The following is a 58,030-nucleotide window of genomic DNA, read 5'->3' as shown; positions in this document are numbered from 1 at the left end:
AAAGGCTAAAATATTTAGCTTTTTTGGAGTGTGCTGTTAGTCCCTGAAGACAAGACTTAATGAGGTTACTGTTGAAACTGTTTGGGAGATCATTGCTAGGAAGCCCTGAAGGACAGGTTTCTGATCCCAGCTGTCTGTTTCTCTGTTGAGACACTTCAGTAACACAGGGTGTTAATTGTACCCATCCTTGCCAAAGAAGTCTCCAGTATACATAATTTGGGCTCAAAATCCCAGTAGCCATTCTCTCAGAATGTGTTCCAAACTGAGAAGAGGCTCTCTATGAAGAAGCAAGCTTTAGCAAGAGAGTACTGGGTTGACATAGGGAGAACAAACTGATTACTTGACTGGTTAAACTGGAGTAGGCTGTGTACCTTGATAACCACACCTAGTATATCTCATCAGATATCCCCAGCCTGGACAAAAGGTTCTTTGAGTCTCTTCCTTCCTCCTTTGCAAATGTAGTATAGAAGAAGTCTACAGAAAGTGGTTTTCTTTTCATTTCTATGTTTTGTCCCTGATTTTCTTTGTTTCATACTTTCACTGAATTCACTCAACGCTAAGAGCTTCCCACCCTTTTCCATTCTATATTTTCTTCTAAAGTGAGATGTGATATAAACTTAACATATTCTAAGGCTTAAATTTTTAACATATCTAAGCCTTAAATTTTTAGCTTGATCTGACAGTTTGGCAAATCTTTCTAATTTCCATTTGCTATCTTTCAGTGTGAGTATGTGTGTGTGTGTGTGTTTATTCTACCAGCACCTGCACAGATCTTGATTTCTTAATCACTGAGTGTTGTTGCTTACCATTGTTGTCTTTTCAAAGCTCTTCATGCATTAGGATTAATCCAGAGGACTTAAGTTTGGCACTGGGGGAGTTAAAACACTTGAGGAGTAGTGTAAGTTCTTAATTAATACAAAAAGAAGAATCACTTATAATTTATTTAAAAATATCCAGTGCTGATCCAAATAATATTTTGGAGTAAATGGGTGTGTAGTGAACAGTCTTCCATGGTTCCTCATTCACTGATTCTTCCTGCTGGTGTGAGGGCTGTTCAAAATAGCACTTCACTTTTTGGTTTATTTATTAAGATCCTGCACTCAACTATAAGAAATTAGCCTCCTAGAGGTGAATCACTTCCTACACTGCAGAGAAATCTTTCCTATAGCAAAGAAGAAAATCTTGCATACATTCCTGAACCGACAATAAAAAAAAGATCAAATAGGTTTATTGCAGAGCCCATTTCACGTATGAATAGGGCAGCTGGGTGTTTAAGTACCGTGCAGTGAGTATCTAAAGGGTGAGCTCGTTACTTCCCATTAGACAAGGGGTATGTCTGAGATGGGAGCATGATGGGTTTTTCGTGAACTTTTAAACTCAAAGCTCTTTGGTAATTGAAAAATGGAATACCTCGGAGAAAAGTGTTTTCCCCATGTGAGATATTCGGAGCAATAATAGCATAACTGCACTGAAAGAGACAATGAGAGAGCTCTAGCCAAGCCCTGCGTCAGATATGCTAAAATCTCCCTGCTGCAAGTCAAAGTCATTGCTTTCATTATCTGGAAAATGCTTAACAGGAGGAATGTTTCCTTTCCTGTGTGTTTTCATTTGCTGTACTGGAAGCTGGTTTGTTGAATGTGAACTTTCAAAGACTTCCTTCTTTCATTTTCAGGTAGCTAATGCCAGTTAGACAAAAACTCCATTCCTCATAACGGCTATCTGGGGGACAAAGATATATTAACTTATAGTTAAACTGCCTGCCTGACTGTTGCTGTGCGCAAGCCTGGGAGAGACCAGAGAGGGGCTAAGGGAATTACTAAGTTTGGGTCATGCCTCTCTCTCATTCCCTCTGTTCCACCTCTTTTTTTTTTTTTTTGCTACCTTGTAATAAGTAGAGATGTGTATGGACACACACACACACACACACACACACACACACACACACACAATCCATTTATACTTAGAAGAAAACCTCACACATGGCACACATGATGTCCCATGGAAAGGGTATATATATGTATATATATATGTATATATAACCTTAACTGTAGTGCCACTTCATTCAATGAGGCAGTGTTCTTGCTGATAAAAAATTTGCTAAATAATATCAGTGTAGTGGATTGACAACTGGTGGTCAATTTATAATCCCCAGCTGAACTGAGTAAGCATGGTGCTGGGTGTGGGAGGCCCACCTGGGGATTGTTGCCAACAGCATAAGAGGCAGAACTGGAGAAGGAGAAGGAGGTTGTTGGGAGCTGAAAGAGGTTGTTGGGAGCAGAGAAAGGCTATTGGGAGCTGGTAGAAGCTGTCAGGAGCTGTTGGTTCTGTTGGAGAAACTTGTCATGCTGGCTTTCCTGATGAACTTGGCTGTTTTCATCCTCTGAGGAGCTCGGGACCTCGTTGGCACTGAGAATGGCTTTGGTTCACTTTCGGGGAGCTCTGGTCCTCACTTGTGCATTGTTTCCTGGCTCCAGAGGGGAAGATGGTGCACTGCCAGTCTCCTGGAGAAGCTTGCTGCATTGGTTTTCTTGATGGGAACTTGGCCATCCTGATCATCTGAGGAGCTCCGGACCTCACTGTTGCTGAGGATGGCTGTGGTACCTTTCAAGGGAGCTCTGATTCTTACTTTGAGCATCACTTCCTAGTTCCAGTATAGATCCCGCCACCTGCTAGCACAGATCCTTTATCCCGCTGGCACAGACTTCCTAGATTCCACCACTGACCTTTGGGCCTTCACAGAACAGATCACACAGAAATTGTGTGAAATTTCTTTGGGAGATTAGAAACCTACGGTTTCCTGCAGCAAGAAGTGTTACCCTGCCAGGCAGCCAGAGCTACTAGTGACCTGGCTTTCAGAGGATTTGGAGACTGATGGAATTTAGCCAGCTAATGTCAAATACCACAGTGCATGAGAAGGGTTGTATTAAATAAGTTAACATGTAGACTTTTTTTCTGTATCATTTCATCTTTACTATTAGTACGTTAGGAAGAAGTCCATCTTCTGGTTTCTGTAGTTTAATAGAAACTATTTTGAGGTTGAACTTGAGATATGCTGAAAAATTCAAAGGCAACCATCTCAGTATCTCTTCACTTGAGAAGTCAGTTGCTTCTTTGCTCTTCTCAAATTCCTCATAATTTTATTTTGCCAATTAATTCTCCCTTTTGTCTAGCTGGTCACTTTTTCTTCTTTATTCTGTTTGTGTGTAAGGCACCTCAGCCTTTTTGTTGCTGACCTGCCGCCTAACTTAGCCCTATTACAAATGAATTTACCATTTACTGTAGATGCAAGAATTTGGACTTCAGAGGGCAAAGTCAGGCTAACCAACCCTGTCTTTTATAGATGGTGAACTCCTCACCATTTTGAGACTCAAATCCCTTATCTGCAAATAGGGATAACAATACAATAACCTCTTTGCTTATTGCAAGGATTAAATGAGGTAATGTATGAGAAGTCCTTCATAATTTGTTTGTTGTGAATACTCAAAATTATTAGTTCTAACTGGCTTTTTGTTCTTTAGAAATTTTCTCATGCTTACCCATTAGTAAAAAGTCACTTAATTGAGTAAAATTGCAGAGATTTGCTGTACAGATAGTTATTTTACAAACTACATTTAAAGGGACATTAATAGAGTATTTAAAAATGTATCCACCATGTTTATTGAAAGGATTCACTTTCTGAAATTTTTGCTTTGAGTCTCAGAGGTTGAGGATAAAATATTTGTAGTAATAATTTCTTAAACATGTACAAAGTCATAGTAATCTATTTTCTAGATTGTAGGCAGAAGCCAGTGATTTTTCTAATTGCAGGTCTGATGGGGCCACCCCCCTTGTCCTTGCACTAAGCCCTTAGCCAGATTTACAAAGCCCTTTGGACCTAGTTCCTTCTTCTCTCCCAAGTGTCTGTCTCACACTCTTCTCTCTGCGATACCGTAAACAATGACAATATGCTGGATGAGTAACAAGATGGTGAGATTTTCTGTAGCTTTCATTGAACTAAAGAATTCAAACAGATGGACTTCTTGCTGCTGCAGAAAAAGGTTATTAATATTAAATCAAATATATATATATATATATATATATATATATATATATATATGTACTCGGCTGTTAAAGAAAGTGAAAAATTCAATGAACATGTTTGGATTTTTAAAAAATGTAGTTTTATCTCCCTGATTGAAATTCTGTATTTTGTCAGCTATGTGTATAGTATACTTTTTGAAAGACACACATCTCCAGTTTATAACATATACTGAGCTTTGAATCAAAATCAGTTACATTAACTTATATGCATAGGCACTTGATATGTAAAAACAGGAAAAGTAGAGAGGTAGAAGTACCTCCATTTCCTCAAGTATTTCCTAAAAAAATCCAACTCTTCAAAACAGTGGCAAGAAATATGCTGAAAAAGCAAAGTTCTTTAACCACAAATTACGACCTACATTTATGCTAGAACTGCTCCCAGGGAGACGATTTTCCAGAGGAAGGAGACAAGCAATAAACCCGGTGAGTGTGTAGTTAGAAGCTGAATATTAGGAGGGAAAAGTAAATAAAACAGGTGAGATGAAACTGGAACCTGGGAGTGAGGAGGGAAGGCAGGATGTACCTGGGTCTGGGTAGAATCCATTGTAGATTTGCCACATTTAGAAAAAGCAAAGCCCAAATAGAGGACACCTAGTTAAATGTGAATCTCAGATGACAACAAACACTGAAATGCTACTGAAATTCGCATACGATTGGTGCCTAGTATTTTATCTGCTAAGTACTTCATTGAAAGTATGGTTGGAGCCAAGATATGAATGAGATATAGACCATGAACCAAGAGTAGGAGGTGGGAGGATGCCTGGGGGTGGGGCTAGTGTGGCTGGGACTTGGGAGTGGAGGGAGTCTGTCAGGGAAGGCAGGAGATGTGGGCACAGGCAGATCAAGTAGGACTTGTGGGCCTTTTATGGACTTTTTAATTAATTAATTAATTAATTTATTGAGTAAACTGAGAATCCATTGTAGGATTTTCAGCAGAGAAGTGACATGAACTGATTTCCTATTGTAAAGGATCATTCTGACCGCTGTGTTGAAAATAGAGTGAAATGGCAAGGACAGAAGAAGGGAACCCTCAGGGTTTTTTGCAGTTATCAAGAGGATTCGTATGACATGGCTCAAACTAGAGTGAAAGCAATGAGAACTGGTTAGATTTCAAATATATTTTGAAAGTAGAGACAACAGCCTTTTCTGACAAAATTGAATGTGGAATCTGAAAGAGGGCAGTTAAGGATGCTCCCAGGGTTTTTTGACCTAAGAGCTTGCAAAGGAAGGGTACCAGATGTCACTAGGATGGGAACAGGGACCAGAGTGGTCAGAGGAAAAGATTAGGAATTTAGTTTCGGAAGTGTTGAGTTTGATAAGACCCAAGGCATGTAAGGGAAGATTCTGATGGGAGGCTAGATAGAGTTTGGTCTGAGCAGGAGACGGACATTTTGTGTTATCTATAATCTCTACTTAAATCTCTGTTGCCAAGGGGAAATGGCTGGCTATAGGTTTAAGGAAATTTTTCTGCTCGTTTTTAGTTTTGGTTAGAAAATACCTCTTTCTTTGAATCTGTTGCTTTATTTAGACCACCCATCCATCATTTTTGAAAAGTAAGGGTAAAGTTTAATGAATTTAAACATTTCTTTGCTTTTCTTCCTCTGGAAATCTAGGAAAATGGAGTCATCTTTTTCCCCTATACAACACCCCTTTTAGTGATATTTTTCTCCAACTTATCTTTGAGGGTTCAGTTTTAGGCAATCTTGTTCTTTTTGACTCTTTGGCTCTTTCAGGATCTTTTTTCGTATTCTTCAAATGAGATTTAAGGTCACAGAAATGTCCAGGCCAAGGTTTGGTTGCTGAGTCTAGATGGGGAATTAAATTTCCATGACTGGTTTAGACTAATTTAGTTCAATTAAAATTTCAAGCCCCAACGTGCCAAATATTTTCTCCTTATAACTGAAAAATAAATATAAACAAATAAAGTGAAGGACAAGCATTGTGTAAACTCGAGGCTAAACAGACATCAATATGAACAGGAAAGTAAAATCTTTGGTAAATAAATTGATCAACTAACAGATTTTCATCTGAACATGCTAACAAGTTCTAATAAGAGAAGGTTACAGGAAAAAATATAGGAAAAGCAATAGAAAAAGGAGCATTTTAAACTCAAATAGGTTAAAATTTAAAAGTTCCTAAATTTCAGGAACCTAAAAGGTAGGGCTAGTTTGGAGAAGGTAAAACCTAAAATAACATATCATATTCAAATTTCAAGGGTGAGCTCCTAGTTTTAGTTTGAAAAAAATCAGCCTTTATTATGTCAAAAAAATTTTAAATGTCGTGAAACTTTGTTAATGGATTAGGAATAAAGTAATTGGATTACTTAAAGATTGGATTAGGAATAAAGCAATCTTTTAAAAATTCTGATTCATTAAATACTTGGAGGTATGAAGCCTTAAGCAAATATTTTAATTTTGGACATATTTCTTTTCTCACATGTAGAAAATAAGGACTCCAGACAGCTTTCAACCACTTCCCAGAGTAAGAGTGAAATGTAGGGTAGCAACTGTGTGGAAAAGCACTTTGAAAATGTAAGGTGCTGTACAAGTTCAAGGGATTATTTTTCTCTCATCAATAGTTTCATTTAATCCAAGAATTCCTTCTACTCTAATCATGGACATAAAATATAAAATTAGATTCATTAGCAAGATATAAAACAGAGTAAAGGGCCCATTTCTTGAGGGAAAAGATTACTATTTCAGTAATGGTGTTTCTGTGATGAATAAGGTTTAGCTATTGATACTTAACTTCTGTTATATTTACCATTTGAAATTTCGGCTTTGGAATTATTTTGGTAAGAGCAAGAACTTATCAGAAAGATTTGTGGTTTATGAAGAAATAGGCACCTCTTCATGTTAATCTTATTTCTCTATTACAGAGAACTAGTACATTCAGGTGGGAATATGCAATACAAAATCAGATGATCAAATTGTTTAACAGAATTTTTTTTTTTTTTTTGGGTACCAGGAATCAAACTCTGGACCTTGCACTTGCCAGGCAGGTGCTTGTGCTGCTGAGCTATATCCCCCGCCCTAACAGAAATTTTATTTTATTTTATTTTTTTTTTCCAGTCCCGGGAATCAAACTCACAACCTTGCACTTGCCAGGCAGGCGCTGTGCTGCTGAGCTAAACCCCTAGCCCCTCCTAACAGAAATTTTAATTGCCCATTCATATCAACGTCTGTGTACCCTTGAGCTTTATGCAGTGCTTGTCCTTTACTTGCTTTATTTGTTTTCATTGATTTTTTTTCAGTTATACATAGGGAATAGTCAGCATGCGAGACCTTGAAATTTTAACTGAGCAAAATTAATCTAAACCAATCATGGAAATTTAATTCCTTTTGCTAGTGATTGGTTTAAAAAAGAACATGTGATACAGGTCTGGCCAGTGATATCAAGGGAGATGTCTGATAAAGAAAGAGACACATGAAATTATACTGTTTCTTCTGTTGGCTACATTCCTTTATATGGATGTGACACATGGAAGTATGACAGCCATATTGCCATCATAAAGTAGCCCAATATTGACAGACTAGAAATATAGGAAAAAAGTTGTTCCTCAGTGATTATGTTACTGAGCTAGTGAATTAATCAACTTGGAATTCCCTTTATGTGTATTAATAAACTACACTGTGTAAGCCAATTGAGTAGTCTTCTGTACTTTGCATACAAAAGCTGAATACCAGATATAAAACCCTAATAATAATAATGTTTAGCTTTGGGGGTTAATTTTATTTATGCATTCTCTTGAACATGAAAACTACACTCCTTAAGTATTTCCAGATTCTTTTAAAAGAAGCAACTGGAGCTGTTCTCAGTACCAAGGAAACACAACCTAGTGAAGTCTAAAAAGGGTGGAAGTTTTGTGTTTTATGCATCGGTGTACAGTAGTTTCACTTTCTGTGCTTTCAGTTACTCAGTTACTCACAGCCCAAATACATTAAATGGAAAATTCTACAAATAATCCCAAGCTTTACGTTACACTCCATTCTGAATAGGGTGATGAAATATCAGACTGCCTGCTCCTGAACTTGAAACATTCCTTCATCCAGTGATTCTACATTGTGTGTGTCACCTGCCTCTTGTTTTTCAAATTGTTGTGTTCCAGTCATGCTTACATAGCTTAGCTTTACGCCACAATGCCTGCCACTTTCCCTCATCATGTACATCAACACAAAAGTGAATACAGTACAGCAAGATATTTTGAGCCCACATTCATGCTTGTTATAGTATATCATGGTAATTGTTCTATTTTATTAATCTCCTACTATGCCTAATTTATGAATTAAATTTTATTATAGGTATGTACGTATAGGAAAGACAGTACACTACATACAGGGTTTGGTACTACCTAAGGTTTTAGGCACCCACTACGAGTCTTCGAACTATACCCTGTAGATAACGGACATAACTATATTCCTAGCCCCAGCAGTGGTTGTTGTATTATTCAATATATATTGAATGAATAAATGAAATTTCCATCATCTCCTTTTAAAAATCATAATAGTACATTAGGTTTATGGCCTCAGGCAAGAGACTAAGGTTAACAAAATGCTGTTTTCATTTCTTTCCCTCAGATTTTGACTTATAAAGGTGCGAAATCATAATCTTTCAAGTATCAGCCATATTTTTTTCTTCACATTTTGTTAATTGACATGAGAGTTCATCTACTGCTTAAATGTCTATTGAGACGGAGAAATGAGATCAGGATTCTGAGTGCAAGGGGGAAAAAGCAGTCAATAACTGCTATTTAATTGTTCATCTCACGAAGGCTGGAGTTCTTTAGCAACATAGTAACTTTCAAAGTATTATTCCCAGGCCTAAATACTTAAATCAATTGAGATGATATAGCAAACAAACAGAACGGAAATAGTTAAAAAAGTGAACATATATTTTATGTTTGGCTACGATATTTTATGAACATATAAATATGTTTGGTGAACATATATTTTATGTTTTAATCTACTACTTAATAGGTCTGGTTTTATCTGATAAATGATTGTTAATCCACATCCTTGTTTTAAAAGTATATTTTAGTAAATCTCTAGGGTACTTGTTTACCAAGGTTAGAAGATAAGTGCTTGGAAAGTTACCCATTCCAGAGTTTACCACATATGAGTACAAGTGGAAACAACTTTGGAATAAACTCTGGTTTATCCATAATTTGAAATATTAAATCTCAATTAAAATAGGTAAAATAATCTACATAAATCAAAATGGCTAAAAAAAATTGGTGAAGGGTCACAAGTTTCAAATATAATTACAATAACATGTTAAAAAGCAATACTGAAAATCCATGAGAATGATGCATCTGAATTTAAGGATTTTGATTAAGTCTGGTATGTGTACAGATTTTATCTTTGAGTACTTGGCCTAGTTCACCACTAAAAATGATCCAAATGTGGCACATGGGCCGTGGGCATGATAGTTTGATATGATTGTCTATACTTTTCTGTACATTTAAAACAGTTCATATTTTAAAGTGGGCTCACAATTTCATCATTCTAGCATGGCAAACATTTACTAACCCTATTTCATAGCACAAAATCACATAAATATTCAAATTTTTAATTTTAAGATAACTTGGAAAAACCTTTTATTTTTTAATGATTTATAATGGTGTACCTAAAGGCCATCCTAGAAAGACCATTTAAAGACAAAAAAACTAGTACTTCTCATAAATTGGATTTTCCAGACAGTGCTGTGTTTACCAAAAGCAGCATGTTTTAAGAATAAGAACATTTGAAGCATTTTTATTCTACAAGGTTGGATTGTTTTTGAAAGTGCTCCTACTTGAAATTTAATGTTAGATATAAGGATTTTTACAAAGATCTCCCTCCAGATTTGAAAAATATATTTTAACTGTCCATGTATCAGATTAGTTACCATTTACATCTAGTTGTAATGAATCTTAAAATTAAGTATAACAAGCTATTTTATGAATAATTTAGACCCAAGTATATAATTTTTAAAGTATTAAAAATTTTAGTAAGAATTTTAAAAAAGTGAACATGTTTTATTTCATATTTTCTTGGTTTTAAAAGAATGTTTACTAAAAATGGGCAATGTTGGTTGAACGTAATTATCCGCTAGCCACTTATATTAATAAACCTGGAATATAGCCATTTTATAAATAGTGATTCCAGATTCCAGATACATTTCTACTAGGTTTTAATTTATATCTTCTGGTTCTTCTTATTTTCATACTGCCCAAACATTATACTTTAGAAAAGTCTCACAAAAATGTTTTCTTGAAGGATGGTAATTATTGCAATATTTTGATTTTTAGATTTATCAGTAGCAATTAAAATGATTAGTCCACTGAGTTTTTTCATTTTTACATCGTTTAATTCCACCCATTCACCTCTGTGTACATGACTGCCCTAAGCATTTCTCAGCTTAGAAGTTATATTAAGTAAATTTGATGGGGGGACCATAAAAGCCGAAAGAATACTCATCATCATTCAGCAAAATGAGATGGTTCAGGTCCTTATCATAAGATATTGCACGGTTAAGCCCTTCCTGTTGAGTGCTTGGATGAAAACACCACATTTCTTTGTTGTCCTTGGAAATATATAGTCACTCACTCATTCCTGAGTATGAGAACATTTACCTAGAATATGCATCTGAAGACTCAAGGTCTGAGTTTCGTTTACAAGACCAACTCCCAGGTTTCGTCATTAGGACCTAGAATACTGCCTTTTGTCTCTGCATTCACCTTCAGAATCCTTTAATAATTGATAGAAATTCCTGTTTTCTTCTAGTACTTCCCATTAAAAGCAAAAACCAAAACATTCTTCACTTTCAACAATATTCCTTGCAAGCTAATGGGGACAAAGACTCAAAAGATGGTGTTTGTCCAAAGCATAGATACTTTTTTGAAAGATGATACAATAATACTTTGGGCTATATGAAAACCAAAGGATGATATACTAGTGATAATTTATGTTATTGTATTATCCTTTAAAGAGATCCAATCATTGTTCCATTTCCTTAGTCTTTCTTTTTCTTTTCTTTTTTTGCATAGCTGGGAATTGCTTAGGAATGATAAATAATTCCTGGGATAATTACAAGTTGTTTCAAAAAGTATAAATCACAAAGATTTCATGATATAAGATTTATAAAAGTCTAAGGAACCCAGTGGAAAGGACAAAGAGTTTTATTCATTTTTAAAAAGTATATTTTCAGGCTGGGGATGTAGTTCAGTAGTAGAGCAACCTGCTTAGTGAGCATTAGGCCTTGGATTCCATCTCCTCAGCTCTGAGAAAAAAAGTTAATTTTTCCTTTGACCTTTGATAGGTATCTATGACCAAAAGTTATAAAATATTAGAACTGCTCAAAAAAAAAAAAAAAACCCAAAATAAAATCATTTCCAATGAATCTGGATACTATCCCTAGGATCATAAAACATTTTTGGTTAAGGTCATTTAAAAAAAGTATTTCTTAAGAAGGACAAATTTTATAAAGGCCAACTATATGTTAATCAGTCTAAATCATTGATTAAATTAAATCAGAGGTCAGGTTCCCAACCCATGTCCTTTGTTGGAAGTGTCCTTTATTCCATGAAGGAGTGGTTGCATATGGCACTTCTGCTCTTGACTTTACCAGTCAAGCCAGAGGTTACTAACTGTTCTAGGGCAGACAGCTGGCCCACACTGAGAATATGAATTCTTTCCTCAGATTTTAAGTCATAAAGGAAACAATGGATACTATAGCCAAAGAGGTAAGACAGAACTAGCATCAAAATGGGGCCCAAAGCCTTGAGTAGACCTAAACTGCACAGAAGCCAGAAAGACATTTCATAGGGAATTCTTTTCTGCTGAGACTGCAAAGGATGAGGTTGGGATGTTATTCATGAGTTTGAAAAACCTCAGGAGCCTAGTGACGGAGTACCAGCAATAGCCAGAATAAGCTCGGGGAGCCCAACCTTTTCCCACAGGATAAAACCTTGATGCCCAACCCCTCGTGAAGAAACACTTTCACAGACTGGAATGTAACCTGTGGAGGGGAGGGGCTCGGGGTTCGTAGAGACAGTGTAGGGAAGAGGTACTTTCCTGTTCCTACAACTAAGCCTCTCTGCAATCACTGTCCTTATTTTCTCTCGAGGACAAGGCCATTAGGAAGAGGCAATGGGGATACGAAGAGCTAACAATAATCCTAAAGGAATAGTCATTAGGAAGCCTGGTGATTAAGAGTAAATTTATCCTACAAAAATGCTTGTCATTATCTTTCAATCAGTCACGCACTTGAGAAAGACAATGATTGAAAGCCCACTAAAGTTCTGGGGTAGCGATCACCAGAGGAAGCTTACTCTTCACCAAGTACCAACTCACATCAACATATATCGAGTCCTGGCCTCTTCTGTAGGCTCCAGACTCAAGTGGACGATACTTAATGGAAAGGACTCCTTCCCATTGTTCCTTAGGAGAGCAGGCCTAAAACAATGAAACCTTCCTAATGGGCAGACCCTAGGACTGTCAGACAAGACAGGAACTTTTGCTACTGCCACGGGAGACAAGAAACTCACTCATGGCATTTAGCGGTCTGGACCAGCGATCTGCATGTTTTCTAGGTTTTTTTCCCTACCTCTAAGTCAACTTCCTTTTCTAATTGATAATTTGCTTTTTTTTTTTTTTTTTTTTGTATCAGGAATCAGCTCAACTCGGGACCTTGAGCTTGCCATGCAGGCACTTGTACTGCTGGGCTATATCCCTGGCCTCTAATCGATAACTTTTAATACCATCTCTCACACTATCTTGGTGGTTATGATGCTAGTAAAATGTATCAGTAAACCTGGAAGAGATCATTCTGGTAGGATGTTGATCAAATGGGCCAGATGGAAACTAGGGAGATGGCATCTGTAGCTGCACCTATAATGTTGGATACGAGGCAATATTTTGAAGGATGAGTTTATTCTACAGAGATGAAATATAGTGGAACCAACCTAGCCTATATATACTTCTTGGGATTGATTCCAAATTCACCATTCACTTACCTGGTGACAATATTTTCACGGTTCCCATAGTCGTACTATAAGGTTTTGTGTACACTGCATGTTCATATGAACAGGTAGGTCCTGCCCCAGCATCCTACACACAACTAGTTGAGATGCCTTATTAGACTCATTTAATCTCTGAACAATTTGAAAGAGCTATAAGGAGGGAAGTAAACAGTGGTTATTGGGGTTGTGAGATTCTACAGCTGGGTTATGGGTCTGTACCAAAGCTAGTCAAAGGCAGAACTGGGGCAAAGGAAACAGGAGTAACATGTCTCCCTATGTGGGAAAGTGGAGAGAAACCAGTTCAAAGAATATAGTACATGCACAGATTACCAATAGCAGAAAGAGAACAAGGAAGAGGGAGAAGCACCCAGAGGGAAAAGGAGAACAAAGAGAGTAAACAGGTCACCGAGACAGAATTAGAGAGAATTAGGGCCAAGGGGCAGTCAGAGACACAGAAAAAGTCACTGCTGGTGATGTTCTAGCTTCTACAATGTTCGGCTATACATTTTTTCAATTAAGTTCTAGATTTCTAATTCTTTTCTTTTTAAAAAATTCTCAGTTTACAAGCAATTTTAGGTACCCTTCTGATTCTCACAAATTATTCTAGACCTAAATAGCTGCTCCTTGAACTACTGGACATAACTTTAGTCGCACCTTTTAAATATTTAATTTCCAACTATGACAATATAATTTCTTTGTAAAACTTTTACTACTATTCAGAGATAGACCAGGTTTCATTCACTAATAATAGCTGAAATTTACTGAGCAATTCCTCTGGGGCAGTTTCAAAACCATAAATGCTTCTTAAAAACCAATGAACAACAACAACAACAACAAAAGGCCAGGCTCAGGGACATAGCTCAGGGGCACAAACATGTGCCTGGCAAACGCAAGGTCATGACTTCGATTCCCGGTACCAAACAAACAAACAAACAAACAAACCAATGAAGTAGGTTCTATTATTATTATTCCCCTTTTACCAATCAGGAAATTAGGACACAAAACGAGAATAAGTAACTTGTTCAAGATCACATTCAATAAAGGAATACAGCTGGATTCATTATTTATTTACAGTAGCACTGACATCTGACAAAGAAAACTATATACATATATACACATTAAAAATTCATTTCAGTCAATAAATTGCGTGTTGAATGCACATTAAATGCAAAGTACTGATTTAAACTAATCTAATAAACTGGTTAATCAACATTATAAAGTCCTTTTAAATATCAGTATCACAATAATCTTCCTTTCTGTGGTCCACCAAAAAAAGTAGTTACAAATTAATTTTTTAAATTCCCAAAATGCCTCCTTTAAAAGAGAAAGGAATAGTTCCAACAATGCAATTTTCAATACATCCATGATTTTAAACTCACTGGAGTACTTGAGGAGTATCTGGTGTCACAGAAAAAGGTTATATTGATAAATATATATCCAATTAATTACAGAGTCAGTTACACATATTTATATAAAAAAGTAAAATGACAAGAATGAGAGGCATTTTTAACGGAAAGTAGTGAATTGCCGTAGATTCTGCTTCTCTTGATTTTCTGAGCAGGGCTTGTTTGAGGGCACTAATTTTCTCATCAAGTTCAGCCAGTGAATAGTTCTGCTATAAACAATAACACAAATTGCTGAATAAGACTCTGAAGTATCTTAATGCAGATAGTCCTAAATGAACTATAAATATTTAAAATATTCAGCAGCATGATGAAATGTTTATTCTGATGAGAATAATTTTTAAAACTACCTATATATAGTGACTATATCATAAATCAAAAAAGGTATAAAATAACAAGGCTTAAATATGTCTTTCTCTTGCCTAGGGAAAAACTCTCCTGAATCTTTTTGTACTTTAAAAGGCTAGAACAACTTTGGGGGTGAAACAATGCTTTTATGATCAATAGTAAAATATTAAACTCTAAGATTAGTTTAAGCTTGCAGTACTGAGAAATTCATTTCTGAGGGATCAACTACTTTGGGAAAAACCTGGCTGTTCTGGGTTTGATCACTAGCACTGCAAGGGAAAAAACAGCCAAAAAAATCTTTTCATGTTTTCCCCCACTTTAAATTCACATTACCACTATTAAGAGTAGAATCTTACTATTTAAGATTCAACAAATTAATATAGTAGTATTTTCAACAGAGGTTGGCTGAAGTCATCCTGACAAACACTTTCTTTTTGGATCCTGCTAATTGCTCTTCACAAGGGGGAATGGGAGAAGACTTTAGGACTTACTATTTTTAAGGATTCTGTAGCTGATAGATTTTCCTATCACTTCTTGGCCTTTGGGCTAAGAGCAAGTGTAGTATAAGCAGGATAAGGATTTTTAAATTTAACCCGTCTTAGTTCACTGCATTGAATGCCCTTGAATACAATTCTAGCTCCAATTCAATTATACTAGTTTGTACTGCACAGCTTTTCTTCAGTCCCAAATCTTACCAAGGCATGACCGAAAGGCAAGCACAGTACAAACTTTTATTAATGAGCTATAAACCTAATTAATTTACTGCACAAGCCAAAATGGCAATGGAGTAACTTACCTGTGGTGGCTGAACTTTTCTTCTTTTTCCAGGAAAGTTCTAGTTTTAAAGGTTAAAAAAAAAAGAAAAAAAAAGTAAATAATAAATGTTTAGAAAATAGAAGCATAATATTTCCTTTACAGCATATTGAATAAAATATAGCCTTTGGGAACTCTGACAGAAACTAGTCTACAAACTCATCAAGCTCTTTGTGTACCTGATACCCACTACCAATTTAACGTATACAGTACGTGGTAACAGTGCAACAGCATGCTTGTCTCAAGCAGTGCATACTTTCCCACTAATTGCCAGCTTCGTATCAGCCTTTGTCATTTTAGAAAGAAGTGCTCTTGGGGTTTTTCTACTTAGTTTCTTTTTTATAACCTGGGTATTCCAGGATATTGGACAAGTGAAGCAACAATAGAGGAAAATAAAATTTGGTCTATTAGGCCAACGGGTGCAAACTCTCCCCCGACTACACACACACACACACACACACACACACACACACACACACACACACACACACACACAGAGTCAGGCTCCACTGACTATAATGAGCACTATGGCTGTCTCTGCAAGCAACTCTTTACCCACTGATTCTCTGTATGAGTCAAGGGAATGTTGATCCATTCACTGTCCTATCAGTGACTAAAATGAGCATGGACCCAATTCTGCCCATGGGTAAGAGGTCTGCTGGGGATTAAGAAGTGACCTTATAGAAAAAGCTTCCTCCTCTCTGTTGAAAGAAAGCACTTACAAGAGCCAATTCCTATGGACACTGCTGTACCTGGATAAGGCACCTGGATGTGCTACTGTTGCCCTGTCATCTGCCTGAGAAAGAAGTCAACATCAAGCAGAGCTGAAGAGAAGGAACTCAGTTCTTTGATATCTATGATTTAGCCACCAAATTAATGAACTCTGAAGACTGTGCTATCATTGGGTGTCCTATTTTATAAGATATTTCCATACTGTTTGAGCCAGTTTGAACTCAAATTTTAGGTACAGATGACAACATTCACACTGATAGACTGGTTTTTGAACTTTCATCTAATGAATTCTTTCTGTTCTTTGCTCTTAGTTTCAAAACATCTCAAATTTCTGAATGCCAAATTAGTGTATCTGATGAAACCGAATGCAGGTTGCAAAATCTTCTCATGAATATTTCTAACCACTGAGATTTAGAAAAGGATAGATAGATAGATAGACAGATATGCCTCATCAATAATAACAATTGGAAATCATTAAGTATTTGAGCTATTAATTATGGAATAACAGAGCTCAGACAAATATGCTCCTTCCTTTACCAAACTAAGCTAGATACCCATGGTGGGGTCCTGAGGCAGGTAAGGGCTTAATGCTTAATTTCTTCATTGCTCAGTCTCCCTACTTTCCCAAGGGGTGGCTTTTTATATACGGGATGAAAATACACTTCCCTTTGTGGTCATAATAGTTTAATCTGTAGAATACTGGTATTTTCTGTATCATTGAGTGTCTTTCTTACTTTTCACACTGCTGAGACAAAATACACCACATTCAATGTCAGAGGGAAAGTTTATTTGGCTCACAGTGTGTAGAACTTTCAGTGTCCAGTTGGCTGGCTCTAAAGCAGAGTGGCACATGGCAGAGATGCACACAAAAGACAGAACAGTGAGGGACCTTAACAGCATCTTTCTGCCTCTTTTATTTTACCCAGACTACTTAGGCCAGGTGGCACGCACATCCTTAATCCTAGTGCCCTTGAGCCTAGCACTGTACCATGAATCAATTCCAGCATCACACATTCCAGATTTGGCCACCTTTGAAAAGGCCCCACCTATGACTACATGAGGCTTTGGGGGGACATTTAAATACAAGCCATAACATTCTGCCCCTGTCCCCCCAAAGACTCATGCATATTGCTTTATGCCAAAAAAAAAAAAAAAACCCCAAAAACGTTTAGTCCATCTCCAAGAGTTGCCAAAGTCGTAACAGTTTCAGCATTGCTGAAAAGTCCAACTCTAAGTCTTCTCTGAGATTTAAGGCATACTCTTAGCTGCAAGCCTCATGCAAAAATGAAAAGAAAGTTAAACACTTCCAATATTCAATGGTACAAGACAGACATTTCTATTCCAAAAGTTACAAATGGGGGTAGGGTAGAAAGGAATGGGAATAAAGCAAGTCCAAAAACCAGCAGGGCAAACATTAAATCCCACATGTCCAGTTCCAGCATACCCAGCAATCTGTGGCAAGTTATGAACTCCAAAGGGCTTGGGTGGTTCCACCCCTTCAGCACTTCCAGTGGTTATAGTTCCCACAGCTTTTCTCTGGGGCCTGCTCTATCTTTCCCTGTAGTTTTCCTCAGATGATCCACACTTCTGGCTTCTCCAAACCCACTGCACCTTCATCTTCACACTCAGCTTCACACACTACTCTCATAGGGACATAACTGCCTGGCCTCCCAAGATCTTCTTCTGAAATCTGAGTGGAAGCCTTTCTGACCCTACAACTCTTGCATTCTGCATGAGCCTAAAATCAGCACATATAGATGACTCCAGAGTTTGCTGCCAGCTGGAGCAGGAGCCAGGCTTCCTTCCCTCTTGGCTGTAAGTGCTTATGAATCCCAAGGAACAATTTCCCTAAGCCACCACTCTGGAACATGGTGCTCTGTTCTGGGTCTTTCTTCTCAAAGCGAAGTCTTTTACTTTTGCAATTTTGAAGTTGCAAAGGCTGGAGTCCTGCTGGTTCTGAGGATGCCATCAGCAATCAAGATCTCATCTGCTCTATCTTTGCAGTCCACAGCTTTACTGGACTTCCTCTCTGGCCAAACTCAAAATGTTTTTTACCATTCTATTGGGCTCTTTGCTCTTGACTCTCAACATAAATCTGGCTAAAAACCCTCAACAGTAACTATGCCACTGGCTCAATATTACACTGCCTTGAAATTTCTTCTGCTAGATTAATTAGTCTACCTCTCTTATTCTCAGTCTTAGGCCAAGTCTCTGGACACCAACAAAATACAAACTTTCTGCTAAGCATAACGTCATCTGGAGTCCAACAACCAATGCAGTCCTTCTTCCTGGAAGAAACCTCCTGAGCCTAGTTTTTACTGGCAGGATTTTTATCAGCCTTCTTGTCTTCTGAGAATCTCCCATTAAGGACAGCCAAAGGTGTTCCTACTCTGCTTTTTCAGCTGGCATCTCTGTACCTTTCCAAACTCTTCCCACAAGCATTCCCAAAGGTTCCTGAACCACATGGTCAGGTACAGTCACAGCAACGACCCCACTTCTCTGGTATCAAATTCTGTCTTAGTTACTTTATTCTTGTTGCTGAGACAAAATACCCAACACTCAAAGTTAAAGGAGGAAAAGTTTGGTTTACAGTCTGCAGAGATTTCAGTTAATAGTTGGCTGGCTCCAAGGCAGAGTGGCACATGTTGGAGGGGTGTTACAGAGGAGTAACAGTTCATTCCACTCAGCAAAAGCAACAAGGGACCTATCAGTACCTTTCTGCTCCTTTTATCTTATCCAGATTACTTAGGGCAGGTAGCACTCACATCCTTAATCGTAGTGCCCTTGAGCCTAGCATTGCACCATGAATCAATTCTAGTATCACACACTCTAGATCTAGACACCTCTGAAAAAGTCCCACCTATGACTGCATGAGGCTTTGGAGGAACATCCAGACACACATTATAACATTAAGCAATCAGATTATTTGTGTATCATGAAATCAAAATGAAAAATATCAGAATGAGGAGAATAAGGGTATCAATGGATCAATGGCTTAAAAACATAATAAAATGACTGGGGCTCATTTTAGGTCTGAGTAGAATATTTCCACATGTAGACTGGATTTAAAATTTTTTTATGAAGATATAAGTACTACATCTCAATGCAAAAGGTAGCAATTTTAACAAGTTTTGAAGAGAAAATATGAGCACAGCATAAAAACAACTGCACAGAGATAATTCAAAATTGTCTCTTCTCTCCCAATATTATACCATGGCAGGTAATCTACAGCCACATCAACGATGCCTATAGCCTAATGAAAACATGTCATATACATATGTCCAGGGAATGAATGCTCTAAAGAAATTCAAGAGTAAAGAGGCCTCTCCTCAACCAGTTACCTTCTCTTCTTTTAACCAGTTGTAAAGGGTAACTGATTCTATACATATAACATTTGGTTTTTCCTTATACTGTCACTGTCTTGATGCAATGCTTCATTTCTCTCTAACCTGGATGACCTGACATGGTTTCTAAACTAGTTTCCTTGATTCCACTTAACTTCATAATGCTACCAGATAGGAATCTAAATCACAGGTTCTTCTTTCTTTCTCAAAACCTTAATTGTACTTTGATAATATTGGAAGTACAAACTAGCTAGTGTGACTGTTAAGGCCTACCAAAATGTGTATACACAATTTAATTTTCTACCTGGATATGACTGTTCACTGTTCAGGCCCGCCATGAACTTTCACACATACACGATCTGTGGCTGTAATGTTGACTTGGCTTTTAGCACACTCCTCTCCCATCAAACTCCTCTTCCACTTTAGAACCAGGAGTTTCTTACCATTAGTGATTAAAAATTATGTCTGAAAACTGCTTTGTGGCAATGTTAATATACCTTCTGGAGTCTAGTAAGTAAGTATCAACCATGTGCTATACATTCATTCACGGTACTCAATGGTACTATGTTTCATGTGTTCAAAGACAAACAAGACACAGTTCTTGGCTTTGAGAGGTTTAATATACAATATGTACAAACACATAACTGTAAGTGATAAGTGCTATAAAATGAACAAAGTGTGTGAAAATGTATTTGTAAAGCATGTTCTACTCGCTGTTTTCAAATGTCATGGTTTAAAGTCCGTCTTTGGGAATACTCATATCAGATCTTTTAATAGTCTATTAAGCCACGCTCTTAAAGTTTGAAAACATTAGCACAGTAAAACTTTTCCATGTTTAATACAAAGGTTAAAGATTTTTGAAAAAATTACATTAAAAGATGCAACAAATATTAATATTTTTCATAATTACTATTTTATATGCATTGTAACTTATTTTGGAATTTCAGGTATTTCACTAAATGAAAAGACCTTCATATAACCTAGTTTTGCTTTATGAGGTGAATATAATTTATAATTTTTACTGTTAATGTTTACCTTTCCATATGCTATGCTCTCATGTTATCCATAACAATCAATTTCCGCGCAATTTTAAGGTTTCTCCATGTTTAGAAGTGACTGACAACCAAATCTAGATAACCACATTTCACTTAAAATCTTTAGAGTTCAGAAGTTCACGTTTTTAATAAAGGTTCAATTCTTAAGAAATGTAATGGTTTCAACTTTCCTTTAACTTCTAACTTTAGAAGCTATAGAACTGTGCTACACATACACTTTTCAGAGGTAAATATGTAAAATTCTGTAAGAAGTACCCATGGAGTCCAGTATGAGGATGGTGTGAGTGAAGAGTAATGTGCTAGTGTACATTAGTCTAATGTGTAGGGCACTCAGTATGCTCAACTCCTGTCAGCACAAGGAGCCGTCTTGAATGGGCTGTATTTCATTCGAGTGCAGCTCCCAGAGAAGACTCTTTCCTTACGGTGTATGCCAATCTCTGCAGGCTTGGAGGACAGAGGCACTTTGAATGTCTAAACCTTTCTACTTGTACATGTCCTTTTACCTGACTGTTATTTAAATACAACATTTCTAACACTAATTAAGAAATGATTCTTCTAATCAAAGATATATTACTTTTAACAGATTTGGAAATACTTTTGAAAAGCGCTAGCTGCATCTTAGCTTACCATCACACCCTTTTTTAATGCTTAAGTCATCTAGTCAGTCCTCGGTCTACATTTCTAAGGCTTCCTGCCCTGAAGTGAGGTAGTCACCAGGCTTTAGACTTCAGGCCTTTGACAGCAGCAGTGAGCCTACCCATCAGTGTTTTAACTAGTACCTCTACACAGACTCTCTGAGCTAAGTGTAAGTCATTTCTCCAAAAGCTTACCTGATATTTCTAACTTTAGATCCCCCTATGACTTCAAATTCATATGCACCTAAAAATACCCCTCTTTTACATTTTTTGTTTCTATCACTTTTCAAGTCAGAAGGTGGAGTGATCCTTGCTCTTATTCCATAATAAATCATCAGTATTTGTCCTGTATTCTTTCCTATTTGCATTAGCCTTTTCTATTGTCATTCATGTTCCCCTTGCAGGAACTGACTACAAATCTAAGCAAGTACAATGTTGTCTCCTTGACCTTAGTTTCTCCCTTTTCACTGATCTTGTATAACAGTATTAAATAAATCTGTATAAATATTTTTTCAAAAGTCATTTCTCTGTTCAAATGTTTACAACAGATACCCATTCTCTGACCCTAGAAAACTGATTTAAAGCAGATCTTAAATAGATTTTAAAATTTCATATTCACCCTTTTGAAATACAATGAATGAGTCTTCTCTAGGAGCCGCACTCGAATGAAATACAGCCCGTTCAAGGCAGCTCCCTGCACTGACCAGAGCTGAGCACTCTGAGTGCTCCACAGAGGACGCAGCACATTACTCTTCACCCGCACCATCCTCATACTGAGACTACATGGCTACTTCTTGCAGAATTTTACATATTTGTCTCTCAAAAGTATATTTAAAGTTTCCTACATCTGATTACGTCTACCTTCTACACAAATACTACTCTATCCTATATGTAACAGATTCAAAATAAAAATTTTTTTAAAATCCAAAAAACCACAAAATGATGTGGAGGGCTTATTCTTTCGTTAGCTAGATCTAAATTATGTTAAGTTTTTATAAATCACAGCCAGGGAGAAGACATAAATTATGATGGAAGGGTCTGACTGGAGACACATGATATCACCACACGGTCTTATAAGATCAGTTCTATCAACAAATGTTATACACAAGATATGAAAATGAACTAGAAAAATAACTTTCAGAGGTATCACTGAATGAAAGAAGCTTGACTTGAAAAACTTATGGTAGACTGTTGCAGGAAAAAAAGTACAAAAATTTTAAGGAAGTTTTCTAGGAGGAAATAGTCAAAAAATAATCCTAAAAGTAGAAAGGCCTTTATGTAATATAACAAAAATTTTTAAAAATTTTAGACATTTGAAAGCCGCGAGAACAGACTGACCCATATTTGTATAACTACTTCACATATAGTTTCTAAAATTTAAATAAATGCTAATATTTACTGAGGTTTTTAATACATGCTAGGCAGTACACTAAATGGCTGGTATCTTCTTAATCTTTGCTTTAGCTTTTAGTAATTTTAGAAATCTCATTTTACATTTGAGAGCAATTAATCTATAAACCTCTTTCTCTGAATTTTGTCATTTGGACCTGCTGCCCTTTTTCTTTTTATTATGTGACCTGCCTTCTTCCTCTGTAAATACTTCTAAAATTCAAATACTCAAAACATTGCTATTATACCTAAAATGAATTTAAAATATATTTTATACGATCCATGCTAAGATGAGCTATTTTACATAAAGTTTTAGTAGAATCTGACTTTAAATCGTTTTAGTTCTAGTACAGTACAGCTTTTAAAAAAATCTCAGAAAAGGTGGATATAATCACTTCTGAAGACTGAGTAAAAACAATGAGCTCAGGATTGTTGGAAAAATGCTGCTGTACCCAAGATGCTTATCAATCAGTATGTTTTCTTAGTGTCGTTGGAAAGGAGAAGAATGAATGAATGAATTAATGCCTGAGCTGAGGAATTACACAAGTGCAGACCAGTCTTTTAAAAAGTCTGACAGTTAAGGTAAAGAAACAGAGTGGCAGCTTGAGGTGTGTGCTTGTTCAGTATGGAGAAGTGGTAACTGTTTATGAGCTGATGAGGGAAATAATCTGGGAGAAAGAAATTAAATAGACAGAGGGATAACTGACAGCAAGTTCAGAGTGACAACACTGACCACCATCAGAGGTGATTTCTTGTACCATGAAAATCGCCTAAAAGGGTTTGGAGAATGCATAATAGAAGCATCTCTTATAGCCAGGCATGGTGGTGCATGCCTGTAATCCAAGCACTCAGGAGGCTGAGGCAGGAGGATTGCTGCAAGTTCAAGGCTAGCCTGGACTACATAGTGAGCTCAAGGGCAGCCTCAACTATGTAGTCAGATCCTATTTCAAAATTAAAAAAGTATCTCTTTAAAAATTCTAAATTTCTGAAATAGTCAAGTCAGAACTTGGGAGAACTAGGTAATTCTCCTGCACAGAACTGTGGTCATTTACTTTTGAATTATTGAAAAGCGTCTTTTACATACAGATCAATGAGTAAACTGTTATATAATGAAAAATCCTAAAATAATACTTACTTTTGAAAGACATTTATACTTACCACAGACTGAAAATATTCAGGAGACATGCCTTCCAATTCAAGGATTTTATCTTCAAGTTTTTTAATTCTCTGATAAATGTCTCTTGGCACTGGACCACCTAAATATGTTTTTAAAAAATGAAGCAGTACTGAATACTTTCTTCTTAAAATTTTTACTCTTAAAATACTATGAAAACATACTTATGCAAAGAAAAGAGAAGTATTTAAACCTATCAAAATAAAGCAAAATCAAATGAAATCCTCAGCTCATATTTTCATTACACATTATGGGACAAACTATATTACACCTCCTCCTTTCCAATCTTTCTTGTGTTTAATCTAATGTTAGTTCTATGTTATGTTCGTTTTATAGGCTACGGAATGGTTTCTGTATTGAACAACCTATATTTCTGATAGGCTTTGCAAGTTTCCTAAGCAGGTAAAAATGAAGCGATAAATGATCATTTAACTCAGTGGTTGAAGTATGTGATGTTATTTTATTGAATCTGTATTTCTCTCTACATGCCACACTTTCTCCTTTGACCTAGAATAATATTAAAAAGGCATATTAGTATAATTATGAACAAATTTTGGGGGCAGGGGAATGATAAATTAAAGTCCTTGGAAGTTCAAGCTCAGGATTGTGTCTATTTCTTATCACTTCCCCGGGACTGTTTTGGTCCAGACTACTACCTTCTTTCCCTAGATTATCATGACTTCCTACCTGGTCTCCCTACTTCTGCCTTGCTTCCCAAGACCACATTCTCAACCCGTGGCCAGTGATCCTTTTAAAATGTAAGTCAGATCGTGTCACTTCTCTGTTCGAACCTTCACATACCTTAACATTTCATTTTGACTAAAACTCAAAGCATTTACAGTGGCATACAAGGCTCACAATGGCCTACACACACCTATATTCCCCCTATACACCCATGGTTCCAGTTTCTTGATTCCTTTTTCTGATATTCAAGTAGGCCAGACACCCTGACAGCTTCAGCAGGTGGTTCCCTCTACCTCCAAAATCCCCTTTAGACAACCTCAGGTTTTAGCTCCAATGTAAACGTCAGTGCTCTGATCCAGTACTACCACATCCTCTTACCTGGCATTCCCTATCCTCCTTTCCTTAATTGTCCCCACAATTACTACTATCCAATAACATTCTGTTTCTTTGTTTTCCATTCTGATGAAAGCTCCAAAAGGACAGAGTTTTATGTGCTTTGCTTATTGGGTATAGTTGTACAGCTGTGCATTCTGCAAATCTACAAAGCATCAACTCATAGACTATAATGCTTGAGACAGAACAGGTACCCAATGTTTACAAATTGAACAAACACATTTAGATAACCATTGTTCAGTTAAAGAATATTGGTAAATTATATTAAAGGTACCAACTTATTAAATATAAAAAGTCTAGAATTTTTTTTGGGGGGGGGATGCTGTGTTATCTTAGGACCTTGGTCATTATCACTCTTTAAGATAAAATGAACAGCTCTTTCTTTTTACTTTGTTCTTTTTTTCTACCTAAAACATCTCTGCCTTATTCCTGTACCTGTCAAGACCCAGTTCAAGGTCACTGGGTCATGAAGACTGCCCAAACCTCTTCACAGGGAGACTCCTTGTGCTCCGTCCGCACACTATACCATTCCCTGCCCCCGTAAGTGCTACTTCACTATGTTTAGTATTTCTTCCACCCAGATTATAAAATCCTTGAAGCTGAGGCCTCTGACTACATCATCTCAGTATTCTTTGTTCTTAAAAATGGTGTTTGGCAAATAGTGAGCATTCAACAAAAATTTGCCAAAAGAATTAATCTTTAGACAAAACCAAGCCTGTGAACAAATGGATTTGGTAGATGTCTAGAGAGTGTTCCACCCCCAAACCATCAGAATACACATTCTTCTCAGGTGCACATGGGACGTTCTCCAAAATAGACTATATATTAGCTGACAAAACATGTTTAAATAAATGTAGAGGAACTGAAATCATCCCATGCATACTATCTGACCATAGTGCAATGAAACTGGAAATCAACACCAAAGGAAACCAGTAAAAGTACATTAACACATGGAAATTAAACAACACCCTTCTGAATAACCAATGGGTCACAGAGGAAATTAAACATGAAATTAAACAGTATAAACAATTAAATAATAATGAGGATAAAATATACTGAAACTTGTAGGACACAAGGAAAGCACTCCTACCTGGGAAACTTACAGCAATGAACTCACACATCAGGAAAACACAATGCACTCAAATAAACAATCAAATCTTGAACCTCAAACTTCTAGAAAAAGAACAAATCAAACCCAAGGCCTGTATGATGGAGAAAATTAAAAACAGCACAAATCAGTGTAATAGAGACTAAGAAAACAAAACAAAGAATCAATGAATTGAAAAGTTAGTTTTGTGAAAGAATAAAATTGATAAACCATTAACCAGTCAAATCCAGGAGATCATCAATACCTACTTTGAGAACTATGTTATAATAACATGGAAAACACAGAAAAAAATGAACAGATTCCTAGATACAATCAAACTGCCAACATTAAACCAAGATCCTATATTAGCCAACTAAACTGAAAATGTAATAAAAAATTTACCAACAAAGAAAACTCAGACCCTGCCATATTCACTGTTGAATTCTACAAGAAATTTAGAGAAGAACTAATGCCACTAATACTGAAACTCTTTAAAGAAATTGAAAAGGGAAGCAGTACTTCCAAAGTCATTCCTGGAAGCAAGTACTACTCTGATTCCAAAACCAAAGAAGAACTCAACCAAGAAACAAAACTAAAGGTAAATCTCCCTAATGAACATAGATGCAAACATCCTTAATAAGATACTAGTAAACAGAATGCAGCGTATCATCAAGATTATACATCATGACCAAGTAGGATTCATACCCAGTGATGCAGGGCTGGTTCAACAGATGCAAATCAATAAATGGAATACAACATATTAATAGAACCAAAGGCAAAAATCACATGATCATCTCAACAGATGGAGAAAAAGATTTTGACAAAGTCCAATATCCATTCATGATAAAAACCTTATAGAAAACTGGAATAGAGGGACTTTACCTCAATCTGATAAAAGCCGCCTATGACAAACCAACAGCTAACATCATATTAAATGGTCAAAATCTGAAAGCTTTCACTGTAAAATCAGGAACAAGACAAGGATGTCCATTATCCTCACTCCTGTTCAATATAGTTAGGGAAACATTAACCAGAGCAATTGGACAATAGAAGAAGATAAAAGGAATAAAGAGAGGAAAGGAAGAATTTAAATCATCATTATCTGCAGATGACATGATACTCTACATAGAAGATGCCAAAAATTCCACGAAAAAACTGTAGTTTAAATATCCAAATTCAGTAGTGTAGTAGGATACAAAATCGACACTCAAAAATCAATAGCATTCCTATGCATAAGCAACAAACTCACACAGAGAGAAATTAGGGAAAGCACACTCTTCACAGTACCATCTAAAAATATGAAATACTTAAGAATCAATCTAACAAAGGATATAAAAGATTGGTACAGTGCAAAGTATAGTACCCTAAAAAAGGAGATTGAAGAAGATATCAGAAAACGGACAGATATCCCTTGCTCTTGGATAGGAAACACCAACATAGTAAAAGTGGCCATACTCCCAAAATGGCTATACAGATTTAATGCAATCACAATCAAAATACCATCAGCAAAAAAAAAAAAAAAAAAAAAGAAAAAAAATACCACTAGCATATCTCACAGATCTAGAGATAACATTCCTAAAATTCATTTGGAACTAGAAGAGATTCAGAATAGAAAAAGAAACTCTGTGCAACAAAGACAAGTCAGAAGCCATCACAATCGCAGACCTGAAATTACACTATAAGGCTACTGTAACAAAATTAGTATGGTATTGACAAAAGAACAGACCTGAGGATCACTGGAATAGAATAGAAGATGCAGACAGAACCCAAACATACTCAGTTAGCTTATGTTTGACAAAGGAGCTAAACATGTTCATTGGAAGAAAGACTGTCTCTTTAAATTAAAGTAAAAATGGATCAAAGATCTAAATATTAAAATATAAACGCTAAATCTGCTGGAAGAGAAAATACATAGAAATCTTGAAGACATAGCTGTAGGTAGACTTCATGAACAAAATCCAGACTGCAAGGGAAGTGGCACAAAAAATCAATAAATGGAATCTCACCTTATTAAAAAGATTTTGCACAACAAAAGAAATCACCAACAGAGTGAAAAGACAATCCACAGAGCAGGAAAAAATTATAGCCAGTTGTCCCTCAGACAAAGGACTTATATCTAGAATATATAAAGAACTGAAAAAAAAAAAAAAACCCAGGCACCCCAAATTCAAAGGCGCAACCCATAAATGGGCATCTGAGATGAATACACACCTCTCAGATGAAGAAATGCCAACAGCAAATAAATATATGAAAAAATGGAGCTGGGTGTGGTGGTGCACATCTGTAATCCTAGCACTTGGGAGGCTGAGGCAGGAGGATGGCGAGTTTGAGGCCAGCCTGGGCTACAAAGTGACTTAAAAACCAGCCTGAACTGCATAGTGAGACCCTGTCTCAAAAAAAAAAAAGAAAAAATGTTCAACATCATTGGTCATTCAAGAAATGCAAATTAAAACAACACTGAGATTCCATCTCACCCGGAAGGAATAGTTATCATCAAAAAATGAACTGATAACAAATACTGGAGGGGCTGTGGGGAAAAAGGAGCCCTTCTCCACTGTTGCTGGGAGTGTAGACTGGTACAACCATTGTGGAAATCAGGGTGGTAATTTCTCAAAAAACTAGGATTTGAGGTCCTATTCGACCCAGCTATTTCCCTTCTGGGTATCTTCCCAGAAGAATTAAAAACATCATACTACAGGAACATATGTACACCATGGTATTAGCAGCACAATTTGTAACAGCTCAATCTTAGAAACAACTCAAATGCCCATCAAACAAGGAATGGATAAAAAAAAATGCGGTTCTTTTTACATAATGGAGTAGTACTCAGCCATAAAGAAAGATAAACAGGAGACTTTTATAGGTAAATGGATACAACTCAAGACCACAGTCATAAGTGAAATAAATCAGACCCATGTGCGTAAACATCATATTGTCTCATTCGTGTGAGAGACTGAATGAGTAAGAAAGATCCAAAATGTACAACAGATATTGTGAATTGGCAAGAAACTGTTCAAAAGAAAAAAGACAAACTGTGATAGGGGAAAGGAAAAAAAGGAAAAAGAAATAAACATACATATACACAAGATAGTTAAGATAGTTATACAGCTAGTTTGTCTTAGTTCATTGCAAGGAAAGGTCTGTGCTAATATTGTTTGGACAAGATATCATGCCTGTATCTTGTATTCTGAATAACTGCTATGAAGACAATACACAATGTATTAATTACTGTAACTCTCGTACTAACCCGTTTTGAAACTATTTTGTTATTTTCTTTCTCGTTAAAAAAATTAACCTCTTGATACTATCAGAGACTTCATCAGTCAATTCTTGTATACAACTACATTTTAAGTGCATCTGTTTCTAGATGAGGGGATTTCCTCTTAATGTTAATGTCTTGTTGCCCTCAAAGACTTAACTCTTTCCCTTACCCTCTTGTACCTCCATCCAGCAAATATCCCAACTATACTGGATTTGGAAATTGTAACTTCCTTTTGTGGTGGACATTATTCCTTCTTTTTGGAATGCTTTGTTCTTGCAGTTTCCTCTTTGGGGATGCTTTGCTCCCTTCAAGAGCTCAAACGTCACTTCATCAGGAATGCCACACGTTGACCTTCCCTGAAAAAGCTTAGCACTTAACTATCTCACAGCAGCCACTGTGTACATTATCTGAAAATGTGAAACAGGCAACTAACTGTTCATTCAGTAAACATTTGAGCACCTGCTTTGTGCTGGGTGTTCAATGGTATAAATGGTAATGAACATGACAAGGTTCCACTCTCACAGATCCTACTACCTAGCTGGACACATGAACATTAAACAAACACAACTGTAATGACTGTTTTAAAGGACGGCAGGAAGTACCAGGTGCTATGAAGCTCTAAAAAAAGGGAATTCACACTGATCTGGGATTAACAAGCAAAGTACAGGTACAAAGGCCATTGGATAGCAAAATGTGCAGGAGCGGGAAAGCCCAGAGATATGGCTGGAATTAATGCATAGACTGTTCTCTTTAAAATTAATTTTCTTTTAGTCCCAATCTCCTTGCCCTTCTCTTGGTCAAGATACTTTTATCATTAGCCCTTTTATTTTAACATTCCATGTTATTTATTATTTATACCACCTACCTCCTCCAAGTACGATTCCTGTTCAGATGTAGTCTCAGTATCTAGAATAGTGGCTTAAACAAGAGCTTAATGCTATTGAACAAATGGTTAACTACTATGTTTGGTGTGCATGTAGGCCTACAGAAAACCATTAAAGAATTTTTAGCTGAGTAGAAGATCATTTTTCCAGCTGTCACTTACTACCTTGGGCACAATGTCTGAGCTCTTTGAAACTAAACAACTTCATCTGTACAACAGCAACAGCATCAACACCTCAAAAGGATACTGTCAAGTACTAAGCTGACATATGTATAATACTTTCAGAGTGACTGGCGGTAATGTTCAATAAATGTTCACTTTCCCATAGCATTAATTTATGATTTATATGCTTACCCTCACTGAGAGATCCCTCAGTATTAGAACCATATTTATCAACACTTTGTACCTAGTACAGTAGGTGACAACTAAGATTGTAAGCTCTGAAATTGGCTTTAGCAAAAGACATTAGTTTTTAGCTATGACTTCAATAAACAGGCTGTCAGGTTCTATTTGGAACCTCTTCCACTCTACTAGACTTTCTCAATTTTAGAGACTAGCAAGAAGTAAAAAGGAAGCAAAGTATATACAACAAAAACTGTAAATTCCTTGAAAGTAGTTAGTGCTTTATCCATTTTTGTAACAGACAGAACTGTACATGACAGGCATTCAGTTAAAGAATTGGAATTTCTTTAACCACTTGCAAAGGTACACCATGGGGCACCACCTGACACTTTGCTTACCTGACTGCAATCGCAAGTGAGCTTCAATATTCTGTAGTCGTTCTTCTACAGCCTGATTGCCACAATCTCGATGCATGCTGTTAGATTTATGACCTGATCCCTGAATTCCTTCAGGTCTAGTTTGTGGTCCATACGTATTTACAACTCTAGAAACTAAGTTAAGAAACTTATAAGCTACAGTGAATTTACTTTTAAAAACAGAAATTCTTTCTCCCTAACAGTACTTTATATTCTTTCCATAAAGATAACTAACCACAATCCAAGGCTGAGAAAGGCAGTATTTTGTTTTGTTTCTTATGGCTTGTTTCTAGATGTCTCCCCAACATCTCATGTAGTCATAGGTGAGGCTTTTTCACAGGAGGCTGAATCTAGAGTGTGTGATACTGGGATTAATGTGATGTGACGCTGGGATTGATTCATGGTGTGATGCTAGGATTACAGAAGGTCTACCTTCAGTGTGAATGCCACCCACTCTAAAAGTGGACAACCTGGAAAAAAATAAGAGACAGAAAGAGGCTTGCTTTTGTCTCTTGTTTGCTGCTTGCTGCTTCTGCCTGCCAAAAACTATTTCTCCTCTGTGATACTCCTTCTGCCACGCCACCCTGCCTTGGAACCAGCTGACTAAGGACTGAAACCTTTACAAACGGTGAACTACAATAAAGTTTTCCACCTTTAACTTTGGGTGTCGGGTATTTTGTCTCAGCAATGAGAAAAAGTAACTAAGTTTTAAAATAAATAAAATTTAGATGGGTATACTATTTCTATTTCTTTTTTTAATAATCTAGAATACACTTCTGTTGGTGACAATGGTATGTGGTTACTTACCTTTTACATGACTTTTAAATCCAGGGTAAGGGGTAAAAATGGCATCAGTTCTTGCACAACTATTTTCTAAGGGTAATTCAGATGAATATAAATTTTAATAGATTCTTAATTTCAAACACTGGAGAGTTTGATAAACTTCTAATAATTCATATTAACACATTACTTATAAGTAAATATAAATTTAAATAACAGTATTAATTAAATTACCATCATATATAGAGTTGAGTGACATTTGTTTTCTAAAATGAATCAGAACACCTAATATTTAACCTAATATTCAGATTTACATTAGGAAAAGCCATAAAATATCATAACAATACAATTTTTAATGGAAAACACAATATTTCTAAAAAGTATTCGGGCCTTTGGAGAAAATAATTTATATATTATAGAGTACCATATTTTAATTCTCCTTCACAGAAATAGGACTCATTTTTCTAACACATTCTTTTATTAAAATCCAGCATTTCTGACATCACTAGCCAAATCAGCAAACATCTAATAAAATGGATTGATTATATATTTAAAACCTTTAATTTCAGAACTGTTCATAGAAGATCTTGAAACCTCAGCTATAACACATACTTTCCCACTCCATCTAGATTTCCAGTACTCACTTAACACCTTCCCGCAGCTTGAACCACAGGTGGTACACGCATGACTGTCCCATCGGGCAGCTTATACCACTGATGGTACAAACGGTTCCAATCACTTTTATTAGTGTCTTACTAATAAAATTAGTAAGAAGCCACCTGATGGGACAGTTATGCACACACCAATGGTACTTCAAGCCGCCTGGCAGTGAGACATATGAATTACGGCCTGGTCACGAACATGTAAAAACTAATCACAAAAAGTCTTCTACTTCTTCCTACTCTTCCATTTTCAAAAACTGCAAGTTTAGGATAGCCATGTTGTGAAAATTTGTTCCAATTTTTTTCCAAGCTGAAAATATAATTTCTTTTAAATTAGACATTAATAAAGAAATTATAAAGAGCAAATTTGGACAATGTTAACATAATATCTAATACTATTAATATTGTTATATATTGACAGTTATGTTACATATCATAACTTATAACATATTATATGTAACATATTACAATATATGATGCTATACAGTAAAAATGTAAATGTCTGAGATAACATTAGTAAAACTATGCATTGACAGTAAATTTTCTGCAAGATTCCCTTAAATATTTTATAAAAAAAGAAATACTGAAAGAAAATTCTCTTTCTTCTCTGTAGAATTTTATTTTTTAAAAAAATCTCAATCATTTATTTAGGTCAAATTGAGAGGTCTTAAAAGGAACACATTAAAATGTATTTTTTGCACTTAAGTTTCATTAACAGTTCTGCTGATAAGTCAAATTTTGTGAATAAAATTCCAAATCCACTCCTCTTTTACATTTAGAGACTAAATAGTCACTTCTTTTTGGGGGGAGACACCTTAAAGTATGCTTAAAGGGTTATTACTTCTCCATTCTCTTTCTACCATTTCATGGAGTTAAGGGTTAAAAAAAGAAGTTATCATCCATTTCAGAGCTACATTCCAAATATACAGATTAACTGACCCATCAGTGAGAAATTCAGCATGGTGTGAAGATAGTGAATGTGTGAGTGCTAGTCACTCTCCACATCAATTCTTGCCAGCACTGTTTTGAGCCAGCAAAGGATTGAATAGGCCAAGGGATCCTGCTGAGCATTTCAATTCTTGTCAATTTCTATCCCTGGTGGTTTATAATAATAGAGTTAGCAAGGAGAACAGAGGAATAACATTAGTGACACATGTGATTGCTCCCTCAACAAACCTTCTTTCATGGGTTGCTTGCAGTTGGACTGTGCTACCTGAGATTTTTCCCCCTGCTGTACCTGTTCTAAAAAGCTAAGAGGAAAACATACCAAATCGAAAGGCAAATGTAAATGTTAATAGTAGAAAAAGTTGAATTTAGGACCCAACCTGAGCCTATACTATTTCATTAAGAGAATCAGTACATCTACATGATACGAGTCACTTTTAGGTTCATCTGACAATTCTTGTTCATAATAATTAGCCAAGAGATACTAGAAGCAACAAGAAAAATGTTCATTCTAATTATGAACTCTTCTCCATAATTTTTCCTAAGAACTACTTGCTCTGATTATTACTACGATGCTTGAATGTGATCTATGGCAGTGTTATGCAATGCTGTGTATTCTGCAGCATACCTGCAGATCTGTAAAAGTACTACAGCATCAAGTGAAGAGGGAAAGAAGAATCTGATGAAAAACAGCCAATGTATGCACTAAGAGAGAAAGGAAAAGAGCATAAGGCACCATGGTCTTCATGATAAATTGGTTGTATAGTGACATAAAACACTGCAACACAGGAGTAATGAGAAAACTACTCCCTCTTGAGGAATATTATTAACTTTACCAAGTTCACTGTCTTACCACAATTTCACAAGTGTATTTACAAGCTTGAAATTCATACTGCCTAGTTCCTTCATAACAGTGAGACTGAACAATCTTGCCACCCTATACACTTCATTTTCATTTGCTAGAGGAACTTTAAAATAACCTTTTAAACTTGTAGTACACATTAGTCTTTTATTAATGCCATTTGATTTTTATATAACCAAAGTGAACATATGTTTTGCAATACAGTCTATTATTAAACAGAAGGAAATTCTACTGTTTTAGTTACTAAAAACTTGTAAAATGAATTGTATTTTTACTGTTTTTTTTTTTTAAAGAAAGAAAAAGTGCAACTACAAAATTGTGCTTAAAATCCTATGAAAATTAACTTCTAGGTAGTTTACCTTGATTACAATCAATAACATTACAAAATTCCCTGACGTTGTTTTCATTGATTTCAGCTTGCTTTCTTTCGATAAATGCAGATATTCTTCTGTCAATCTACAAACAAGTACAGTTCAAAAATGTAAACACAGTAAGACTTTTAAAAGTAATATTGTCTCCCTCTTGCCCCCCAAAACTTCTTACTTCTGCTTTTCCAGCCTTTATTTGAACTACTTCTGGATCAAAATGGATTTGTGTCTTTTTCACATCACCTAAATCACCATCTTTGTGCTTTTCTTCTTCTTGTTGGTCACCAGTGGGAAATTTGGCATTTAGTTCATTCTGGTTCCCTGCTTCTGTTTTTCCTATCTCTTCAATGGTAGCTGAATTCTCCTCTTTAATCACAGGCTGAAGTTTTGCTAAAAAAGGCTGAGAAGAATACAATTCCATCTGCTAGGGTTCAAACTAACCACAATCAGTTACACATTTAATATAGTTCTATAAATTTCTAAACAAATGAAATATTTACTATCAATTACTAAATATAAAAAGTTGACACACAAGCATACATAAGTTTGACCACATAGAAGTGTCTGCTGTTTTCTGCTCCTGTGACCATTAACCATTGTTATAAATTTGTTTTTAAAAAAGAAAAAGAAAGAAAACCTGAAAAATTTTAAAATTTTCTTTGAGGAAATCATTCTGTCACTCATCTTTTATATTTTATGCCAAATCAGAACCATAAGCCTCTGGCACCAATGCCACTTAATTAACATGTCATTCAGATGCCTTTTCTGAACACTGAGGCTTAGCATTTTCCCTGCTTCACAGGACAGCCAGCCTCTCCCTTAGCAAAGCCCCACGGTATCACTACAGCACTGGGATGCTCCACTTGAAACTGCAGTTGGCCAAAATGAATGAGGGGGCATGGACATGACACACAGGGGCGTTATGCTCAGTGAACATTCAGGCTTCTCCTGGCATAGCAAGCTATCTTTTTGGGTCATAACATTAAGTTTTACCAAAAAAAAATGAATAAGAAAAAAACTAGCAAGATCCATAGCTGTAAACAGATGTCTATCACTAAACTAGAGGGGAGAAAGCCTTGTTGCATAATGTAAATTATATTACCCGTGTACTTCTCTAACCCTGTCCCCCTGCCACAATTAGGTTTCATTTGAGTTCTACAGCTTGTTGCTCTGCCCTTTAAAAACAGGGTTAACTACTACTTTTAATACGAAACACAGAGTTAAATTTTCCTACAAAGTCACTGAATAGAGGGCTGAAAATTAATGCCTACTCCATTAGTCAAAACACACCAACACTTAACCAATATTATAATTACTTTTTTCATAGCTACAATTTTGCTTCCATTGTTTGATATACCAAATACTACTCTCCTGAAGCCCTGTTAACACCTTAATCACAGTAAAGTGACCAATCCAAACAGTTCTACTAATCTTTTTGACACTTCATATCTTACATGTTGATTAGAAATAAATTGCAACATACATCAATTATAACTGTAGAGATGTTCAATTAGAAACCAGTCGGGTCATAATACTGTTCAGTTATTGAACTAAAATATATAAAAAAGTATATTATTATAAATAATAATTCAATATTGACTTCTAATACCAAGGTTGAATTATTTCAAACTGTTAAGATAAAATAGTGACTGGCTACTTACTAAGATGAGACATTAATGTCACAGAAATTACTTTCTTTTTAAAAACTATGCTGAAACTGTTTAATTGCAACAGACACTCCAGGATGTGTCATGCTGGGATAATGCCACTTCTTGAACCAGTGAAAGCACTCTATGAGCCTCCAAACTCACCCAAGGCATGGAATCATTATCATAGCATGACACACACCTGCCGTGTCTTATTGCTTAATTATAACCCACCATAGATGGAACTGTATTGAATTTTCGGTGCAAGTCTAGAATTGAATAGAATTGTACGCACTCAATCTCATACCCACATCGGCTTATTGGGCTATATTCCTGTAACTGCCCTGATCACTACTGAAATTAACAGATTTAGAACCAATCTGGATATAAGTAATCTTTTATTGATAACAGTATTAATATAGTGTTAAGACAGAACTGACCAATATGCACACAGCTAATTTAACCACAATTAATTTCTGTCTGTGATATCAAGTTAAATTTCTAGCAAGAAATTTACCTGTAAATGTAAAATGTGTTGTTCAAGTGCTCTAAAGAGCAATGCAGGCTGGAATGCCGAGAGGCTCTGGAGCTTGTCCCAATCGATTGTAATTTTCACCACATCATCTCTGAGGTTAAGCTTCAAAGGGGCAAACCAGCAACATCACAAAAATTACACGATTAAGCTGTATATCTGGGATTGCCACAAAAATAAGACTTCTATGGAGTAACACATGCCTATTAAAGTTATCAAGTTTTTAATGATACATTAAAATGCTCTGCCTAGTTATCATTTTAAAAGGCCGAGAAGATGCAGCATTTCATAAAAAAAAAAATGACATCTCAAATTTAATGGATTCTTAGGTCTGTGTAATGGGACCATCTCAGAGGTGAAACTATCTATGAAAGATTAAAAAAAAAAAATGAAGGTACTTCAGCATCTAAATATCTTTGGATAAAGTCCAAAATATGTTTGCCTTATTCAGAACCCTACCACTTCCAGGTCAGGCATTAAACAGAGAAGGTACAACTGTTTTATCAGAGTTCTAATATGTGCATTTTTCTCTGTTAAATATGTACACAAATACATATCTGAAATAATCATGATACATTATTCTGATGTCTTAATAATGATATTATTGTTTTCAACTTTAACCATTTTAAAAAATAATTTAAATATCCAGGTTATTCATTCATATAAAATCTGGGGATAAGTAGCAAAATGTTCATCTACAAATAAAAATTGAACTATTATTTAGTTATGGAAGTCTGAAACTGAAAAAAAAAAAAAAACACCTCCATTCTAGTGAAACAATTGGGCAGAAAGTGGATGGAATGTCCAGTGTTTATGTTAAGTGGTATTTTCTAGTAAGCTATGAGGTCTCATTACATGTCTATTTCTTATCAGTTGGTGATCTAGCAGAACAAAATCATACCCAGGAAACTAAGAACCTGATTATAAAATTAATATCAAAATCAGTGAAAATTTTAGATGACAGCCTCCATCTGCAGTAACAGTAAAAGTGAACCCTCATAAACATTTCTAGAGATGTGCTTATAGCATAGTAGAAAAATAATATTCCATAATGGAATGAAGTTAATTATGTTATATTTCTCTGAAATAATTTACTAAAAATAAGTCACATATTCTAAAAACTAATGACACGTTATATAAGTTCAAATACAGATCTCAGGAGTTACAATGATAAAACAAAAATATGAATCATTGTACACAGAATCAAAGTGATCTCTGATTACAAGAGGCAGCATATTGAATAAACACTATGTGATAGAAATTTACTGCCCTTTGAACATGAAATCAGAAGCATTTAAAGTCCATGTCAGACAAGTGTAAAGAATATGAAATTTTAGATAGGCTGAATAAGTTTATGTTAATTATGATTTTACATTATGATTAATGCATTTAATGCAACTGATATTACTTTAATGCCTGCAACATACGTTATGTGTAAAAGTAACCCGTTACTATACTTTTCTAGTACTCTAAGAAATCTAAAGTCAATTATGGCAAATTTATGAATACAGTCTGGAAAAAAGCAAGTACATCCTCCAGCAATGAAAAGCATGATATTTTCCTAGAGGAAATAGCCTACAGAAAATAAATCTTAATGTCTGGATCATATTCTCATTTCAATTCAACAGAATTATGTAAGCCTTTAAGTATAATTAAGGATTCTTGGTCTTTTAAGAAAACTACATCAAAGTGTTACAAATTAATTTTAAAATAAACTCAATATGTCAAATTAGTCAACAAGTTGCCTATCAGTAATATGAATTCTATGCATTTTTGGAATAGTAAAATATTCATTCAAAAATCTCCATTAGTATGCTACTAATTAAAGATTCGTTTTCAATAGGAAGTTATTAATACAAAATCCATGCTAACACTAAATTAACTGTGTAAAATGAGCCATCCAGAAGCAAGTAAAAATGGTAAAATTAATAAATTTTGCAATTTGGAGCAGGAAATACTTTTTAACAGTGAATTTTATGTCTCATATTAAGGCAATAATACAATATATCTTCCTATTACCTTCCAGAGGTAATACAATGATACTTAGGATGAACTTAGGCAAATTACTATACAACATGCATTTTAGAAATCCTTTATATATATTGCAAAAGGAAATACTAACTTTGTGGGGGCAATTTTGTAAGTATATATTCTGGCTTTCATTTCAGTGCATCTCAAAATAGAGTATTACCAAAATGGTTAGCATTTACTTTATGAAACAATCTTATTTTTAATACTTCTATAGATGTCACTGTAAAACCAGATATTTACTCTGAATATTTTTATTTATTGTGTCACTGTAAAACCAGATATTTACTCTGAATATTTTTCACAGCTGATATATGTAAAATTCAGTCACTTCTGTATTTGTACCTTTAAAATACCAGAATGTTTAAAAATTTTAGGTGAGTTAAATTCAGTATGTAAAATATTTTAAGAGACATTTAAATCATAATCACTTTTCAATGTTAGTTTTTAAAACTTCTGTAAATAATAGGTGAGCATAAATATTTTTATCCTGATGTTAGAAAATGAGTAAGCTTTAAAGTTCCAACTGTCCTTTCCATAAAACAATTCTTTAATTTTCAAATTATTTAAAAGTCTAGTAGTTTAAGACTGAAACGCTGATAGCGATCAAAAGTTCCCAAGTCTCAAAATTTTTTTTGTAAGTCCTTAGCATACTGAGTTTGAAAGCTGTCTTTTAGGAGATACTGTTAATAACTGCTTCATTGCAAAAGCAATAATAACAAAAAACAAACAAAACCCAAAATAACTGTAAAAAAGACTGATTTCTCCATCCACCTACGGCTTTCAATGATAACTGTCACCAATGACACACACATATGTTCTATCTTCACAGGAACTGAGCATTATCTTTGACATAAATGCCTGCAGTGTCCACTACATGCAACAGTACCGGCTGCAGAGCAAACTAAGAAACAGACCATGTAAGATATAAAAAGAAGTATTTTTAAATGCAGGCAAACATTTTTCTTTCTCATTTAAAAACTGCTTGATTACATCATGAAACGAAATAGTGTTTTCATCTAAAAGAACGTAAAGAGCCCAGTTTTAAAAAAACCCCAATTTCACATTTCTGCAAAAGCGATTTATCAGAAAATTAAACTAGCTAAAAAGCAAAAGTTCTAATACAATCAGAATCGGCCACGGATAACTCATGCGATTTTACACTAGCGATATTTCACGTTAATTCCTTTTACTTTTCTTCTTATTTGAAAGGGTAACATACAACGGCCAGGAGGAACACAGAAATAAACAAAACCAAGTGACTCAGAAGAGCAAATCACTCCAAAATGGAAAAGAGGGCGCTTTTCCAAAACCCTCAGGCCATACTGAGCAACCAATTTCTATAAAGTATAGGTTGCAGGAAGGAAGACCCTGAGCCCAAGGAGCCTCCTAAACCCTCAAGGGAAGCATTTGCGCGTTCATCCTCTACAAGCGTGCCCCTCTCGGAGCCGGCTTTCTGTCTCACGCCTAGGGAGGAGAGCTGCAAGGTAATCTGGTCGGCAACCCGCACTGAACTAAGCCCGGGCAACCACCCTCACTCCGATCGCAGGCCACTAGGCCTGGGCTCCTCCCCCGGCCTCAGCTACGCGGTCGCCTCGTCTCACACCCCGGCAGGCCAGGGCTCCCCTGCACCCCGCCCTCCACTGGAGCGATAAAGGGAGGAGGGGCTGGATGGGTCTCCACACCCCACTTACCTGTCCAGACAAGGTGTGCAGGGAGCGAAAGATTTCGCACAGGACCTCTCGGGAGAGGTTGGGGCTGCAGCTTCGCTCTAGACTCTTGTCACTGCTGTTGGGGTGACTAGGATCCGTGGTAGCAGCCATGACACCTTCGCAAGAGGCCCCTAACACCACCGAGGTACAATCACAACCCTACCCCCACCATGCTTTTGTCGCTTTGGGATGACGTAACAATCCAGCGTCTCCCTTAGCTCAAGGCCTTAAAGTCCCACCCTCTCTGTGTGACGGACAAGCACGAACCCCAACCAGGTGCAGCGATAGCGCGGCACGTAGGAAGCGGGTGTTTCCTGACTAGAGCAAGACCGGATTTTCTGTTCAGAGTGTAGCTTAGAGTATTGGTGTGGTAAGGGTTAGCATGCATCCTGAAGCCTATCTTGACTCTTAGATGTGTTCCTAAGAAAAAAACTTATAGTTAAATGTCAGGGTTTGAACCCCAAATTAAAAGTTGAAATTTTAACATGGTGGCCCTGCTGGTCAAGGTTGGAGAGGTGTCCACACCTTCCTAAATATGGAAAACTTTCACACAGAATTGTCTTAACTGCATAGAGCGTTTTCATCCTTACAAAGTTGTTTGACATACATCACTGCTAATTTTTTGTGCAAGGACGGAAGGATGTAAAAAATATAAAGGTGCTCTATTATGCCTTATTTTGCCATCAAGGAAATGACATGAATGGCTTCCCGCAGCCTGTAAAATAGTTTAGATCGAATTTCAAAAGATTAAAGATGCCAACTCTAAACTTGGTTCAAAGCGAAACAATGTCAGTATGATTCCAACAGGAATTTAAGCCAAGTAATTTCATGTTACCACAATCTGAAATTAAAAGAATAAAACAAAATTGACAATGTATTATTTATCAGATACCTTTACTAGAAACATATTTAAAGTACTTTGTAACCATTTAATCAGATTCTTAAACATTAAAATGGTTAACTGAAAAAAGTTCTAGAACAATTTTTAGTGTTGATCGCTTTTCAAAAATATTTAAATTAATTAAATAATTAATTTTTTGTTTTAGTACTGGGAATCAAACTCAGGACCTTGCAGTTGCCAACCATGCGCTGCATAGCTGAACTATATCCCTGGCCCCCTACTTAAATAAATTTAGAGGTCAAGGACAAGGGATTTAAAACTCTTCGTTCTAATAGTTTAATGATGCATTTACAGTGGAGAAAGCAAAGGTGAAAACTTGCACAAAGTATACTTAGTTTTACAGCAAACTGAGTGAAAGGCCAGGAGTAATGCATTAAAGAATTGTATAAGAGCAGTAAGGATAAAAACTCCTTTATCCTGTCGCTAGGAAGCCTCTTAGTTAGCTTTTCGTTTCCAAAGGCATAGGGATCACCAGGCTTGACCAGATCTTGAACAATCTTGTCTGTTCCCTTGTAGCAGCAAGATTTGAGTACATAGCTGCAAGAACAGCCTAGAGATAAGAATACTTCACAATAGCCAGTCCCAAATTGAGAAACCATCTCATTCAAGTTACTCATCCTCATAGTTAATGTAAATTTACAACTCTTTTCAATTTTAGCATATTTTCTTTGCCTCTGATTCTCTTATAATTGGAGGCTAATTGTAAACTCAGGTAATGCTAAAAGTTTTGTTTCTATACTAAATTAGTCACTAGGTTCAGATCATTTGTTTTTCATCAAGGTATAAGGAGATTTTTTCAAATGTGTGGGACACTAGTATGCAATACATTTGGGAATATGCTTTTTACATTAAAAGTATGCCATATTTACTGTTTGTAATTATAAGTTACTAGTGCTGCTCATTCCTTTCTTTGCCACCACTGATTTTGAAATTACATGCTTTACTTGATCCTTTGAACCTCTAAGACAAAATTAACTGATATAATACGTATATATAATATATATGTATAACTTCTCTGTGTAATCTATGATTTAATATCCAGACCTATTTGTATAGTAGTATTGCTTACTTAGGTAAAACAAAAAATTCTGACTTCCATGTATTATTTCTTCTTTCTAATGATCATCCTTTCTTTCTTTTCAGTGGTACTGGGGATTGAACCCAGGGCTACATCCTGAGTCCTTCTTATTTTTTATTTTGAGATAGGGCCTTGCTAAGCTGCTGAGGCTAGTCTTAAATTTACAGTCCTCTGACCTCAGCCTCGTAAGTAGCTGGGATTACAAACTACATCACCACATCAGTTCATAATAGAAAATTCTATTTTAAATAGAAGAACTTATAGGCTGAAAAGATGTGGATTCCTTTGGCCTAACTCCAAGTAGGAATTTATAAATATTAATATATAACAAAAATGTAATAAAGGCTGAAATTTAGAAAGGAAATAATTTGCCTTTTATAGAAAACTAATTACAGTTTATGAACTGGGTTGCTGAAAAATCTGCTGCCTTGCAGAAATGATTGGTGTTGGTGTTGGCATTAGCAACAGAGTTAGAAAATACTGTCTTGCAAGTTTATGCTGAAGATCAATTCAGAAGATAGAAACTATAAGAGAAGTCTAGTCTATCTTCCTTAGCAACAAAAGTGTACTTTATGTTGAGCTTTAAAGGAACAACATAGATAATCCACTGCTCAGCCAAATGCCTGAGGTATTATGTATAACATAATAATACAAAATTATATGATAATACAAAATTTTGATATGTGTTGGATATATATAATACAAATATTTCTTAATGCAGAAAAGAGGTGGAGAGGATTTTCATCTCTAGCTTGTCATCACCTGTGGCGTAAGTCCCAAGTTAAGACTTTTTATTTGGCCTTTGTCTAAATTTCTAAAGTCACTTTTTTCAATAAAACATCTTCTCCTGAGACTGTTTTTACTTATCCATAGTTGTACTTTTTCTCTCCATGCTTTCATTTATGTCCCTTGCCCTTTACCTGCTTGAGAAAATTTCTTTTTCATCTTCACACTCCAATTAGGAAGTCATCTAGGAAGTCTTTCCTTGTATCTCTTTCCCTGAGAGGTTATTTTCTCCTCTGCTAAACTACTTTTACATGCTTCCATTATTTTTCCAGTCACATTGAAATAGTTATTTCCCCTATGAGGATTTATATGTATCATATTGGTGTACTTGAGGCTTAGTATAACTCCTGCTATAGATTAATTGTTCAGTATAGTCATTCCCCTCTGACCAAGACAGATACATTTTAATACCCTAGTGGAAGCTTGAAACCTTAGCATATGATTTTATGGAACATATGTTCAACAGTAAAAAATGGCTAAGCAAACATTTCTTGAAGTTTGTTCTGCTAAATACTAGTCCTATATGTACTATGATTCATTCTTACCATAGATTTCAGCAACATTAACATATGATTTCCTTAATGAGAACTTTTATCTTTTCACTTAAAGGAAGTACTTTACAGCTTCTCTTTGTCATGTCTAAATTGCTAGTTTCACTACTCTTGAACTCTGGTGCCACTGTTAATCAAAATAGAGACATCTGAACACAGTGCAGTGAAACCATGACACTCTGATAAACGGCTACCGAGCAACTAGTGGGCAGGCATCTTAGAGACTAGGATATGCTAAACAAAGGATTCATGTCTGTGTTGGTCTGGGGCATTATTTTTGCAAGGGAGAACACAACATAATATGCAGAACACATATTTTACAAGATTATAAGAATGATATGCAAAGAATGTGCAGGAAATCTGTCCACACACCAAGACCAAGGAATCCAGCTGAGGGCCTGTATCTCATGGAAATGTCTGGCATGAGTCCAGCTGAAAACCTAGAACTTATAACAGTGCCTCCCACGAGTCCATCTGGAGGCCCAGAGCCCATAACAATATCTCATGCAGGCCTGTTTCATGGATCTGTGCTGCAAAGGCCCAAAGGTCAGTGGTGGAATCTAGGAAGTCTGTGCCAGCGGGATGAAGGATTTGTGCTAGCAGGCTGAGGGATCTGCACTGGAGAACCAGAAGAACCAGAGCTCCCCTGAAAGGTACCACAGCCATCCTCAGCAACAGTGAGGTCCCAAGCTCCTCCAATGATCAAGATGGCAGAGTTCCCATCAAGGGAGCCAATGCAGCAAGCTTCTCTAGGAGACTGGCAGTGCACCATCTTCCCCTCCAGAGCCAGGGAGCAATGCTCAAAGTGAGGAACAGAGCTCCCCGAAAGTGAACCAAAGCCATTCTCAGTGCCAACGAGGTCCCAAGCTCTTTGGAGGATGAAAACAGCCAAGTTCATCAGGAAAGCCAGCATGACGAGCTCCTCCAAAACAACCAACAGCTCCTTACAGCATCCACCAGCCCCAACAGCCTCTTTTGTTCCCAAAACCCTTTTTGTTCTTCTCTAAGTCTGCCTCTTATGCTGCTGGCAACAGTCCGCAGGTGGGCCTCCCACACCCAGCACCATGCTTTCTCAGTTCAGCTAGGGGTTATAAGTTGAGCACCAGTGGTCAATCCACTACAATGTCCCAGACAGCTGAAGTGGGATAGTAGAAGATTCACCACATTACTCAAAACTGCGTCCAGTTTAAAACCTATGAAGTGTTTATTTCTTAATTTTCCACTTATACTTTCAAACCATGGTTGACCAGAGATAACTGAAACTCTGGAAAATAAAACCATGGATAAGAGAGGACCACTATTATGATTGTTGAGCTCAATTGAATTGCCAAAAGTGAACAGATTTGTTCAATGAAAAAAGAAACAAGTTTGTACTGTCAGGGAAAAATTGTAACAAACAGTAAGAATACTATACCTATTTCCCTTAAAATAACAAATCATGTCTACTACTGTCTTTGGAGTAACAGATTCAAAATGCTCAATTTTTAAAGTGTATAAATATTGCTAGTTTTCATTATCATTGTCATGAATGGTACTCATAGAAATTAATTATACCTACTAAGTTCCAAGCACTGGTTGATATTGGAGGTACAAAGATGAACAAGACAAGGATACTCACTCAAAAAATTTCTATCTCCGGTGGAGGTAGGCAGACATGTAAACCATTCACATAATGTGACAATGACCATCTTAAATGTATGTGTGTATAAGGTAGTTCAACCAATTAGTTCCTTCAGGGGAAGGGGTTGGGTTCAGTGTCAGAAATGGTGTAAATACTTCAAGTAATATGAACTTACTTTCAAGTAATATGAATGAACCTCAAATGATAAGTGAAAATTCTCAATTTAGAAAACACATGAATGGCAACTTTAATATACTTGATGCATTTAAGGAAGATATATTCAATAGTAAAAAGTGGCTAAGCAAACATTTCTTGAAGTTTGTTCTACTAAATACTACTAAACGATGCCCTTTGTTAAAATCCCATTATTAAATAAGGTGTTATACAATCAGCCATCTTATCTTTGACAAAGGAGCTAAACATGTTCACTGAAAGAAAGTCTCTTTAATTAATGGCGCTGGAAAAACTGGCTTTACACATGCTAAAGACTAAAACTAGACCCATGCCTATCATCGTGCACTAAAGTCAGAATATTAAACCTTAAATATTAAAATTAAATATTTAAAATTAAATATTTAATATTAATTAAAATATTAAATATTAAAATTGAAACACTAAATTTACTGGAAGAGAAAATAGGCAGAAATCTCAAAGACATAGGTGTAAGCAGAGACTTCATAAACAAAATCCAGACTACAAGGAAAATAGTAAAAAGAATCAACAAATGGGATCCCATCGTATTAAAAAGCTTTTGGACAATAAAAGAAATCACCAATGAAGTGAAAGGACAACCCACAGAGTGGGAAAAAATTATAGCCAGTTGTCTCTCAGACAAAGGATTTATATCTAGAACATAGAAAGAAATGAAAAAAAATAGGCCCCCAAATTCAAAGACCCAATCCAAAAATGGGCATCTGAGATAAACACACTTCTCAGATGAAGCAATACAAATGAGAAATAAATGGAAACATGTTCAACATCACTGGTCATTTGAGAGATGCAAATTAAAACAATGCTGAGATTCTATCTCACTCCAGAAAGAATGGCTATCATCAAAAGATGAGGAATTTCCAGAAATAATGAAGTATATTAAACTACAGGTCCAAGAAGGTTGGAGAACCTCACTATTTGTTATATACTGCTATGTGAAAAATTATTCCCAAATTGAATGGTTTCAAACACAAAACTTCCCTTTCTTCTTCTCTCCCATTTTTCCTTTCACTTTTTGTAATTTGGCGATTGAATCCAGGGCCTTCACACTGAGATACATACCTCGTATTTATTTATTCATTTTATTTTTGTGATACTAAGGGTTGAATGTAGGACCTTCACACTGAACTACATCCCTAACACCCTTTTTAAAAAATTTTGAGATAGGGCTCCCAGAACTTTTTATTTTTTTTATTTTGAGGTAGGGTCTTGCCTAAATTGCTGTGTTTCCCATACGGGCTTGAACTTGTGACTTTCCTTCCTCAGACTTCCAGTGTTAAGATTATAGGCATTCACTACCATTCTTGACCAACTAACATTTCTTATCTCACAGCTTCTGTGGGTCAGAAATTAAGGCGTGGCTTTACTTGGTGAATCTTTCACTTGCTTTAGAAAAACACAGGAAGACATAAGCTTTAATACTTTTTGGATGAATCTCTCAAGTCACCATTGTTACTTCCACCTGACTGCATTTATTAAAAAGCAAATTACTATGTCTAATTCACATTCAAGAGTGAAATTAGGTTCCCCATCTGCATTTCAAAATTGAAAGAGAAATGAAGATTTTTAAAAGAAAAAATGATTTATTATGTATATGTGCAATTCAGTAAATGCAATACATCATGCAAAACAATGAAAGATAAACCTCATAAGATCATTTCAATAGATGCAGAAAAAATCTTTTGATGAAATTCAACATCCTTTCATGATGAAAACTCTGAACAGACTGGGTATGGAAGGATTGTACCCAAGCAAAAATAAAGGTTGTGTATGACAAATCCATAGCCAATATCACACAGACTGGGGAAAAGTTAAACCTGTTTCTTCTAAGATCTGGAAGAAGACAAAAGTGTCAGTCTCACCACTGTCATTCGATATAGTACTAGAAGTTTTAGAAGAGCAATCATGCAAGGGCAACAAAAGCATACAAAAAGAAAGGAATGATAAGAACAGGGTAGATTTAATGCCAGTACCCCTCAAACTCTTTAATGAAATTGAAAGGGAAAGAGAACTGCCAAACTCAGTCATAGAAGCCTGTGTTACCTTGATTCCAAAATCTGGCAACTCACTAAAAAAGAAAGCTACATGCCAAAATCTTTAATGAACATAGATGCAAAGATTCTCAACAGGACCCTGACAAAGAGAATGCAAAATATCAGTAAAAAGATCTACATAATGACCAATTAGGCTTCATCCCAGGGATACAAGGATGATTCAACATTGGACTTCCCAGACTTCACAACTCTAGGAAATAAAGCTATTCTTGTTGAGTTAACCAGCCTCATGTATTCTGTTATAGCACCACAAAAAATTAAGATTTATGATTATCTGTATTCTGTTTGAGGTTCATTGAGTTTTCTGAATATAATTTTAATCAGTTTTGGAAATTTTAAGTTTTATGTCTTCAAATAAATTTTTATCACCTCCTCTCTCTTTTGCTTTTTAAACTCCAACAATACATATTTTAGACTAGATATTACCTCTAGTATCTGTTGATTTTTCTATCTGTGCTTTGTTTTGCATAGTTTCTACTGCTTTGTGGTCAAGTTCACTAATATTTTCTGATGGAGTATTTAAGCTGCTCTAAATCCCACCCAGTGTATTTTTTTGTCTCTAATACTGAACTTCTAGGGAAACTGCATTTGAATTTTTATTGTATATTTCATTGCTTTCCTTGGAATGTTCATGATTCTTCATATTTTCTTGAATGTATATAAAATACTTATTTTAGGTACATCATTATTTCTGTTGAATAATGTTCATTATATTTTTCTGATTTTTTGATTAATGCATATTTTACATTGTTGACTTCTAAGTTTTGATATATTTATTTAAATATGCTTTTATTCTGATATGCAATTAAATTACATATAATTAGTTGAATGCTTTGAGACTTGTTATAAGCTTTATTATGACATGCCAAAGCAGCCTTAACCCAAGGTTAATATAGCACCACATTGAAGGTAATCCCCATCAGAATATACTAATCAATGCTTCTTTTAATATGAGGACTTTCCACTCTTATTAGTGGGAATGAAAGTGAATTTCACATGTGTCTGAGTTCTGCCTATTACTTTTCAGCCTTTGGGTATTTTCTTCTCACATGTACTGTCCACAGACTCAAGGAGATCCCTCTTCAAGTGTTCAGAGCTCTCTTTATCTATAGAGCTCCCTTTTTCTCTGGTTCCACTGACTCCTCAGATTCTGATCACTGCCACCTCAATACATTTACATGACCAGATTTTATTGACATTCCACTTCCATGATCTGAAGCCTGCAAACTTATTTGTACACAGTAAATTCATGCAATTATAGGAGTCAGTGTAGTTGTTTCCTTTCTCTAAGAGTCACAGTCCTGGGCTTCCTGTTTGTTATAAATTTGAATATGGTTTGTCTCCTTTCCCCTAAAGAAGCTTGGTCTCCATGAGGAGGTGTTAAGGTAGTGGAAACTTTAAGTGTAACCTATAAGAATGTAACTGGATCATGGTGATTCTACCTGCATAAATGGATTAATACTTCTTTTGGGAGGGGTCAGACCTAGTAGGAGTGGATTAGTTCCCATAAAAGCAGGTTGTTATAAAAAGGGTGAGCCTGGCTCTCCCATCTCTTGCTTCCTGTCTCATCATACAAGCTCTTCTGCCTGGGCTGCTTACCACTCTCACATAAACATTCACATTTGTGTTGAGGCCCTCACTAGAGCTGAAAAAAATGCTTATGCCATGTTCTTGAACCTTCAGAGCTATGAGCTAAATAAACCTCTTTATTAGTACTTTACCTCAGTTTTCTTTTTTAAATAGCAATAGCAAACAGACTAAGATACTGCAAATCCTTTCTTCTTTTTTTTTCCTTATTTCTTTCTAGTTTAAGTGGGAGGATAAATCTGGATACTGTTATCTCATTTTTGTTTGGAAATGGAGGTCTACCATTACTTTTTTGTTTGGTTTTTATTAGTACATATTTGCAATACATAATTATCACATTCATTGTGGGGAGTTGTAATGTACACAACACATCTTTTATTAGGCCTTTTTATTACTTTACAGTACATGTAATGGTTGTGATACTTTTCATAGGTTAACTTTGGGAGCTGGGGAAGCCAATTCTTGCTAAGCTGCTGGAACCCATAGTACTCTCCCACTATGCTTACTACACCTAGTATTGGCAAAAGCATGACATCTCTTTTTGTGGCACCCTGTTACCTGGGAATGAGTGCCTCATTTCTGATCCCCCTCAAATTGCTTTCCCGCCAGGGAATGAGCATGGACCTGCCTCAGTGAATTTTTGTCCATGGTTGAGGCATTTAAATAACCCATTAGTGCATAAAAACCAGGATCGCTGTGGTGCCCCGTAGGAAGAATTTAGTGGCCTGATTTAGTTACAGGCAACTTGGTTATGTCCTTGCCACACATAAAATCCTAATCCAAAGATAGTTTTAATCATAAAGAGGGGAAGTGGCTCCTCCTCTTCTGGGGTATCTTCTGGGGTATCTCTTCTGGGGACTATCTCCATTAGAAAGCAATTGCCTCATAGAATGGAGGACTAGATCTTGTACACATCCAACAATTCCCAGCCAGGGTAGGGAAAGACACAGTGAGGAGATGGTGGGTCTCACTACATCTGGTAAATATACCCAGTTGGGCACTTATTTTATCTACATTAGCTTGGATGATCTCTGAGGTTGAAATGTTACCTTTTGAGGGGACTACAGACACAGCCTTTGGTCTAGAGTTATCAGAGTGATGAAGCTCACGGGTGAGGGAAGAAAAAGGAGTGACTGGCTTCCTGGGGGTCACCTCTGTTAATGTTACATGGATGAGAATCCTTGCATACCTTCACCCCCCCCACACTGTCTGTGTGTACACGCGAATACCCCAAGTAAGCCCTGTTACCCAAACTGGATCATTAATATCTTTTAGAATTATCCTAATTTGCAAGCAAAAACTGTCTGAACACCCAGTATTGTATCTGGCCCTCTTTTCTCTATGTCACTGGACATACCTGTCCTTCTGGGCCCACTAATTGGTTTGGGGTCTGGATCTTTATCCCTGATTTGTGGTAAGTGTCCATACCATCTACACCAAAGTCCTATGGTTTCACAACCCCAGTGGGGACACTATGCTTCCCTTTTATTGTCACAATTTTCCCCTTGTGTCTTTGGGCACATATACAGCCCCCATGTTATTAAGGCTATTTCATCACTCTCTTGTTTGTTTTTTCCTGAACTTTACATGTAGGGAAGGGGTGGCTTTTAGGTTTAGCCTTGTCTTGCCACCAGTAGGGGTTCCAGAATTTACATATAGGAGTGGTAAACTCAACAGTTTGTTGTTCACATGGAATTTGCAAGGAGGCCAGCTCAGCTCACCCAAGTCCAACAGATTCTGCTTGTGGATGCTCAATGGTGTGGTTACAAAAGTATTTCCCAAGTCCACCCAAAGAGTCTGTCTTTATCTGGAGTGCAGTTACCACCAAAGTTGTCCACAATAGGCAGGCTGAGGTCAATCTAACTAGTGGAATCATCACTGAGATTCAGTCGTGGCCAGTTTCTATTGCACACTTTGAGAGTATCATAGAGCAATGGTCTCTGGTGTGGGTGAGGTCTCAGGCATAGGTGGTAGTGTCAGCTGGACCGACTCCTTGGGGAGTTCTGGTGTCCACTTCTTGGCTCTGGAATGGTGAATCCACAGAACACAATCTGTAACTTTAAGAGCAGTAGGCATGGGTAAAGCAGTGTCATAAGGTCTCACCCACTTTGGCTGGAGCTGTTCCTCCTTTAAGTCTTAGTCAACACTTTGTCTCCTGGTGTGAAAGAGTGAATAGGAGAATGGATTGGGATAGGGTGTCACTGTTACATGACCTGCTGAAGTCCTTTCAGAGTTTTTTCTAAGGCCTTCATCTGTTGGCATAGATCCAATGTACCTATTTCCTGTAGTCCTTCCAAAATGGTCAAAAGTGAGGAAAGCCTCACAAATATTATTTTGAATGGAGTGAGCCCATCTCACTACAGGGTGAAATGGATCACAACAGGGCTATTAGAAGCATAGTCATCCAGTTTGCCCCAGTTTCTTGGCATAGCTCAGCTAGTGTGGTCTTTAAAGTTCAGTTTTGTCTCTCCACCTGCCAAACTCTGTGGCTTATAGGCTGTGTGTAGCTTCAACTTTAACCCCAAAGCAGTAGAAGGCTCTGAAACACTCGATCCGTGAAAGCAGGTTCATTATCTGAACCTGCTGTCATGGGGAGCCCATACCAGGGAATAATCAACTCCATTAAGGCTTTTTCCACTTCTCTAGATTTCTTAGCTCTTTCGGGGATGGCCTCCACTCAGCCTGAGTAGGTGCAGATGAGAACCAACAAATACTTTTATTTCCACTAGTTGGCTTGATTTCAGTAAAGTCCACCTCAGTGTTCTCAAAAGGCAGTGTCCCTTGTCCTTGAACTCCAGACTGTTGCTGTGGGTGAGAAACTGGATTGCTGTGAGTGCAAGCTGCACACCTGCTAGCCACAGAGGCACATAAAGTTCAAAGTCTAGAAATAAATGTTGGCCAAGCAGCTCTGCCATGGCTGTTTTTCCTAAATGGGTGTGGCTGTGTAGTTCTTGAATCACGAAATGTCCTACAGCCTCAGGGAGGAATACCTTTCCTCCTGGTAAAAGTTGCCATCCATTTTGTTCTCTAGCCCCCTCTGATGTGGCCCACTTTAGCTCTGCATCTGAGTTTTGAGAAGCAGAGCCACTAAGGCCTGGGCTACAGGAAGTGATTCTCCAATAGCAGCTTGCCAATTGCCCTGGGCCTCCATTGAACTACCCTTCTGATGGCCCAGGCAATGAAGCACAGAAACCTTGGTGGGTAGCCAAATGGCCTGCAACAAGTTCAGTATTTCTTGCAAATTTTTAGTGTCTTTACCTCCCGTAGTTAGCAGGCCCCTTTCCCAGTAGATGGCACCACACACATGTAAAGTGGCACAGGTGTAGTAGAAATCAGTATAAACATTTACCTGCTTGTCTTTTCCTACCTCCAAGGCCCAAGTGAAAGTGATCTATTCAGCTTTTTATGCCAACATTTCAGGAGGCAGAACCTCTGGCCAAACAGTCTATTTGATGGTGATGACCCCTGCTCTCACCCTCTGAACCCCTTCAATTACCATGCTGCTTCTGTCTGATAACAGGGTCAGGTGGGGGTTCTGGGGGGATGTATTCTGTAGATCTGGTGCAGCAGAGTAGACTGTTTCAGTTGCTTCCACTTAATCATGCACAGGTGGCTCCAGGGACATTGGCAAAAGAGAGGCAGGGTTGAGAGCCTGTATAGTCTTAATAGTGAGTCGAGGATCCTCCAGGAGTGTCCCTTGGTACTGGGCCAGCCTAGTACCTGAGAGTCATTTTTCACCAGGTCCTCTTATGAAAGTCTGTACTGTGTGGGGAGCAAACACATCTAATCTTTGACCCAGAGTCAGTTTATCAGCTTCTTTTACAGTGGTGGCTGCTGTGGCCCATAGACAAGAAGGCTATCCAGCCACCACATAACCCAGCCTCTTAGACAAGTTTGCTACTGGATGCTTCCAAGTTCCCAAAGTTTGAGTCAGGACACCCCATGTAATTCATGTGTGAATAATTGGAATGGTTTGGTAATATTGGGCAATGGCAGAGCAGGGGCACTTAATAATTTCTCCTTTAGAGTCTCAAATGCTGTCTGGCACTCAGGATTTCACTCCAAGGGAGGGTTATTTCCTCCTTTTAAAGCCTCATGTAAGGGTCTGGCAATGGCTACAAAATTAGAGACCCATAAGTGACAATATCCAACCGTCCCCCAAAACTCCCTCAAATCATTTCTGGTTGAGGGCTTTATTAAGTCCTGAATGGCCTGGGTGTGGGAGGTTGACAGCAAGCATGTCACTCCCTTCAGCACAAACCCAAGAAACTTTACAGTTTGCACACATATTTGAGCCTTCTCTTTGACACTCAATATCCCTTATCCTGTAACAAACCTAATAGTCTTTGTGTCTCTTTTAGACATAATTCCTGAGTTTCAGTTGCCAACAGCAAGTCATCAATGTACTGCAGGAATGATATTTCAGGATTTTCTTGATTAAAGGGTATTAAACCTTTGGACAAGGCTTCCCCAAATATTATCAGGGAGTTCTTAAATCCCTGAGGGAGCCTTGTCCAAATTAGTTGACACATTCATCCCCCCTCTGGATCTTCCCATTCAAAGGCAAACAACTGGGATGCAACAGACAAAGGAATACAGAAAAAGGCCTCTTTCAAATCTAAAACAGTATACCAAATCTGGGTAGGAGGAAGTAAATTAAGAAGAGTATAAGGGTTGGGCACAGTAGGATGAAGGGTTACAACAAGGGCATTTATTGCTCAGAAGTGCTGGACCAGGCGATACTCATTTGTCCTGGGCTTACAAACTGGCAAGAAAGGTGTATTCCAAGGGGACTGATATTCTTTTACTATGCCTGCCTCAAGCAACCTTTGAATGTGAGGTTTGATTCCTTTCCTGGCTTCCATAGCTATGGAAGTGGACTGGCTTTGCAAGTCCCACAGACTCTATTATTACTGGGGGCACATGAATTGCCAAACCAGGGGGTGTTATCTTCTGCTCATGCTTTGGAAAATGCTGGGTCCTAGGAAGGAGAGCAGATTACTCTACATCAATGGAATATAGGAGGTGATATTCCTCCTGAATGGGTAGAGTGATGGTCAAAACATGAGCCTCAAGGGGGGATTCTTCTCCTATGGTTAAAACAATCTCCTTTGAACACATTTATCCTATCATTGCACTTAATGAAGCAGTTTCAGAAGTCTTCTTTCATGAGTGTCCTTAGTTCCTTCTCCAGGCTGCCTGGATGTCCTGAATCAATGCAAAACACTTAACTTTCATGGTTATTTTGACTTGGGGAAGAGTTAGAAGTCAAATGGTGCCAGATCTGGTGAACAAGATTAATGAGAACATAGTGTATTTTTGCAAACCTGTCTTTCTACTGGATGGCATTCAGCAGCAGCATTCATTGTATATTTGATCACGCCCATTAATTGCCTTAGAAAATGGCAAGAACAGTGGGATAAATGTTCAAAACAAGAAGGATTATTTGAAGGGAATTAATGGAATTGTGTCTTTTACTCTAATACATGATTTAAAATTTAAACAATGACATTTTGATCAATCCTTGTAAATGACTGTATAGAGAAATCCAGTTATCATTTAGCAAAAATGATGCTCTCTCTGGCCTGTCATTCTCTCCTTAAACCCTTGGCTAAGGTTTTTAACTATATACAGGGTAATACAGAAGGCATCTTATTGAGAAAGCTTTATGTGAGAACCTAATGTTGCCAACATAGTACTATACCTTTGTCCAGATGTGACCATAGAAGTAACCCCATTACACATACCCGGGAGACAAGCTCAGTTACAGGCCTGCTACTTCTCTTCCTATTGATTTTTCTTCAGCTCTCTACCTCAATTTTCTCTGGTATGAGTAGATGTTACCTTCAGACAGTACTCACTGTCACATACCTTACTATAACACAACATAGCATGTCATAAATACCTTACTCCTACAGGGAACATTTTCTCATCCTTTTTTTCTTAGTTTTAGCCTAGAAATTCAGCATACTTTTATCTTTCACCTATTGACTCTTGACTGTCTCCATTGCTGTAACTTCTAATGGTGCACTTCAGTTTGAACAGAGCACTGGCATTGAGGCTCTCAAATAGGCTCTCAATTAAGAGAGTGTAGGTTGATTTTCCTCTAAATGTGTAGGTTATCTTTGATTTACCTTTGCATATTTGAATCTGCAGATTACTTAAATATGTATTTAAATACATTTTAATCTTCACATTTTTATGGATATCTTTTTGTGACATGAAAATAAATTATGTTTTAAAAGGGGAACTTGAAAAAATCTTGTGATGAAATGACACTCTAAAATATTTATTTTCAAGTTCACTGGCTAAACCAATCTACAGTCCCAGTCTCAAAAGATTCTTTGTGATTAAAACATATCAGCTTCTGTAGCCTGGTAATGCCATTGGTAAACCATGGATATCATGAATATAGTTTTTCAGGTTACTCAGACAAGTGTAGTTTCTAGCATTTTTTTATATCAAGCAACATCTTATACATATATTATCTCAAAACATCTTTGCAAGTCCAGCCTTACTGAACTGTTTGTGGTCTCTTAACCTTTAACTGTCCTTGAAGCTTGCTTTCTTACAGTGTCCTCAAGTCTCAAATATTCTCCCACTTTTCTCCAACCATCCAAGATTTCCAGTTCTTTGAAAAGTTACCTCAAGGTCTGTAAATGACAAAAATACATATTGTTACAGGCCTTCCCAATTTACCAAATGCCTTGTTATTTAAATTTTTATTGTATATAAGCATTTTATAGAAATATTAACATCTGACTTTGGAAAGTTTACTTAGCCTCTTTAAAAGACAATGACCTCTATTTTTTGGTTAGTGCAGTGAGACTTGCATCATGGCAATGTTTTAAGGCTTCAATGACATATATGTATAGACTTCACACAATGGCACTCAATAAGAAAACAAATAATAATAATTATTATTATTTCTTTGAAAGATTGTAGGCTTACAAGATCAGAGATCATGTCTTTTTTATTATTATTTTTCCCATGGTAACTGGCCCAATGTTAGAATTTAAAATTTGTTCAATAAATAGGTATTGAAGAAGAACAAACAATTTTCATAGATATTAAATATTGAAAGAGAGATTTATTTGGGATTGCTTAATTCATTCTTAAGAGATTCCCCATCTTTTCACTTGATTGTTTTAAACCCAGATGTTATAGATTTGTTCATTGCACTTTTATCTAGCAATCTTTTTCTCAACTCAAACCCAGACTTCTACATTCTGTGATGCATTTGCTATTCAATAACTTCCCTGTGTTGTAGAGGTTATTCTACATACTACCTAAAATTGTTGTGAACACGAAATTAGAAAATGTAAAAAAATTTACTCACAGTGTTTAACACATATAAGTCCATTTTTGGAGTCACATTTCTCATTACTTGACTATTTCCTTTCTTTAATCCTTACTCATATTCCAAGCTTTACCTTTTCTGTTTTAGCCATCTATTACTTTAAAGAGCAAGCAAACAAAAAATATATTTAATGCTCTTGCTTCCTCTCCCAATTGTTTTCCTCTCTCATCTTTATGGTCTTTAAGGATCGATTCTGCAACATTCCTCAAGGTCAGAAAGTATCTGTGGTATATCTCCTGGTGTTCTACCAGAAGTTTATCTTAATATTCCAAATTTAAGAGGGAAAGCTTAATCTGCTTCATGTGTTAAGTTTACACACATAGTAGTGTTGAGGTAGTTTTAATCGCTTTCCCCAGTTATGAATTATCTTTTTTGAGTTAGTGCACATAAATACTAGCACACAGTGCCGGGCACATCATGTTCTCAGTAAAGTTGGATGCTATCATTCTTTTTGTCACTTTCAGCTATAGTTCTAATGCTCAGATTCTACTGATTTAAAAAATTTTTGACTGTTATAAGTATTTGAAATGTTAATTTAAAGTTTATTTATTACAGTTTGAGTATTATGTTTTTATTATGTCATAAATGGTGCAGAAGAGTGCCAAGGAAATCCATAAAAACAATGGAAAAATATGAAGAAAGATTTAAGTAAATAGCATTAATTTGAAAAAGCAATGACAATAAAAATTCATGATTTTATTTAGATATCTCTTATTTGCTATATACCAACATAGCAAATAGATGTTTTCTTTCTTTCCTGGAGATCATAATGAAAAGAATGCCAACTGTGATTTGAAGGCTTCTGTCCTTGATATTTACAAGAGATTAAAATTTTCTTCCATTCTTTTTTTTTAATTTTAAAAGTAAAAGGAGGAAAACATTAACAGGCAGACAACCTTTTACAAAATAGCAAAAGAACCATACAGACAATACAGAGTTACAAACAAAGTGGTAGGAAACTAACAATGCTTGTTGTATTACATATTGATATCTTCAGAGTGGTTTCTCATGAAAACAGATAGAGACATGCAATATTGATCAATCAAAGACTCATTGACACTTTCTTTCAGCAAAGAAATAGAAGATAGTAGAACAACTATGTTAACTATCCTGTATATACACACATACAAAATTTCTCCTTCTTTCTCTTTTCTTTTCCCACATCCCAGTTGCCCTTTACCCTTGAGTGTTTTCCTATCATTTTACAATGTCTATCATACCTCCTACTTTAAATTAACTTTCAGGTTTTACACTAGTGAAACAATGTAGTGCTTGCACATGCAGGTCTGATTTATTTCACTTATGA

At 36.4% G+C, this 58,030-nt stretch overlaps 1 protein-coding gene across 1 annotated transcript; it reads right to left on the bottom strand.

Moving 5' to 3' along the window:
• Positions 1 to 14,534: 14,534 nt before the first annotated feature.
• Mbip (MAP3K12 binding inhibitory protein 1) lies at positions 14,535 to 40,776 on the bottom strand. The gene is made up of 9 exons (XM_005377166.2): positions 40,559 to 40,776; positions 36,822 to 36,941; positions 34,834 to 35,058; positions 34,650 to 34,746; positions 31,849 to 31,914; positions 31,024 to 31,176; positions 23,959 to 24,056; positions 15,629 to 15,667; positions 14,535 to 14,696 (listed from the first exon to the last, which is right to left on the bottom strand). The coding sequence occupies exons 1-9, from the start codon at positions 40,685 to 40,687 to the stop codon at positions 14,535 to 14,537; spliced, it is 1,089 nt and encodes a 362-aa protein (XP_005377223.1). The 5' UTR covers positions 40,688 to 40,776.
• Positions 40,777 to 58,030: the final 17,254 nt, after the last annotated feature.

Source organism: Chinchilla lanigera, unplaced genomic scaffold (genome assembly GCF_000276665.1).
Source record: "Chinchilla lanigera isolate Chin_1 unplaced genomic scaffold, ChiLan1.0 scaffold00008, whole genome shotgun sequence".
NCBI classification, from domain to species: Eukaryota; Metazoa; Chordata; class Mammalia; order Rodentia; family Chinchillidae; genus Chinchilla; species Chinchilla lanigera.
The sequence above is the reverse complement of the archived record's forward strand: the minus strand, read 5'-3'. Positions and strand labels throughout refer to the sequence as shown.

Coding starts and splice junctions, on each gene's coding strand:
- Mbip (XM_005377166.2), bottom strand. CDS start 40,687: ATGGCTGCTACCACGGATCCTAGTCACCCCAACAGCAGTGACAAGAGT. Junction 36,942..40,558: donor TGCACACCTTGTCTGGACAG/GTAAGTGGGGTG, acceptor GCCCCTTTGAAG/CTTAACCTCAGAGATGATGT. Junction 35,059..36,821: donor AACACATTTTACATTTACAG/GTAAATTTCTTG, acceptor TATTCTTCTCAG/CCTTTTTTAGCAAAACTTCA.